A 72,089-nucleotide genomic window follows, 5' to 3' on the forward strand; every position below is an offset into this window, starting at 1 on the left:
ACATTCCACATCCAGAAAAACAGACGTTGAAACGGGTACATAAGGAAGGAGATTGTCAAGGACGAATCTAAGCACCACTACCTCGGCTTAGCAATACAGTACGTTTGTAAAGTGCTTTACAGAGGCGCTAACTCACACGACGACACTGTAGATTTCAGTCAGTGGGTTCAGAGACACACCTAAACTACCCTGGACTAAATCACACACGTGAACTCTCCAACAAACTGTCACCGGTCACATTTACAGTGTATCGTTCCAACAGGTCCGTCTGTAGAGACACACAAAGCCAGAGAACTGCCTCACTAATACTCCTAGAACTAGAGAAACCTGGACTCTGGTGGGTGGGTTGGTGGGTCGGTCGGTCCAACAGGTCCGTCTGTAGAGACACACAAAGCCAGAGAACTGCCTCACTAATACTCCTAGAACTAGAGAAACCTGGTGGTCGGTCGGTCAGTACGGTCGGTCAGTGGCACATATCTGGTGACGACTCCAGAGGTGAGCTGTCTGTCTGGTCAGCTATTTTCAGTTAAGGTTACGGTCAGGAGGAGTCTGGATGGACAGGAGGGTTAGGAGGTGTCTGGATGGTCAGGAGGGTTAAGGTCAGGAGGAGTCTGGATGAACAGGAGTGTTAGGAGGTGTCTGGATGGTCAGGAAGGTTAGGAGGAGTCTGGATGGTCAGGAGGGTTAGGAGGTGTCTGGTTGGTCAGGAGGGTTAGGAGGTGTCTGGTTGGTCATGAGGGTTAAGGTTAGGAGGAGTCTGGATGGTCAGGATGGTTAGGAGGTGTCTGGATGGTCAGGAGGGTTAGGAGGTGTCTGGTTGGTCATGAGGGTTAAGGTTAGGAGGAGTCTGGATGGTCAGGATGGTTAGGAGGTGTCTGGATGGTCAGGAGGGTTAAGGTTAGGAGGAGTCTGGATGGTCAGGAGGTGTCTGGATGGTCAGGAGGGTTAGGAGGTGTCTGGTTGGTCATGAGGGTTAAGGTTAGGAGGAGTCTGGATGGTCAGGATGGTTAGGAGGTGTCTGGATGGTCAGGAGGGTTAAGGTTAGGAGGTGTCTGGATGGTCAGGAGGGTTTGGAGGAGTCTGGATGGTCAGGAGGGTTAGGAGGTGTCTGGTTGGTCATGAGGGTTAAGGTTAGGAGGAGTCTGGATGGTCAGGATGGTTAGGAGGTGTCTGGATGGTCAGGAGGGTTAAGGTCAGGAGGAGTCTGGATGGTCAGGAGGGTTAGGAGGTGTCTGGATGGTCAGGAGGGTTAGGAGGTGTCTGGTTGGTCATGAGGGTTAAGGTTAGGAGGAGTCTGGATGGTCAGGATGGTTAGGAGGTGTCTGGATGGTCAGGAGGGTTAAGGTTAGGAGATGTCTGGATGGTCAGGAGGGTTAGGAGGAGTCTGGATGGTCAGGATGGTTAGGAGGTGTCTGGATGGTCAGGAGGGTTAGGAGGTGTCTGGATGGTCAGGAGGGTTAGGAGGTGTCTGGATGGTCAGGAGGGTTAGGAGGTGTCTGGATGGTCAGGTAGGTTAGGAGGAGTCTGGATGGTCAGGAGGGATAAGGTTAGGAGGTGTCTGGTTGGTCAGGAGGGTTAGGTTAGGAGGTGTCTGGTTGGTCAGGAGGGTTAGGAGGTGTCTGGATGGTCAGGAGGTGTCTGGATGGTCAGGAGGGTTAGGAGGTGTCTGGTTGGTCAGGAGGGTTAAGGTTAGGAGGTGTCTGGATGGTCAGGAGGGTTAGGAGGTGTCTGGATGGTCAGGGGGGTTAGGAGGTGTCTGGTTGGTCAGGAGGGTTAGGTTAGGAGGTGTCTGGTTGGTCAGGAGGGTTAAGGTTAGGAGGTGTCTGGATGGTCAGGAGGGTTAAGGTTAGGAGGTGTCTGGATGGTCAGGAGGGTTAGGAGGTGTCTGGATGGTCAGGAGGGTTAAGGTTGGGAGGTGTCTGGATGGTCAGGAGGGTTAAGGTTGGGAGGTGTCTGGATGGTCAGGAGGGTTAAGGTTGGGAGGTGTCTGGATGGTCAGGAGGGTTAGGGTTGGGAGGTGTCTGGATGGTCAGGAGGGTTAGGAGGTGTCTGGTTGGTCAGGAGGGTTAAGGTTAGGAGGTGTCTGGATGGTCATGAGGGTTGGGAGGTGTCTGGGTGGTCAGGAGGGTTAGGAGGTGTCAGGAGGGTTAAGGTTGGGAGGTGTCTGGATGGTCAGGAGGGTTAGGAGGTGTCAGGAGGGTTAAAGTTGGGAGGTGTCTGGATGGTCAGGAGGTGTCTGGTTGGTCAGGAGGGTTAAGGTTAGGAGGTGTCTGGATGGTCAGGAGGGTTAAGGTTAGGAGGTGTCTGGTTGGTCAGGAGGGTTAAGGTTTGGAGGTGTCTGGATGGTCAGGAGGGTTAAGGTTGGGAGGTGTCTGGATGGTCAGGAGGGTTAAGGTTGGGAGGCGTCTGGATGGTCAGGAAGGTTAAGGTTGGGAGGTGTCTGGATGGTCAGGAAGGTTAAGGTTGGGAGGTGTCTGGATGGTCAGGAGGGTTAAGGTTGGGAGGTGTCTGGATGGTGAGGAGGGTTAAGGTTGGGAGGTGTCTGGATGGTCACGAGGGTTAAGGTTGGGAGGCGTCTGGATGGTCAGGAAGGTTAAGTTTGGGAGGTGTCTGGATGGTCAGGAAGGTTAAGGTTGGGAGGTGTGTGGATGGTCAGGAGGGTTAAGGTTGGGAGGTGTCTGGATGGTGAGGAGGGTTAAGGTTGGGAGGTGTCTGGATGGTCAGGAGGGTTAAGGTTGGGAGGCGTCTGGATGGTCAGGAAGGTTAAGGTTGGGAGGTGTCTGGATGGTCAGGAAGGTTAAGGTTGGGAGGTGTCTGGATGGTCAGGAAGGTTAAGGTTGGGAGGTGTCTGGATGGCCCAGGTATTTAGAAACAGTCCTGACATTGTCCTGTCTCATGCCCTGGATGTGAGCATCTAGTCTCTGGAGCAGCTCCTGGGAGCGCAGGTTCTCCTCCTCCAGGTACCGGGAAGCCACCGAGCCAGCAGGGGAAGCCACACAGCGCTCCTGGAGAACAGGAGGTATTAGACACTATAAGGTTGCGCAATTCCGCTAACTTTCCTCAAATTACCATTTAAAAAAATAATAATAATAATTTGAAATCACGGCTGGAAGATTCCAGGAATCTGGAGGGAATAAACAGGAAATCCTCCAACTGGGAATTCTGTGAATTTGGAGAAAGTTAGTGATTTGAAACCCTAGACACAGTATTATATTGCCGTACTAACTGAAGACTGAAAAGGAGACTGGTCCCCAGAAAGGCCTTATGCTGAAATAATTATAGTCGCCTAGTCGCTCAACGCTAGCCTCCTAGTCGCTCAACGCTAGCCTCCTAGTCGCTCAACGCTAGCCTCCTAGTCGCTCAACGCTAGCCTCCTAGTCGCTCAACGCTAGCCTCCTAGTCGCTCAACGCTAGCCTCCTAGTCGCTCAACGCTAGTCTCCTAGTCGCTCAACGCTAGCCTCCTAGTCGCTCAACGCTAGCCTCCTAGTCGCTCAACGCTAGCCTCATAGTCGCTCAACGTTAGTCTCCATTCGCTCAACGTTAGTCTCCTAGTCGCTCAACGTTAGTCTCCTAGTCGCTCAACGTTAGTCTCCTAGTCGCTTAACGTTAGTCTCCTAGTCGCTTAACGTTAGTCTCCTAGTCGCTCAACGTTAGTCTCCTAGTCGCTTAACATTAGTCTCCTAGTCGCTTAACGTTAGTCTCCTAGTCGCTCAACGTTAGTCTCCTAGTCGCTCAACGTTAGTCTCCTAGTCGCTCAACGTTAGTCTCCTAGTCGCTCAACGTTAGTCTCCTAGTCGCTCAACGTTAGTCTCCTAGTCGCTCAACGTTAGTCTCCTAGTCGCTCAACATTAGTCTCCTAGTCGCTTAACATTAGTCTCCTAGTCGCTTAACATTAGTCTCCTAGTCGCTTAACATTAGTCTCCTAGTCGCTTAACATTAGTCTCCTAGTCGCTTAACATTAGTCTCCTAGTCGCTTAACATTAGTCTCCTAGTCGCTTAACATTAGTCTCCTAGTCGCTCAACATTAGTCTCCTAGTCGCTCAACGTTAGTCTCCATTCGCTAACAACGTTAGTCTCCTAGTCGCTCAACGTTAGTCTCCTAGTCGCTTAACGTTAGTCTCCTAGTCGCTTAACGTTAGTCTCCTAGTCGCTCAACGTTAGTCTCCTAGTCGCTCAACGTTAGTCTCCTAGTCGCTCAACGTTAGTCTCCTAGTCGCTCAACGTTAGTCTCCTAGTCGCTCAACGTTAGTCTCCTAGTCGCTCAACATTAGTCTCCTAGTCGCTTAACATTAGTCTCCTAGTCGCTTAACATTAGTCTCCTAGTCGCTTAACATTAGTCTCCTAGTCGCTTAACATTAGTCTCCTAGTCGCTTAACAACTGCACTTGTCTTTTCTTACAGCAGCTTCACCGAGGAAGTCTGTAAGTGTCTCTGGATAAGAGTGTCTGCTAAATGACTAACATGTTTTTTAACAGAGCAGCTGTATATAGTAACCACATGAGTCTGGCAGAGTGAGTGTATCTAAATCGTCACTGACATGTAGCCTCACCATGTTCAGTATGTCTTGACTGGCCTGCAGGTGTAGAGCCTCCTCTGAATTGGACAACTGGCCCTCAGCTCCACCAGGTGCAGAGACAGGTAGAGGTGCAGGTCCATTAGGAACACAGACGAGGGTTGAGGCTGTCCCCCGGGCTAGTCTGCTTTCTCTACAGGACGAGGAGGAGGAGGAGGAAGAGGAGGCTGAGACGGGCCTGTGGTCCAGGGTCTGTACGTGGTGTCTGTGAGGGGAGGAGGAGGAGAGGGCCTCTAGCTGTTGGAGGAGACGCTGGATCTCCTCTTCGTAGTGCGAGGTGTTCTCCTGCATCCTGGTCTCCATGGCTAAGATCTCCTCTCTGTGTCTCTGTTGCAGTTCCTCTTCACTCCTACAGCAGGAACAACACTGAGATTCACTAAACATTAGCAGAGAACACAAAGCATAATTCGCCAGGCTTTGTGTGACCTGAGTGAGACTGCAGTGTCTGTGTTTTGTCTGTCTACTGTAGCCTACCCATCTTGTGTTTGTCGTGGACCGGCCCTGGACTGGTTGTGTAGCAGGGATCTGTCTAGCTTGTCCTGCCAGGTTTGTGTAGAGGCCTCCAGACGAGCTCTCACCTCCGCCAACTCCTGTCTCATCTGCCTGTTCTCCTGCTCCAAGCTACTCAGAGACGATACATAGCTCTCTCTCAGAGAGGCCAGGCAGGGGTCCCCTTTCTGTAGGGGGGGGGGGGGGGGGTGAAGGAGAGAGATTGAAAAAAAGAGGGAAAGAAAGATATTGAAAGATAATGAAAGATACACTAAGACTAAAGGGGACATATACAGTAGATTTGGACAAGTATAAATCAGTCCAGACCATAGTTGACCTCGACTCCACTCTCTCCAGCAGATCATTCAGATGTTGGTTCTCAATCTTCAGAGTTTCCAGCTGCACCTGAGTCACCTGGATGTGATAGAGTAACAGAGCCACTGGTATAAGTAGGGCTTGGCGATATGGCCAAAATATCATATCACAGTATTTTAATTCTTCATATTTTGGATGGTATTTAAAAAATAAAACATTTTTTACTAACATTTCTAAGTGTGATTTATGAGTAGTGTATTACCTCAGGTTAGCAACACATATATTCTAAGTGATTTTCAAATGGGTCTTTCTCTATTCTGATTGGTTTACACTGTTCAATTCAACTTCAACCTCAAATTATTTCCTGCATTTCCATCCATTTCCTGGCACTCGTTTGAAATCATTTTCACACTGCCACGTGCCTGCACGATACGGGCAAAGCTGTATTAGCTAGCTTTCTAACTCTAGTACATTTATTAGCTAGCTAGCCAGCTAACTTGAGATTAGCATTAGTGGCTAACATGATTTAGCTAACTCAATACATTCATTAGCTCACAGATTACTGCACCTGTACATAGCCCATCTATAATTTAGCCCAAACAGCTACCTCTTCCCCTACTGTATTTATTTATTTTGCTCCTTTGCACTCCATTATTTCTATCTCTACTTTGCACATTCTTCCACTGCAAATCTACCATTCCAGTGTTTTACTTGCTATATTGTATTTACTTTGCCACCATGGCCTTTTTTTGCCTTTACCTCCCTTATCTCACCTCATTTGCTCACATTGTATATAGACTTATTTTTCTACTGTATTATTGACTGTATGTTTGTTGTACTCCATGTGTAACTCTGTGTTATTGTATGTGTCGAACTGCTTTGCTTTATCTTGGCCAGGTCGCAGTTGTAAATGAGAACTTGTTCTCAACTTGCCTACCTGGTTAAATAAAGGTGAAATAAATAAATAAATTAGCTAGCTAGCCAGCTAACTAGCGATTAGCATTAACGGCTAACACGATTTAGCTAAAACTTGCTAAGAAAAGACAAACTAGCTGTTTGCAGATGTAATAAAAGACAAACTAATATTATACAACGCCTGTGGATTGTTGCATGTGCTGCATTGACCATGCAGAATGACCGCAAGTAGTCTCTTGGTCGAGCAACAACAAATGAGTTCCATGAGTGACAGGCGAAGGAGCTGGTCTGTGTGGAAAGCGAAATGGAAAGAAAGAGAGATTTAAAAAAAGCTTTTGACTCAATTTGGCATGAGGGTCTGCTATACAAATTGATGGAAAGAGGTGTTGGGGGTAAAACATATGACATTATAAAATCCACAAGTGAGCGGTTCAAATTGGCAAAAAAAAAACAAGTGGATTTCTATCCACAGGCACCTGTGGAAACGGCAAAAGCCTGGACACAAAAGCATTGGTCCATAGAACAAGAGACTACTATATACACTGAGCATACAGTACCAACCACTAGGAACACCTTCCCAATATTGAGTAGCTCATCTCTTGGCAGTAGTACTGTAGACTACTTTATCACTGACCTCAACCCAGAGTCTCTCAGAGCGTTCACAGTCAGCCCACTGACACCCCTATCAGATGACAGCAAAATCACAGTCTACTTGAACAGAGCAATACCCAATCACGAGGCATCAAAGCCAAAGGAACTGAGTAACATTAAGAAATGCTATAGATGGAAGGAATGCAGTTTGGAAACCTACCAAAAAACAATTAGGCAACAACAAATTCAATCCCTTCTAGACAATTTCCTGGGTAAAACGTTCCACTGCAATAGTGAAGGTGTAAACTTGGCAGTAGAAAATCTAACAGTATATTTGACCTCTCAGCTTCCCTATCAAATCTAAAAATCTCAAATAGAAAACCGAAGAAAATGAACAACAATGACAAATGGTTTGATGAAGAATGCAAAAATCCAACCAAAAACATAAAGACCGGAAAACCTGAGTCTACGCCTTCACTATGGTGAATCACTAAAACAATACAGAAATACACTACGGAAAAAGAAGGAACAGCACGTCAGAAATCAGCTCAATGTAATTGAAGAATCCATAGACTCTAACCACTTCTGGGAAAATTGGAAAACACTAAACAAACAACAACATGAACAATTATCTATCCAAAATAAAGATGTATGGGTAAACCACTTCTCCAATCTTTTTGGCTCTATAACAAAGAATAAATAGCAAAAACATTTACATGATCAAATACAAATCTTAGAATCCACTATTAAAGACGACCAGAACCCACTGGATTCTCCAATTAACCTTGAACAGGACAAAATAAAAACCCTCCAACCCAAAAAGGCCTGTGGTGTTGATGGTATCCTTAATGAAATGATCAAATATACAGACAACAAATTCCAATTGGCTATACTAAAACTCTTTAACATCATCCTCAGCTCAGGCAGCTCCCCCTTGGTAGACCGTTTAAGAGGAGTGATATTATTTTTTGTAATTGTATACAATCTTTCCTTTAAGACTCCTTTCACCCTGGTGGACCTCACCTTGAGCTCAGCCGCCCGGCGCTCTGCCCTCTCCACCTCGCCACTTAGCTGGCGCTCCACGCTGGAGGCGGAGCCACTGAGGGTGGCGATGGTGATGTCACGCTGGTGCAGTTCATTGGTCATCTGGGACACCTCCTTCCTCATGCCCTCCACCTCCCAGCAGCGCGTCTGCTCCGCCCTCGCCAGCTCCTCACGCAGCTATAAGAGAACGGAATGTAAATAGGACTGTCCTGTCGTTATGTGCTCATTAAACATCCTGGTATTTCCCATCTATTGGCCAACCACTGAAAACGACCGCCGCATGCTACAACTGGACGAATCGTGACTTAAGATAATGTTATTAAAAGCTTCGACAGAGGCTAAGTACAGGTAAATATGTTTTAATACTCCTGTCTGGACGGGCTTCAGCGCGGAACAGGGTTGAGTTTGTCTGGTGGACCTTCAGCACGGAACAGGGTTGAGTTTGTCTGGTCGGGCTTCAGCACGGAACAGGGTTGAGTTTGTCTGGTCGGGCTTCAGCACAGAACAGGGTTGAGTTTGTCTGGTCGGGCTTCAGCACAGAACAGGGTTGAGTTTGTCTGGTCGGGCTTCAGCACAGAACAGGGTTGAGTTTGTCTGGTCGGGCTTCAGCACGGAACAGGGTTGAGTTTGTCTGGTCGGGCTTCAGCACAGAACAGGGTTGAGTTTGTCTGGTCGGGCTTCAGCACGGAACAGGGTTGAGTTTGTCTTGTCGGGCTTCAGCACGGAACAGGGTTGAGTTTGTCTGGACGGGCTTCAGCACGGAACAGGGTTGAGTTTGTCTGGACGGACTTCAGCACGGAACAGGGTTGAGTTTGTCCGGTGGAGCTTCAGCACGGAACAGGGTTGAGTTTGTCCGGTGGAGCTTCAGCACGGAACAGGGTTGAGTTTGTCTGGTCGGGCTTCAGCACGGAACAGGGTTGAGTTTGTCTGGACGGGCTTCAGCACGGAACAGGGTTGAGTTTGTCCGGTGGAGCTTCAGCACGGAACAATGGAATGCTCTTGTAGTGTGCGATGTACAACGACAAGTGTTGAGAACAGCTATCAGCCATTGCGATGATGACGTTGTATCACGACTCCCAGAAGGTGTAGACTCTGGAGCAGGAGCCAGGACTACTACTGGTATGCGTTTGTACTCGTCTTTAAAAACCAAAGAGTCAAATCGTCACAACTCTGAAGTTCACAAGCAATGTTACTCAATTCAAAAATGTATTGGGACTAGATATTTACACTCCGTATGGCAAAGAGTGAATGTCTGACTGAAAACATTTATGAGGCTGCTTTTTATCACAGCTCGTTGTAGCTACGTTAACAATGTAATCACATCATTGTTTTAGAGAGACAGCGTGGTGGCATGGAGAATGCTCCCGACCAAAGTGAAGAATCTTGTAGTGTGTGAGGGTTAGGAGGTGTCTGGTTGGTCAGGAGGGTTAGGAGGTGTCTGGTTGGTCAGGAGGGTTAGGAGGTGTCTGGATGGTCAGGAGGGTTAGGAGGTGTCTGGTTGGTCAGGAGGGTTAGGAGGTGTCTGGATGGTTAGGAGGGTTAGAAGGTGTCTGGATGGTCAGGAGGGTTAGGAGGTGTCTGGATGGTTAGGAGGTGTCTGGATGGTCAGGAGGGTTAGGAGGTGTCTGGATGGTTAGGAGGTGTCTGGATGGTCAGGAGGGTTAGGAGGTGTCTGGTTGGTCAGGAGGGTTAGGAGGTGTCTGGATGGTCAGGAGGTGTCTGGATGGTCAGGAGGGTTAAGGTGAACATGGAGAATCCTCCCGACCAAAGTGAAGAATCTTGTAGTGTGTGAGGGTTAGGAGGTGTCTGGTTGGTTAGGAGGTGTCTGGATGGTCAGGAGGGTTAGGAGGTGTCTGGATGGTCAGGAGGTGTCTGGATGGTCAGGAGGGTTAAGGTTAACATGGAGAATCCTCCCGACCAAAGTGAAGAATCTTGTAGTGTGTGACCCTCAGTCTCTGCTACATCATGCAGTATACGCACCACTACGTTGGCAAGACAAACAAACTACAGGAAAGTTTCATGTGAGAGGCTCAGCGATGTTAGTATTTTGAAAGTCATGTAGTGTACGCATTACCTGTTTCACCTCAGTTACAGAGCGACTCCTCTGACCCCACTGTGGGACCCTGGTCCATGCCACTTACTGTGGGACCCTGGTCCATGCCACTTACTGTGGGACCCTGGTCACTGCCACTTACTGTGGGACCCTGGTCACTGCCACTTACTGTGGGACCCTGGTCACTGCCACTTACTGTGGGACCCTGGTCACTGCCACTTACTGTGGGACCCTGGTCCATGCCACTTACTGTGGGACCCTGGTCACTGCCACTTACTGTGGGACCCTGGTCACTGCCACTTACTGTGGGACCCTGGTCACTGCCACTTACTGTGGGACCCTGGTCACTGCCACTTACTGTGGGACCCTGGTCACTGCCACTTACTGTGGGACCCTGGTCACTGCCACTTACTGTGGGACCCTGGTCACTGCCACTTACTGTGGGACCCTGGTCACTGCCACTTACTGTGGGACCCTGGTCACTGCCACTTACTGTGGGACCCTGGTCACTGCCACTTACTGTGGGACCCTGGTCACTGCCACTTACTGTGGGACCCTGGTCACTGCCACTTACCCGTTTCACCTCAGTCACAGAGCGACTCCTCTCTTCCTTGATATGCTTTAGCTCCGTTTCTCTCGTGACCAACTCTCCTCTCTGTCTGCTCATAGTCTCCAGTCTGAGGAGAGAAGACAGGTTTCACTATGGGCACATAGGTTTTTGTTGTTGTTGTAAAAACATCAAATTGTGATGCATATAAACTGATACCGGGCTGCAGTATGACGACAAAGCAGATTTTGTTCCTTCATCAACCAAACTGTGACACAGATGGATGCAGATTGACTACACGATAAAACAGAGGACCCACAATTCAACAACGCTTAGTTGAAATATTCTTTCACAATTCGTTATGTAAACTTTTCAACCTTAACACAATTAATTCAACACAACTGTAAAATGAAAGACAACATCTCGTTGTTGTTGTTAAATGAACTCAATTCACATGTGATGCTCCTAGACTTTATTCAGACAATTTAAACATGAAGTGGGAGACAGTGTGACATGGCACAGTCAATCAGTCAGCCAATCAGACAGTCAGACAGTCAGTCAGCCAATCAGACAGTCAGCCAATCAGACAGTCAGCCAACCAGTCAGTCAGCCAGTCAGCCAATCAGACAGTCAGCCAATCAGACAGTCAGTCAGTCAACAATTTAGTCATACAGTTAACCAGACAACCAGTCAGACAGTCAACCAACAAGCCAATCAGTCAGCCAGTCAGCCAATCAGACAGTCAGCCAACCAGTCAGCCAATCAGACAGTCAGCCAACCAGTCAATCAGTCAGCCAGTCAGACAGTCAGCCAATCAGACAGTCAGCCAATCAGACAGTCAGCCAATCAGTCAATCAGTCAGCCAATCAGACAGTCAGCCAATCAGACAGTCAGTCAACCAGTCAGCCAATCAGACAGTCAGCCAATCAGACAGTCAGCCAACCAGTCAATCAGTCAGCCAATCAGACAGTCAGACAGTCAGCCAATCAGACAGTCAGCCAATCAGACAGTCAGTCAGTCGGTCAGTCAGTCAGCCAGTCAACAATTTAGTCATACAGTTAACCAGACAACCAGTCAGACAGTCAACCAACAAGCCAGTCAGTCAACCAACCAGTCAGACAGTCAACCAACCAGCCAGCCAGTCAACCAACCAGCCAGTCAACCAACCAGCCAGTCAGTCAACCAACCAGTCAGTCAGTCAACCAACCAGTCAGTCATTTAGTCACAGTCAACCAGTCAGTCAGTCAGATCACCTGTCTCTGAGTCTGGCCAGTTCAGTCTTCAGGTGGACCTCACAGGCCTGGGCAGAGTGTAGCTTGGTGGTAGTCTTCTCTAGGTCCTGTCTGAGGAGCTGTAGTCCTGAGCCACCTCTCCCCTGGGCTCCTAGACACTCCTCTAGAGACTGGATGACTTCTTCTTTAGCCTGCAGGGCCCTGGTCAGCTTGGACAGGTCATTACAGAACTGTTGCTTCTGCCCCTCCTTCTCCTCTGTCAGCACCTGCAGGGGGGAGCAGAGTGAACCCACCGTCTATGAATCAGTCTACAACAACAAACCCACCGACTATGAATCAGTCTACAACAACAAAACCCACTGTCTATAAGTCAGTCTATGAATCAGTCTACAACAACAAACCCACTGTCTATGAATCAGTCTATATCACCAAACCCACAGTCTATGCCAGTCTATAACACCAAACCCACTGTCTATAAGTCAGTCTATGAACCAGTCTACAACAACAAAACCCACAGTCTATGAATCAGTCTACAACACCAAACCCACTGTCTATAAGCCAGTCTATGAACCAGTCTACAACACCAAAACCCACAGTCTATGAATCAGGCTATAACAACAAAACCCACGGTCTATAAGCCAGTCTATGAACAGGTCTATGAATCAGTCTATAAGCCAGTCTATAAGCCAGTCTACAACACCAAACCCACAGTCTATAAGCCAGTCTATAAGCAGGTTTATGAATCAGTCTATAAGCCAGTCGATGAACCAGTCTATAACCCCGAACCCACTGTATATAAGCCAGTCTATGAACCAGTCTACAACACCAAACCCACTGTCTATAAGCCAGTCTATGAATCAGTCTACAACACCAAACCCACAGTCTATAAGCCAGTCGATGAACCAGTCTACAACACCAAACCCACAGTCTATAAGCTAGTCTATGAACCAGTCTACAACACCAAACCTACAGTCTATGTACCAGTCTATGAACCAGTCTATAACACCAAACCCACAGTCTATAAGCCAGTCTATAAGCAGGTCTATGAACCAGTCTACAACACCAAACCTACAGTCTATAAGCCAGTCTATAAGCAGGTCTATGAACCAGTCTACAACACCAAACCCACTGTCTATAAGCCAGTCTATGAACCGGTCTACAACACCAAACCAACAGTCTATAAGCCAGTCTATAAGCAGGTCTATTAATCAGTCTATACGCCAGTCTATGAACCAGTTTACAACACCAAACATACAGTCAATAAGCCAGTCTACAACACCAAACCTACAGTCTATAAGCCAGTCTATAAGCAGGTCTATGAATCAGTCTATACGCCAGTCTATGAACCAGTCTACAACACCAAACCTACAGTCTATAAGCCAGTCTATAAGCCAGTCTATAAGCCAGTCTATGAATCAGTCTATACGCCAGTCTATGAACCAGTCTACAACACTAAACCCATAGTCTATAAGCCAGTCTATGAACCAGTCTACAACACCAAACCCACTGTCTATTTGCCAGTCTATTAACCAGTCTACAACACTAAACCCACAGTCTATAAGCCAGTCTAAGAACCAGTCTACAACACCAAACCCACTGTCTATAAGCCAGTCTATGAACCAGTCTACAACACCAAACCCACTGTCTATAAGTCAGTCTATGAACCAGTCTACAACACCAAACCCACAGTCTATAAGCCAGTCTATAAGCCAGTCTATAAGCCAGTCTATGAATCAGTCTATAAGCCAGTCTATAAGCAGGTTTATGAATCAGTCTATAAGCCAGTCTATAAGCCAGTCTATGAATCAGTCTATAAGCCAGTCTATAAGCAGGTTTCTGAATCAGTCTATAAGCCAGTCTATAAGCAGGTCTATGAACCAGTCTATAAGGCAGTCTATAAGCCAGTCTATAAGCCAGTCTATAAGCCAGTCTATGAATCAGTCTATAAGCCAGTCTATAAGCAGGTCTATGAACCAGTCTATAAGGCAGTCTATAAGCAGGTCTATGAATCAGTCTATAAGCAGGTCTATGAATCAGTCTATAAGGCAGTCTATAAGCAGGTCTATGAACCAGTCTATAAGCAGGTCTATGAACCAGTCTATAAGTTATGGTCTAATACCATGTTATTTTTCATTCACACCAATCTGCAGCATCTTTGGTTTACAACAACAGTGCATTTCACACCACTGTCTCACCTCGTCGTCTGTTCCTGACTGTAACATCAACTGTGTTACAACATCAATCACAGAGACCTGCACCTGGCTGGCACTGACTGTCTATTTCAAGAAAACGGTCCGTCTCAGGTCTGCCAACAGGCGCCGGGTTCCCCCTCCCTCCCTCCCTCCAGTCTCCTACATGCTGTCCCCTCCTGGGCTCTCCCCTCAGCTGCTCCTGGAGGTGTCTGAGTCGTTCCAGCTCCAGTTCCTGGGAGTGCAGTGTATCCTGGGCCCTCTCCAACTGACCCCTCAGCCTCTGCAGATCTGCCTGCCCGGCACGCCCTCCTCCTGGGTCCTGTAGCCACGCTGCACCCTGGGACTGGAGGAGGAGGTACAGCAGATAGCTCATTTCAGGATATTTTGAAAGTGGGGGGTAATTTTCCTATAAAGTCTTAAGGCTCCTAAATTCTAATGTCAACAGTAGTCTTCAGTGTTCAAATATGCAGAATAAAAGTAAATCTCTCGATGAGACAGGTGATGATAGAAGATTAGAGGGGAATCAGCTTCAAGGTCACGACCCTGTAAATTGTGATGTAAAACTATCTGTACAACACAACATATAGTAAATCGTAAAGTCCCTGGTTGCTAAGTTACCTTCATATTAGTGAACTGCTCTGCCAGACCCTTCCTCTGGGTCTCCAAGGACGACACCTGCTTCTGGTACTGCATCCTCTGGTTCTCCCACTCCGCTGACCTCTGACGGAACTCCTGATGAACACAACACGGAGGTCAGGGGTCAATAACAACACAGAGGTCAGGGATGAACACAACACAGAGGTCAGGGATGAACACAACACAGAGGTCAGGGATGAACACACAGCTAGGGAACAGCAATATGCACCTCAAAGTAGCGCTGATCTAGGATCAGGTCCTTCTTGTCCAATATAATGTTATTCATTAGGATCTTTGAAAAGGTCAAACTGATGATCACTCCTTCTCTGACAAAATGTCTACATACTGTACATGTCCAGGAGCACCGAGAACACTGGTCCATAGCTTCTGAGAAAAGAACCAGGCCGTACCTCTATCTTTCCATTGAGGCGGGTCACCTCTGTCCGGTCCTCCTCTCGGCTCTTGGCTCCTTCACGAGACTCCTTCAGCTGTTTACTCTGAAGCTTCTGGTAGCTGTGCTTTAGCTTAGACAACTGGAGGGAGTGAGGGAGAGAGAGAGGAGACATGGGAATGGTGTGGCTTGATTCATGCAGCTCTCTGTACACATTGGACTAGACTGGGTTTCACCCCTACTATGTAAGCACCTTGAGCATACGGAAAATGACTATTATTGGTTCTCTAATCTAGAGTAAAGACAGATGGACAGATAGACAGACAGACAGACAGACAGACATACAGACAGACAGACAGACAGACAGACAGACAGACAGACTGATGGACAGACAGACAGACAGACAGACAGACAGACAGACAGACAGATTGATGGACAGACTGACAGATAGGTAGACATACAGACTGACAGATAGGCAGACTGACAGATAGGTAGACATACAGACTGACAGATAGGCAGACAGACAGACAGACAGACAGACAGACTGATGGACAGACTGATGGACAGACTGATGGACAGACTGACAGATAGGTAGACATACGGACAGACAGACTGACGGACAGACTGACAGATAGGTAGACGGACAGACAGACGGACAGACTGACGGACATACTGACAAATAGGTAGACAGACGGACAGACAGATAGGTAGACAGACTGACGGACAGACAGATAGGTTGACAGACTGACGGACAGACAGATAGGTTGACAGACTGACGGACAGACAGACAGACTGACGGACAGACTTACAGATAGGTTGACAGACAGGTAGACAGACGGACAGACAGATAGGTAGACAGACTGACGGACAGACTGACAGATAGGTAGACAGACTGACGGACAGACTGACAGACAGACTGACAGATGGGTAGACAGACTGACGGACAGACAGATAGGTTGACAGACTGACGGACAGACAGATAGGTTGACAGACTGACGGACAGACAGATAGGTTGACAGACTGACGGACAGACTGACAGACAGACTGACAGATAGGTTGACAGACAGGTAGACAGACGGACAGACAGATAGGTAGACAGACTGACGGACAGACTGACAGATAGGTAGACAGACTGACGGACAGACTGACAGACAGACTGACAGATGGGTAGACAGACTGACGGACAGACAGATAGGTTGACAGACTGACGGACAGACAGATAGGTTGACAGACTGACGGACAGACTGACGAACAGACTGACAGATAGGCAGACAGACTGAAAGATAGGTAGACAGACGGACAGACAGATAGGTTGACAGACTGACGGACAGACAGATAGGTTGACAGACTGACGGACAGACAGACAGACTGACGGACAGACTGACAGATAGGTTGACAGACAGGTAGACAGACGGACAGACAGATAGGTAGACAGACTGACGGACAGACAGATAGGTTGACAGACTGACGGACAGACTGACAGATAGGCAGACAGACTGAAAGATAGGTAGACAGACTGACGGACAGACTGACAGATAGGCAGACAGACTGACAGATAGGTAGACAGACTGACGGACAGACTGACAGATAGGTAGACAGACTGACGGACAGACTGACAGACAGACTGACAGATGGGTAGACATACTGACCGACAGATAGGTAGACAGACTAACGGACAGACCGCCACCGTCTTTGCGTTGCACTAAAGCGCTCACTAACGTACCTCATCTTTGACACGCTGCAGTTGTTCCTCATATTTAACGACCAGCTCTTGCTTCCCTGTCTGGACCTCATTTAGCTGCTTGCGGAGCAACCCAACCTGTGGGAAGATAAACAGGCTCGTGTCAAGAGAACCTGGTAGGCAGGCTGCATTCACAGCTACAAAACACACTTTAGGAACAAACACTGTCGTGCAGCAATGCATGTTAAATTACAACAAACTTGTAGTAGTAGTCACAGAATTGTTCCAATGTTGTGTCTTGCTGTATCGCGCCCATCTCTAGTGTAAGTTTCTCACCGACAACATGACAGCCGTCGCAGTTCATTCCATTAGGGTGTTTCTTCTGGGAGATTAGCATTCAAGCTCAGTTTTAGGCCCCACACCTTAAGTTGACGGAGACTGACGGAAAGCTGAACGCTCACATTTACATGCAGCAGAAAAGCTTGCCTCACACATAAGGCTGCAAAAATCTAACTTTCCTCGAATTTGCAGGTTTTCCAGAAATCCTGGTTGAAGGATTCCAATGTATTTTATTGTTTTGCTTATTCCAATAATCTTCTAAAACAGGATTTCTAGAAAACTGGAGAATTTGGGGAAAGTTAAGAGGAGTTTTGCAATTCTACTTCCACATAGCCACTCAGTCTAGTTCACCTGCATCAGCTCTTTCTCCACTACCACTTTCAACAACCGACAGCCAGTGTTCTGCAGGTCTAACAGTGAAACTATAGCCACTGTCACTTTGTACATCTTCCACAGGGTATAAAAGGCAAGGAGTGAGACATCAGGAGTTAAAACAGAGATTATATATACTGCCTTCAGAAAGTATTCACACCCCTTGACTTTTTCCCACATTTTGTTGTGTTACAGCCTGAATTTAAAATAGATTAAATTAAGATGTTGTAACTGATCTACACACAATACCCCATAATGTCAAAGTGGAATTATGTTTTTTTATTTTTTTTATTTTACAAAATAATAAAAAATGGAAAGTTGAAATGTCTTGAGTCATTAAGTACTCAACCCCTTTGTTATGTCAAGCCTAAATAAGTTCAGGAGTCAAAATGTGCTTAACAAGTCACATAATAAGTTGCATGGACTGACTCTGTGTGCAATAATAGTGTTTATCATGATTTTTGAATGACTACCTCATCTCTGTACCCCACACATACAATTATCTGTAAGGTCCCTCAGTCGAGCAGTGAACTTCAAACACAGATTCAACCACAAAGACCAGGGAGGTTTTCCAAGGCCTCACAAAAGAAGAGCACCTATTGGTCGATGGGCAAATATAAAAAACAAAGCTGACATTGAATATCCCTTTGTGGTTGAATCCATGTTTGAAATTCACTGCTGGACTGAGGGACCTTACAGATAAATGTATGTGTGGGGTACAGAGATGAGGGACCTTACAGATAATTGTATGTGTGGGATACAGAGATGAGGGACCTTACAGATAATTGTATGTGTGGGGTACAGAGATGAGGGACCTTACAGATAATTGTATGTGTGGGGTACAGAGATGAGGGACCTTACAGATAATTGTATGTGTGGGATACAGAGATGAGGGACCTTACAGATAAATGTATGTGTGGGGTACAGAGATGAGGGACCTTACAGATAAATGTATGTGTGGGATACAGAGATGAGGGACCTTACAGATAATTGTATGTGTGAGGTACAGAGATGAGGGACCTTACAGATAATTGTATGTGTGGGGTACAGAGATGAGGGACCTTACAGATAATTGTATGTGTGGGGTACAGAGATGAGGGACCTTACAGATAATTGTATGTGTGGGGTACAGAGATGAGGGACCTTACAGATAATTGTATGTGTGGGGTACAGAGATGAGGGACCTTACAGATAATTGTATGTGTGGGGTACAGAGATGAGGGACCTTACAGATAATTGTATGTGTGGGGTACAGAGATGAGGGACCTTACAGATAAATGTATGTGTGGGATACAGAGATGAGGGACCTTACAGATAATTGTATGTGTGGGATACAGAGATGAGGGACCTTACAGATAAATGTATGTGTGGGGTACAGAGATGAGGGACCTTACAGATAATTGTATGTGTGGGGTACAGAGATGAGGGACCTTACAGATAATTGTATGTGTGGGGTACAGAGATGAGGGACCTTACAGATAATTGTATGTGTGGGGTACAGAGATGAGGGACCTTACAGATAATTGTATGTGTGGGGTACAGAGATGAGGGACCTTACAGATAAATGTATGTGTGAGATACAGAGATGAGGGACCTTACAGATAATTGTATGTGTGGGATACAGAGATGAGGGACCTTACAGATAATTGTATGTGTGGGGTACAGAGATGAGGGACCTTACAGATAATTGTATGTGTGGGGTACAGAGATGAGGGACCTTACAGATAATTGTATGTGTGGGGTACAGAGATGAGGGACCTTACAGATAATTGTATGTGTGGGGTACAGAGATGAGGGACCTTACAGATAATTGTATGTGTGGGGTACAGAGATGAGGGACCTTACAGATAATTGTATGTGTGGGATACAGAGATGAGGGACCTTACAGATAATTGTATGTGTGGGGTACAGAGATGAGGGACCTTACAGATAATTGTATGTGTGGGGGTACAGAGATGAGGGACCTTACAGATAAATGTATGTGTGGGGTACAGAGATGAGGGACCTTACAGATAAATGTATGTGTGGGATACAGAGATGAGGGACCTTACAGATAATTGTATGTGTGGGATACAGAGATGAGGGACCTTACAGATAATTGTATGTGTGGGGTACAGAGATGAGGGACCTTACAGATAATTGTATGTGTGGGATACAGAGATGAGGGACCTTACAGATAATTGTATGTGTGGGGGTACAGAGATGAGGGACCTTACAGATAATTGTATGTGTGGGGTACAGAGATGAGGGACCTTACAGATAATTGTATGTGTGGGATACAGAGATGAGGGACCTTACAGATAATTGTATGTGTGGGGGTACAGAGATGAGGGACCTTACAGATAATTGTATGTGTGGGATACAGAGATGAGGGACCTTACAGATAATTGTATGTGTGGGGTAGAGAGATGAGGGACCTTACAGATAATTGTATGTGTGGGGTACAGAGATGAGGGACCTTACAGATAATTGTATGTGTGGGGTACAGAGATGAGGGACCTTACAGATAATTGTATGTGTGGGGTACAGAGATGAGGGACCTTACAGATAATTGTATGTGTGGGATACAGAGATGAGGGACCTTACAGATAATTGTATGTGTGGGATACAGAGATGAGGGACCTTACAGATAATTGTATGTGTGGGGTAGAGAGATGAGGGACCTTACAGATAATTGTATGTGTGGGGTACAGAGATGAGGGACCTTACAGATAAATGTATGTGTGGGGTACAGAGATGAGGGACCTTACAGATAATTGTATGTGTGGGGTAGAGAGATGAGGGACCTTACAGATAATTGTATGTGTGGGGTACAGAGATGAGGGACCTTACAGATAATTGTATGTGTGGGGTACAGAGATGAGGGACCTTACAGATAATTGTATGTGTGGGGTACAGAGATGAGGGACCTTACAGATAATTGTATGTGTGAGGTAGAGAGATGAGGGACCTTACAGAGATGAGGGACCTTACAGATAAATGTATGTGTGGGGTACAGAGATGAGGGACCTTACAGATAATTGTATGTGTGGGATACAGAGATGAGGGACCTTACAGATAAATGTATGTGTGGGGTACAGAGATGAGGGACCTTACAGATAAATGTATGTGTGGGATACAGAGATGAGGGACCTTACAGATAAATGTATGTGTGGGATACAGAGATGAGGGACCTTACAGATAATTGTATGTGTGGGATACAGAGATGAGGGACCTTACAGATAAATGTATGTGTGGGATACAGAGATGAGGGACCTTACAGATAAATGTATGTGTGGGGTACAGAGATGAGGGACCTTACAGATAATTGTATGTGTGGGGTACAGAGATGAGGGACCTTACAGATAATTGTATGTGTGGGGTACAGGGATGAGGGACCTTACAGATAAATGTATGTGTGGGATACAGAGATGAGGGACCTTACAGATAAATGTATGTGTGGGGTACAGAGATGAGGGACCTTACAGATAAATGTATGTGTGGGATACAGAGATGAGGGACCTTACAGATAAATGTATGTGTGGGATACAGAGATGAGGGACCTTACAGATAATTGTATGTGTGGGATACAGAGATGAGGGACCTTACAGATAAATGTATGTGTGGGATACAGAGATGAGGGACCTTACAGATAATTGTATGTGTGGGATACAGAGATGAGGGACCTTACAGATAATTGTATGTGTGGGGTACAGAGATGAGGGACCTTACAGATAATTGTATGTGTGGGGTACAGAGATGAGGGACCTTACAGATAATTGTATGTGTGGGGTACAGAGATGAGGGACCTTACAGATAATTGTATGTGTGGGGTACAGAGATGAGGGACCTTACAGATAATTGTATGTGTGGGGTACAGAGATGAGGGACCTTACAGATAAATGTATGTGTGGGATACAGAGATGAGGGACCTTACAGATAATTGTATGTGTGGGATACAGAGATGAGGGACCTTACAGATAATTGTATGTGTGGGGTACAGAGATGAGGGACCTTACAGATAATTGTATGTGTGGGGTACAGAGATGAGGGACCTTACAGATAAATGTATGTGTGAGATACAGAGATGAGGGACCTTACAGATAATTGTATGTGTGGGATACAGAGATGAGGGACCTTACAGATAATTGTATGTGTGGGGTACAGAGATGAGGGACCTTACAGATAATTGTATGTGTGGGGTACAGAGATGAGGGACCTTACAGATAATTGTATGTGTGGGGTACAGAGATGAGGGACCTTACAGATAATTGTATGTGTGGGGTACAGAGATGAGGGACCTTACAGATAATTGTATGTGTGGGGTACAGAGATGAGGGACCTTACAGATAATTGTATGTGTGGGATACAGAGATGAGGGACCTTACAGATAATTGTATGTGTGGGGTACAGAGATGAGGGACCTTACAGATAATTGTATGTGTGGGGGTACAGAGATGAGGGACCTTACAGATAAATGTATGTGTGGGGTACAGAGATGAGGGACCTTACAGATAAATGTATGTGTGGGATACAGAGATGAGGGACCTTACAGATAATTGTATGTGTGGGATACAGAGATGAGGGACCTTACAGATAATTGTATGTGTGGGGTACAGAGATGAGGGACCTTACAGATAATTGTATGTGTGGGATACAGAGATGAGGGACCTTACAGATAATTGTATGTGTGGGGGTACAGAGATGAGGGACCTTACAGATAATTGTATGTGTGGGGTACAGAGATGAGGGACCTTACAGATAATTGTATGTGTGGGATACAGAGATGAGGGACCTTACAGATAATTGTATGTGTGGGGGTACAGAGATGAGGGACCTTACAGATAATTGTATGTGTGGGAGTACAGAGATGAGGGACCTTACAGATAATTGTATGTGTGGGGGTACAGAGATGAGGGACCTTACAGATAAATGTATGTGTGAGGTAGAGAGATGAGGGACCTTACAGATAATTGTATGTGTGGGGGTACAGAGATGAGGGACCTTACAGATAATTGTATGTGTGGGGTACAGAGATGAGGGACCTTACAGATAAATGTATGTGTAGGGTACAGAGATGAGGGACCTTACAGATAATTGTATGTGTGGGATACAGAGATGAGGGACCTTACAGATAATTGTATGTGTGGGATACAGAGATGAGGGACCTTACAGATAATTGTATGTGTGGGGTAGAGAGATGAGGGACCTTACAGATAATTGTATGTGTGGGGTACAGAGATGAGGGACCTTACAGATAATTGTATGTGTGGGGTACAGAGATGAGGGACCTTACAGATAATTGTATGTGTGGGATACAGAGATGAGGGACCTTACAGATAATTGTATGTGTGGGGTAGAGAGATGAGGGACCTTACAGATAATTGTATGTGTGGGGTACAGAGATGAGGGACCTTACAGATAATTGTATGTGTGGGGTACAGAGATGAGGGACCTTACAGATAATTGTATGTGTGGGGGTACAGAGATGAGGGACCTTACAGATAATTGTATGTGTGGGGTACAGAGATGAGGGACCTTACAGATAAATGTATGTGTGGGGTACAGAGATGAGGGACCTTACAGATAATTGTATGTGTGGGGTACAGAGATGAGGGACCTTACAGATAATTGTATGTGTGGGGTACAGAGATGAGGGACCTTACAGATAAATGTATGTGTGGGGTACAGAGATGAGGGACCTTACAGATAAATGTATGTGTGGGGTACAGAGATGAGGGACCTTACAGATAATTGTATGTGTGGGGTACAGAGATGAGGGACCTTACAGATAATTGTATGTGTGGGGTACAGAGATGAGGGACCTTACAGATAAATGTATGTGTGAGATACAGAGATGAGGGACCTTACAGATAATTGTATGTGTGGGATACAGAGATGAGGGACCTTACAGATAATTGTATGTGTGGGGTACAGAGATGAGGGACCTTACAGATAATTGTATGTGTGAGGTAGAGAGATGAGGGACCTTACAGATAATTGTATGTGTGGGGTACAGAGATGAGGGACCTTACAGATAATTGTATGTGTGGGGTACAGAGATGAGGGACCTTACAGATAAATGTATGTGTGAGGTAGAGAGATGAGGGACCTTACAGATAATTGTATGTGTGGGATACAGAGATGAGGGACCTTACAGATAATTGTATGTGTGGGGTACAGAGATGAGGGACCTTACAGATAAATGTATGTGTGAGGTAGAGAGATGAGGGACCTTACAGATAATTGTATGTGTGGGGTACAGAGATGAGGGACCTTACAGATAAATGTATGTGTGGGATACAGAGATGAGGGACCTTACAGATAATTGTATGTGTGGGGTACAGAGATGAGGGACCTTACAGATAATTGTATGTGTGGGGTACAGAGATGAGGGACCTTACAGATAATTGTATGTGTGGGATACAGAGATGAGGGACCTTACAGATAATTGTATGTGTGGGGTACAGAGATGAGGGACCTTACAGATAATTGTATGTGTGGGGGTACAGAGATGAGGGACCTTACAGATAAATGTATGTGTGGGGTACAGAGATGAGGGACCTTACAGATAAATGTATGTGTGGGATACAGAGATGAGGGACCTTACAGATAATTGTATGTGTGGGATACAGAGATGAGGGACCTTACAGATAATTGTATGTGTGGGGTACAGAGATGAGGGACCTTACAGATAATTGTATGTGTGGGATACAGAGATGAGGGACCTTACAGATAATTGTATGTGTGGGGGTACAGAGATGAGGGACCTTACAGATAATTGTATGTGTGGGGTACAGAGATGAGGGACCTTACAGATAATTGTATGTGTGGGATACAGAGATGAGGGACCTTACAGATAATTGTATGTGTGGGGGTACAGAGATGAGGGACCTTACAGATAATTGTATGTGTGGGAGTACAGAGATGAGGGACCTTACAGATAATTGTATGTGTGGGGGTACAGAGATGAGGGACCTTACAGATAAATGTATGTGTGAGGTAGAGAGATGAGGGACCTTACAGATAATTGTATGTGTGGGGGTACAGAGATGAGGGACCTTACAGATAATTGTATGTGTGGGGTACAGAGATGAGGGACCTTACAGATAAATGTATGTGTAGGGTACAGAGATGAGGGACCTTACAGATAATTGTATGTGTGGGATACAGAGATGAGGGACCTTACAGATAATTGTATGTGTGGGATACAGAGATGAGGGACCTTACAGATAATTGTATGTGTGGGGTAGAGAGATGAGGGACCTTACAGATAATTGTATGTGTGGGGTACAGAGATGAGGGACCTTACAGATAATTGTATGTGTGGGGTACAGAGATGAGGGACCTTACAGATAATTGTATGTGTGGGATACAGAGATGAGGGACCTTACAGATAATTGTATGTGTGGGGTAGAGAGATGAGGGACCTTACAGATAATTGTATGTGTGGGGTACAGAGATGAGGGACCTTACAGATAATTGTATGTGTGGGGTACAGAGATGAGGGACCTTACAGATAATTGTATGTGTGGGGTACAGAGATGAGGGACCTTACAGATAATTGTATGTGTGGGATACAGAGATGAGGGACCTTACAGATAATTGTATGTGTGGGATACAGAGATGAGGGACCTTACAGATAATTGTATGTGTGGGGTAGAGAGATGAGGGACCTTACAGATAATTGTATGTGTGGGGTACAGAGATGAGGGACCTTACAGATAAATGTATGTGTGGGGTACAGAGATGAGGGACCTTACAGATAATTGTATGTGTGGGGTAGAGAGATGAGGGACCTTACAGATAATTGTATGTGTGGGGTACAGAGATGAGGGACCTTACAGATAATTGTATGTGTAGGGTACAGAGATGAGGGACCTTACAGATAATTGTATGTGTGGGGTACAGAGATGAGGGACATTACAGATAATTGTATGTGTGAGGTAGAGAGATGAGGGACCTTACAGAGATGAGGGACCTTACAGATAAATGTATGTGTGGGGTACAGAGATGAGGGACCTTACAGATAATTGTATGTGTGGGATACAGAGATGAGGGACCTTACAGATAAATGTATGTGTGGGGTACAGAGATGAGGGACCTTACAGATAATTGTATGTGTGGAGTACAGAGATGAGGGACCTTACAGATAATTGTATGTGTGGGGTACAGAGATGAGGGACCTTACAGATAAATGTATGTGTGGGGTACAGAGATGAGGGACCTTACAGATAAATGTATGTGTGGGGTACAGAGATGAGGGACCTTACAGATAATTGTATGTGTGGAGTACAGAGATGAGGGACCTTACAGATAAATGTATGTGTGGAGTACAGAGATGAGGGACCTTACAGATAATTGTATGTGTGGGGTACAGAGATGAGGGACCTTACAGATAAATGTATGTGTGGGGTAGAGAGATGAGGGACCTTACAGATAAATGTATGTGTGGGGTAGAGAGATGAGGGACCTTACAGATAATTGTATGTGTGGGGTACAGAGATGAGGGACCTTACAGATAAATGTATGTGTGGGGTAGAGAGATGAGGGACCTTACAGATAAATGTATGTGTGGGGTAGAGAGATGAGGGACCTTACAGATAAATGTATGTGTGGGGTAGAGAGATGAGGGACCTTACAGATAAATGTATGTGTGGGGTACAGAGATGAGGGACCTTACAGATAATTGTATGTGTGGGGTACAGAGATGAGGGACCTTACAGATAATTGTATGTGTGGGGTACAGAGATGAGGGACCTTACAGATAATTGTATGTGTGGGGTACAGAGATGAGGGACCTTACAGTTAATTGTATGTGTGGGGGTACAGAGATGAGGGACCTTACCGATAATTGTATGTGTGGGGTACAGAGATGAGGGACCTTACAGATAATTGTATGTGTGGGGTACAGAGATGAGGGACCTTACAGATAAATGTATGTGTGGGGTACAGAGATGAGGGACCTTACAGATAATTGTATGTGTGGAGTACAGAGATGAGGGACCTTACAGATAATTGTATGTGTGGGGTACAGAGATGAGGGACCTTACAGATAATTGTATGTGTGGGGTACAGAGATGAGGGACCTTACAGATAAATGTATGTGTGGGGTACAGAGATGAGGGACCTTACAGATAATTGTATGTGTGGAGTACAGAGATGAGGGACCTTACAGATAATTGTATGTGTGGGGTACAGAGATGAGGGACCTTACAGATAATTGTATGTGTGGGGTACAGAGATGAGGGACCTTACAGATAAATGTATGTGTGGGGTACAGAGATGAGGGACCTTACAGATAATTGTATGTGTGGGGGTACAGAGATGAGGGACCTTACAGATAATTGTATGTGTGGGGTACAGAGATGAGGGACCTTACAGATAATTGTATGTGTGGGGTACAGAGATGAGGGACCTTACAGATAATTGTATGTGTGGGGTACAGAGATGAGGGACCTTACAGATAATTGTATGTGTGGGGTACAGAGATGAGGGACCTTACAGATAATTGTATGTGTGGGGGTACAGAGATGAGGGACCTTACAGATAAATGTATGTGTGGGGTAGAGAGATGAGGGACCTTACAGATAATTGTATGTGTGGGGTACAGAGATGAGGGACCTTACAGATAAATGTATGTGTGGGGTACAGAGATGAGGGACCTTACAGATAATTGTATGTGTGGAGTACAGAGATGAGGGACCTTACAGATAATTGTATGTGTGGGGTACAGAGATGAGGGACCTTACAGATAAATGTATGTGTGGAGTACAGAGATGAGGGACCTTACAGATAATTGTATGTGTGGGGTACAGAGATGAGGGACCTTACAGATAAATGTATGTGTGGGGTACAGAGATGAGGGACCTTACAGATAATTGTATGTGTGGGGTACAGAGATGAGGGACCTTACAGTTAATTGTATGTGTGGGGTACAGAGATGAGGGACCTTACAGATAATTGTATGTGTGGGGTACAGAGATGAGGGACCTTACAGATAATTGTATGTGTGGGATACAGAGATGAGGGACCTTACAGATAATTGTATGTGTGGGGTACAGAGATGAGGGACCTTACAGATAATTGTATGTGTGGGGTACAGAGATGAGGGACCTTACAGATAATTGTATGTGTGGGGTACAGAGATGAGGGACCTTACAGATAAATGTATGTGTGGGGTACAGAGATGAGGGACCTTACAGATAAATGTATGTGTGGGGTACAGGGATGAGGGACCTTACAGATAATTGCATGTGTGGGGTACAGGGATGAGGGACCTTACAGATAAATGTATGTGTGGGGTACAGAGATGAGGGACCTTACAGATAAATGTATGTGTGGGGTACAGAGATGAGGGACCTTACAGATAATTGTATGTGTGGGGTACAGAGATGAGGGACCTTACAGATAATTGTATGTGTGGGGTACAGAGATGAGGGACCTTACAGATAATTGTATGTGTGGGGTACAGAGATGAGGGACCTTACAGATAATTGTATGTGTGGGGTACAGAGATGAGGGACCTTACAGATAATTGTATGTGTGGGGTACAGAGATGAGGGACCTTACAGATAAATGTATGTGTGGGGTACAGAGATGAGGGACCTTACAGATAATTGTATGTGTGGGGTACAGAGATGAGGGACCTTACAGATAATTGTATGTGTGGGGTACAGAGATGAGGGACCTTACAGATAAATGTATGTGTGGGGTACAGAGATGAGGGACCTTACAGATAAATGTATGTGTGGGGTACAGAGATGAGGGACCTTACAGATAATTGTATGTGTGGGGTACAGGAGATGAGGGACCTTACAGATAAATGTATGTGTGGGGTACAGAGATGAGGGACCTTACAGATAAATGTATGTGTGGGGTACAGAGATGAGGGACCTTACAGATAATTGTATGTGTGGGGTACAGAGATGAGGGACCTTACAGATAATTGTATGTGTGGGGTACAGAGATGAGGGACCTTACAGATAATTGTATGTGTGGAGTACAGAGATGAGGGACCTTACAGATAATTGTATGCGTGGGGTACAGAGATGAGGGACCTTACAGATAAATGTATGTGTGGGGTACAGAGATGAGGGACCTTACAGATAATTGTATGTGTAGGGTACAGAGATGAGGGACCTTACAGATAATTGTATGTGTGGGGTACAGAGATGAGGGACCTTACAGATAAATGTATGTGTGGGGTACAGAGATGAGGGACCTTACAGATAATTGTATGTGTGGAGTACAGAGATGAGGGACCTTACAGATAATTGTATGTGTGGGGTACAGAGATGAGGGACCTTACAGATAAATGTATGTGTGGGGTACAGAGATGAGGGACCTTACAGATAAATGTATGTGTGGGGTACAGAGATGAGGGACCTTACAGTTAATTGTATGTGTGGGGTACAGAGATGAGGGACCTTACAGATAATTGTATGTGTGGGGTACAGAGATGAGGGACCTTACAGATAATTGTATGTGTGGGATACAGAGATGAGGGACCTTACAGATAATTGTATGTGTGGGGTACAGAGATGAGGGACCTTACAGATAATTGTATGTGTGGGGTACAGAGATGAGGGACCTTACAGATAATTGTATGTGTGGGGTACAGAGATGAGGGACCTTACAGATAAATGTATGTGTGGGGTACAGAGATGAGGGACCTTACAGATAAATGTATGTGTGGGGTACAGAGATGAGGGACCTTACAGATAATTGTATGTGTGGGGTACAGGGATGAGGGACCTTACAGATAATTGTATGTGTGGGGTACAGAGATGAGGGACCTTACAGATAATTGTATGTGTGGGGTACAGAGATGAGGGACCTTACAGATAAATGTATGTGTGGGGTACAGAGATGAGGGACCTTACAGATAATTGTATGTGTGGGGTACAGAGATGAGGGACCTTACAGATAATTGTATGTGTGGGGTACAGAGATGAGGGACCTTACAGATAATTGTATGTGTGGGGTACAGAGATGAGGGACCTTACAGATAAATGTATGTGTGGGGTACAGAGATGAGGGACCTTACAGATAAATGTATGTGTGGGGTACAGAGATGAGGGACCTTACAGATAATTGTATGTGTGGGGTACAGGGATGAGGGACCTTACAGATAAATGTATGTGTGGGGTACAGAGATGAGGGACCTTACAGATAAATGTATGTGTGGGGTACAGAGATGAGGGACCTTACAGATAATTGTATGTGTGGGGTACAGAGATGAGGGACCTTACAGATAATTGTATGTGTGGGGTACAGAGATGAGGGACCTTACAGATAAATGTATGTGTGGGGTACAGAGATGAGGGACCTTACAGATAAATGTATGTGTGGGATACAGAGATGAGGGACCTTACAGATAATTGTATGTGTGGGGTACAGAGATGAGGGACCTTACAGATAAATGTATGTGTGGGGTACAGAGATGAGGGACCTTACAGATAAATGTATGTGTGGAGTACAGAGATGAGGGACCTTACAGATAAATGTATGTGTGGGATACAGAGATGAGGGACCTTACAGATAAATGTATGTGTGGGGTACAGAGATGAGGGACCTTACAGATAATTGTATGTGTGGGATACAGAGATGAGGGACCTTACAGATAATTGTATGTGTGGAGTACAGAGATGAGGGACCTTACAGATAATTGTATGTGTGGGGTACAGAGATGAGGGACCTTACAGATAATTGTATGTGTGGGGTACAGAGATGAGGGACCTTACAGATAATTGTATGTGTGGGGTACAGAGATGAGGGACCTTACAGATAATTGTATGTGTGGGGTACAGAGATGAGGGACCTTACAGATAATTGTATGTGTGGGGTACAGAGATGAGGGACCTTACAGATAATTGTATGTGTGGGGTACAGAGATGAGGGACCTTACAGATAATTGTATGTGTGGGATACAGAGATGAGGGACCTTACAGATAAATGTATGTGTGGAGTACAGAGATGAGGGACCTTACAGATAATTGTATGTGTGGGATACAGAGATGAGGGACCTTACAGATAAATGTATGTGTGGGATACAGAGATGAGGGACCTTACAGATAAATGTATGTGTGGGATACAGAGATGAGGGACCTTACAGATAATTGTATGTGTGGAGTACAGAGATGAGGGACCTTACAGATAATTGTATGTGTGGGATACAGAGATGAGGGACCTTACAGATAAATGTATGTGTGGGGTACAGAGATGAGGGACCTTACAGATAATTGTATGTGTGGGGTACAGGGATGAGGGACCTTACAGATAATTGTATGTGTGGGGTACAGAGATGAGGGACCTTACAGATAATTGTATGTGTAGGGTACAGAGATGAGGGACCTTACAGATAATTATATGTGTGGGGTGAGATACCCAATGGGTTGGGCAATAGTGTTATTGTCAATCCTCTTGAAAAAAGGTATACTTAAAACTGGAAATGAACCAATCCTCCATCGTTAACAAAATGGAAAGGTCAAATGCTTTATTATCTTACAATTGAAAAGTGTGTGGGGCGATGGAGAGAAACAAAATGGTGCAGTTTGAGACCATGTGGTGGAGAGTGATGCAGGCGCTGGAGATGTGAGCAGGGGGAGTGTGGGGATGGGGGTGTGAGCAGGGGGAGTCTGGGGATGGGGGTGTGAGCAGGGGGAGTCTGGGGATGGGGGTGTGAGCAGGGGGAGTCTGGAGATGGGGGTGTGAGCAGGGGGAGTCTGGAGATGGGGGTGTGAGCAGGGGGAGTCTGGAGATGGGGGTGTGAGCAGGGGGAGTCTGGAGATGGGGGTGTGAGCAGGGGGAGTCTGGAGATGGGGGTGTGAGCAGGGGGAGTCTGGGGATGGGGGTGTGAGCAGGGGGAGTCTGGGGATGGGTGATGCTCGATGTCTGCCTTTGCATAATGTTTGTATGTGTTTTGTATTGTTTGAAAATAAATACAAATCTTACAATAACTACAATAACAACAACAATAATATCTATGCACAACCGTACCTCTGAGTTCCTTTGGTCTATGAGGTTTCTGGCTGAGAGGAGCTCCTCTTCTCCGCTGTGCAGACGCAGCTCCATGGCATGGATCTCTGCCTCCCACTCCGTCCTCTTATGGTTCACCATGATGTCTATTTGTCTCATCAGCTCCTGCAGCTCGGGCTCACAGGACGTCAGGACAGAGCTGGGAAGGGCGGAGCAGGACAACATTTATTTTCTGAAATGCTTGAGGTCTTAAAAACAACAACAACATAGATATCTTCCAATGCATAGTTACTCCTATTAGAACTAAAGGTAGCTGCTCGTATCTGCTCTCACCTCACGTCATGGTCTTGCAGAGATCCCAAAAAGGCATCCATCTCTAGTAATTGGCTTCTGACCGGCATCCACTTAGCTACATGGTCCCTGTAAATAAAACAATGAATGTATGACTCGTGATTAGGACTGGGAAGCTACTTTGAAATTCACTTACACGAGCGACAGTTAGATAGCTATCAGTTAGCAGTCCATCATCAGTACTGTCTGCAGAGTGTTTTGATCATACAGACCACTACGCCAGCTTATCAACAAACTTGTTAGCCAACCAGATTGTATCTAAATGTATTGACTGTCAGCTAGCTAGCTTGCCAGACAATGCAGTTTTTTGTTTGTTTGTTGTTTGTACTAGTTAACGTTAGCTAACTAAAGTAAGTCAAGGACAGTATAACATTACATTCGCTTGTTAGCCACTAAACGAGCTAGCAACTTGGTTAGCTAGCTTGACTGTTGACGACAAAAAAAACTAGAGACACCTAATAACTAGCTATGAATTTATTAACGTTGTATCCGTAGTCATAACATTCATGTCAATATAGGATATTAGATTAATTTGCTGTAACTTACACGTGTGAAACCATGAGATAATCGATTATTATAGTAATATATGATGATACTCACAGGAATAGCAAGGCCTGGTAACGTCAGATAGCAGCTAGTGGCTACTAGTGAGCTCTGGATAACAACTGTTGTGTTTACAGTGCGTTCCCCCCCGCAGGGCATTCTGGGATATAACAACTGTTGTGTTTACAGTCCGTTCCCCCCGCAGGGCATTCTGGGATAGAGTTAGCTAGATAGTTAGCTAGATACAGTAGCTAGATGCAAAAGCTGGATAGTTGCTAGATACAGTAGCTAGATAGTTAGCTAGATAGGTAGCTAGATCCAGTAGCTAGATAGATAGATACAGTAGCTAGATAGATAGCTAGATAGATAGCTAGATACAGTAGCTAGATAGATAGCTAGATAGATAGCTAGATACAGTAGCTAGATAGATAGCTAGATAGATAGCTAGATACAGTAGCTAGATAGATAGATACAGTAGCTAGATAGATAGCTAGATAGATAGCTAGATACAGTAGCTAGATATATAGATACAGTAGCTAGATACAGTAGCTGGATAGACAGATATTTAGCTAGATACAGTAGTTAGATAGTTAGCTAGATTGTTAGCAAGCTACAGTAGCTAGATAGTTAGCTAGATACAGTAGCTAGATATATAGCTAGATACAGTAGCTAGATAGTTAGCTAGATACAGTAGCTAGATAGATAGCTAGATACAGTAGCAAGCTAGATAGTTAGATAGATACAGTAGCTAGATAGATAGCTAGATAGTTAGCTAGATACAGTAGCTAGATGGTTAGCTATATAGATAGCTAGATACAGTAGCTAGATAGTTAGCTAGATACAGTAGCTAGATAGTTAGCTAGATACAGTAGCTAGATAGATAGCTAGATAGTTTGCTAGCTACAGTAGCTAGATAGATAGCTATATAGTTAGCTAGATAGATAGATACAGTAGCTAGATAGTTAGCTAGCTAGCTAGTTAACTAGATAGATAGCTATATAGTTAGCTAGCTACAGTAGCTAGATGGATAGCTAGCCAAGTTGTGAGTTGAAGCTATGCTGGCATGTAAAGCTAACGGTAACGTATGTGATAACGTTAGCTAAGCTAGTTAGTTAGCCAGCAAACGTTTCGGTAACACATTAGTCCCATCCTGAAACAAGCAATGCAACATGTAAAATTTGGCTAATTACCTGGCGCATTTAGAAATGCTTTATATACTCGGAATTGCAGGTTTAAAATAATGGTTTGCTGTTGTATTGTAGTCACTTATAACGTCAAAATGTCACCTGCCAGTGCACGCGGCTCGTTGGTCTAGGGGTATGATTCTCGCTTCGGGTGCGAGAGGTCCCGGGTTCAAATCCCGGACGAGCCCTGTTCTTTTTTTTTTTTTTTTTTTTTTTACTTTGACGTTTGCTACATCCAAATGACGTTAACTAATGCGTTCCCCGTGATATCTGCGGACGTTATTTAAATAGTGCCATTTGTGGTATCCAATCCGTGCCATATGTGGTATCCAGTCAGTCTTAAAATGAAGGAATTAGTTACCTATCTATATCTTGTAAAATGTTATTTCTTTTTTTGTCGTGGCTCGTTGGTCTAGGGGTATGATTCTCGCTTTGGGTGCGAGAGGTCCCGGGTTCAAATCCCGGACGAGCCCTTCTTTTTTCAGTCTGGATACGATATAAATCAGACTCATACGTTCATCTCAAACGATGTAAAGGATATAATGACTGAGACAGCTGTATCGGAATCTTTTTAACCACAGAGACAAGTACAGCAAAACAAAATAAACAAGCTGGGACACAATAATTATCAGCCCAATTTCTGCTGCAGATAGAGAAAATAAGTCTTTGGATTTAGGGTTACATTTTGGGATACTCATGGGATAAACAAACGTACAGTCAATAACACAATAGAAAAATCTATATACAGTGTGTGCAAATGTAGTAAGATTAGGGAGGTAAGGCAATAAATAGGCCATAATGGTGAAATAATCTCTCTCTTTCAATTGAAATGTGCTTTATTGGAATGGGAAACATATGTTTACATTGCCAAAGCAAGACTAATAAACAATTAAAAACACAAAACAACAACAACAAAAAATATTAGAATTGAACAGTAAGTATTTGAACTCAAAAAGGATTCCCTCCCCCTCCACCACCCACTGTCAGGCACCCTAAACAAAGGGAGTGAGCTCCCAGCCAGTCAGACAGCTTTGAGCCCAGTCACCCCTCCTCCCCTCCGGGCTGCTAGTAAACCTTCACACAGGCAGGCAGGCAGGCCATCCCCTGGCTGCCACAGCTGCTGTGCCGGTTGGGCCTGCCCTTAGAAAAGAGACAACCCAAAACTGCCCCCTCAACACACAGACACACTGAAAAGGAGGCAGGCAGTAGAGTCTGTCTTTCTGTTTCTATCTCTCTATCATATAACAACTACAGGACCATCACTTTAACCTACTGGAATATTCCTTCATATTTAAGTGTAAGTACATTTTATTTTAAAAGTAGCCTTTTTTTTTGGATTGATTTAGAAGTTTAATTTTAGTGTAATGTTCATTTTGAACAGAAATGGTCATGATATATTTTTTTTGTAACAATTAATTAGCTAATTGAAGATTTAAAGATTAAACCTTGTAAACTTATTAGCGAGAACTTTAATATTTAACTAACGTTTTATGTGAGAGTGACCAACCTCTTAGACCTTAAACTTTTTGTAACTGTTTATGGACATACACACTTCTAATTTGTGTCAGTCATTTTGTATATCTCTGAATGAAAAGGATGTCATGGCTGATACATCTTCTACACCTGCATTGCTTTGCTGTTTGGGGGTTTTAGGCTGGGTTTCTGTACAGCACTTTGAGATATCAGCTGATGTACGAAGGGCTACATAAATACATTTGATTTGATTTGGATTTGTTTTTAACCACAGAGAGAGGACCAGAGAAGAACTGTAATAACAAAATAAACAAACCTGGACACAATAATCATTAGCCCAACTTCTGCCGGCCCAGCAGTACCTCCATCTCCCCAGCGACTCCTCTTCCTCTCACACAGACAGACAGACAGACAGACAGACCCATCCAGCCAGGTACTCTGTGTCTTCTCCCCACCTGGTTTAAGTGCCGGCCTAGTTAGGTGTCCAGTATCTAGTTAGGTGTCCAGTATCTAGTTAGATTTCCAGTATCTCTTGGTCCAGCCCTGCTACCCAGTGCTCCAGTCTCTGCAGCCTATACCCAGGCCCCTCCAGACCAGGCTTTCTCAGGTCCAGGTATCCTTGCCAGGCCTACCGCCTAACCACCGACAGATAAGCCTTCGTGGCCTCCATTCCTCCAGCCAGGTAGGCCCGCCAACCCCAGTACTCCAGTCTTGCTGCTCCACCCAGGCTCTTCCAGTCCAGGTCCAGCTATCGCTGTCCGGCCCGGCCATGGTTCTGTGTGAGGACAGGGAGTGTGGGGTGTGTTATCAGCCCTACTCCCGTCAGGATCGGATCCCCCGGGTGCTCCACTGTAGACACACCTTCTGTGCCACCTGCTTAGAGACCATGTCCCAGCCCAAGAGTGACATGGTCACCGTGTGCTGCCCGCTGTGCCGCCAGACCACCTGTGTAGGGCGCGGCCTCAGCCTTCAGGAGGCGCTGTGGGTCAACTCACGCCTCTGGGAATACATACCTGAGAGCAAAGAAGAGGAGGAGGAGGTGAAGGAAGAAGAGGAGGAGGTAAAGGAAGAAGAGGAGGAGGAGAGAGTGGAGGCTGACAGACAGACACAGGCCTCCTCACAGGCAGAATGGTGAGCCTTCTTCACTTGACCCACATTAACAAATACAAGAATACTACAGTACTTACTATAGAATACTAGAGTACTTACTATAGAATACTACAGTACTTACTATAGAGTACTACAGTACTTACTATAGAATACTACAGTACTTACTATAGAATGCTACAGTTTAATGTAGAATACTACAGTTTACTACAGAATACAACAGTATTTACTATAGAATACTATAGTTTACTATAGAATACTACAGTACTTACTATAGAATACTAGAGTACTTACTATAGAATACTACAGTACTTACTATAGAGTACTACAGTACTTACTATAGAATACTACAGTACTTACTATAGAATGCTACAGTTTAATGTAGAATACTACAGTTTACTACAGAATACAACAGTACTTACTATAGAATACTATAGTTTACTATAGAATAATACAGTACTTACTATAGAATTCGACAGTTTGCTATAGAATACTACAGTACTTACTATAGAATACTATAGTTTACTATAGAATACTACAGTACTTACTATAGAATACTACAGTACTTACTATAGAACACTACAGTACTTACTATAGAAAACTATAGTTAAACAATAGAATACTACAGTTTGCCATAGAATACTACAGTAGTTACTATAGAATACGACAGTACTTACTATAGAATACAACAGTACTTACTATAGAATACTACAGTACTTACTATAGAATACAACAGTACTTACTATAGAATACTATAGTTTACTATAAAATACTACAGTTTACTATAGAATACTACAGTTTTCTATAGAATACTACAGTACTTACTATAGAATACTACAGTTTGCCATGGAATACTACAGTACTTACTATAGAATACTACAGTACTTACTATAGAATACTACAGTACTTACTATAGAATACTACAGTTTACTATAGAATACTACAGTACTTACTATAGAATACTACAGTTTACTATAGAATACTGCAGTTTACTATATAATACTACAGTTTACTATAGAATACAACAGTACTTACTATAGAATACTACAGTACTTACTATAGAATACTACAGTACTTACTACAGAATAATACAGTTTACTATATAATTCTGTAGTAAACTAGAGAACTATAGATTAGTATTATCCGTAAAAACACAAACACACACATTCTCTCTCTCACACACACACACGCACAAACACACACATTCTCTCTCTCTCACACACACACACACACACACACACACACACACACACACACACACACACACACACACACACACACACACACACACACACACACACACACACACACACACACACACACACACACCTCTGTTCACTTAAATCTTGAAAATCCTCTGTCTTGCCCTCCGGACCGGCATGCCCCTATCCTCAGTGTCATAATAGAGGGGTCTGGATATTTAGAAACACATGTGTTTGTTTGCCCATAGATGGTGACCAGTATCCAGGCTGCAAACAGTATCGTGATGACACAATAATACTGCATAACAATAATACCCCTTTAACCACAAACAATGTCCTAACGGCAAATACCGAACGTGACTACACTTCCTACACTGTCTTTGGTCTGTTCCTGTTACTCACCAAATCTCTCTCTGTCTCTCTCTCTCTCTCTCTCTCTCTCTCTCTCGCTCTCTCTCTCTCTCTCTCTCTCTCTCTCTCTCTCTCTCCCCCCTTCATCCTCTCAGCCCTACGTCGAAGCGCTCTAGAAAAATGCTGAAATTTCCGGCCTTCCTCAGGAAATTCAGTCTGACAAAACCACAGCATCAAGAGAGTCTCGTGCCTGGTTGTGGCAACGTGTAAGTAATCCTCACCTTGTGTTGAATCATCTGCTTCATCGTTAGGTCCAAATGGCACCCTATTCCTTATGTAGTGCACTACTTTCGACCAGGAGCTTTGGTCTACTGATGTAGGATCTTAATTTGATCGCCCGTTTCTTGCTGATAATTCACGTTTGCTATTGCTGCAGGATTATTTTCCTGCTGTAGCAAACTGGCTCAAATTAAAATCCTACATCTGTACGTATAAGGAAGGCCTGCTGATGTTGCGTACTGTAGTACAAAACATTTCAACATCCACACATAAATCCTACTAACTCCCCTCTGTGATCAAAACATGTTGAGATATCCTGATGACGTGATTAAGAAGGAATTCTCCTGTAATTTAGGTCGAGTGGTTTCTCTGCTTATCTTCTGTTCCAGCCAGATGAACCTTGTGTTATTACATTTATGATGATTGAAAGCAAAAGTGAAACATATGACATTTTAAATGTATTAATTTGAGCTTCACTTGTGATCATGGCTATATGCGCACTAATGTTATGTATTTTTTTTGTTGTTGTTTCCTCAACAGGGAGATGAAATCCTGGCGCAGGCTTCCAACCGCTGACACTTTTTAGGTCTCTCACGCGCTCGACGCAGGGATGTACGTGTACTGTATAAACAGTGGAGTGTTTACAGTTCCTCTCTGATATAATAATCTGCATCTTTTGAACAATGACGTGTAGATTACCAGTTGACACCCACAGTCAACGGGCAACACTGTTAAAGAACAGCTCAGAGACAGTTGGTCTGTATCCAATATGGCACCCTAGTCCCTACAGGCTCTGGTTAAAAGTAGTGCACTATATAGGGAATAGGGCTCTGGTTATAAGTAGTGCACTATATAGGGAATAGGGTCGCGTTTGGGACATACGTTTGGAGAACCCAGGTACGCGTCCATGTGTGTATTGACTCTGACAAGATAGCCTTCATTGTTGAGAAGCAGTGAAACCGCCCCCAGTGGTCCTGTCTTCTTCCCCATTGGTTATTTTAGCCTTAATCCCCCACAGCTGGTGCAGTGGGATTTGGTTCAGCTGTCTCTAGGACAGACGTCCCAGTGGAAGCCAGGGTACCCCCTCCAACCACTCCCTCCTGCTGCCCCCCCCCTCTTAACAGATGGCCTCCTGAGGATGACCCCCCCCCTCCACCCTCCTCCTTCCCCAGTGTCTGCAAACAGAGCGTTTCATTTATTATCAGCTTTTGCATTCACGTCAATTTTTTTAAATATATTATCTTTAATAAATAAAAAAATCGATTTGAAAATATGAACGTTTGTGTGTTGTTCTGTGTTCATGGGGTTCAGAAGTCATTTGACCTTCACACAGTGGTCCGTCTGTGGTCTTTCAGTTGATAATGGGCTCCGTTTCACCTTGTGGTTTTACTCAGATGGTCTGAGCACAGTCATCTGCATAGTTTCCTACACAACATGCATCCCCGGGCCATCCCAGAGCCTTTCCTTTGAACCCCCTCATAATCAGACACAACATTTTTTTATTTTTTTTATTTTTTTTATTTTACCTTTATTTAACTAGGCAAGTCAGTTAAGAACAAATTCTTATTTTCAATGACGGCCTAGGAACAGTGGGTTAACTGCCTGTTCAGGGGCAGAACGACAGATTTGTACCTTGTCAGCTCGGGGGGTTTGAACTTACTGAATTTGCTCTCCAGTACTTGCACAAACTGTGTGTTTTGTTTTGAATGCTACAGAAGGACGTATAACCTTACCACAATGAACTCATTTATATATCCCACCCCCCCCCTCTATCAGAAACTCTCTGAACAGATGGTCGGTTGGTACGTTCACAATGTAAATATGGTGCAGTCGAACAGCGTCAACTCAGCTGTGAGTACAATAGAGGGAGAGCATTCGCAATTATAAACTGGGTGGTTCAAGCTCTGAATGCTGATTGGCTGACAGCCGTGGTATATCAGACCGTATACCACGGGTATGACACAACATTTTATTTTTTACTGCTCTAATTACATTGGTAACCAGTTTATAATAGCAATAAGGCACCTCTGGGGTTTTTGGTATATGGCCAATATACCACGGCAAAGGGCTGTGTCAAGGCACTCCACGTTGCGTCGTGCTTAAAACATCCCTTAGCCGCGGTATATTGGCCATTTGCCACACCTCCTCTGGCCTTATTGCTTAATTAGGCAACTCCTAGTCTGTGTTCAAAGTGGCCCCCTATAACCCAATATAGTGCACTACTTTTGACTGTAGCCCTATGGGCCATGGTCTTCAGTAGCGCACTAAGGGGCCGATTCCCGACCCGGGTTAAGGGCGAGTATATGGAGCGTAATTCCCTTTTTATTCTCTTTTCTCTCTATGCGTATGCTGACCTTGAACTTAAGCATGAGAATAGCATGTAGGAAGATGTTTGTAGGAAAGGCGTGTCTAGGAAAGGCTTATCTAGGAAGGCGTGTCTATGAAAGGCTTGTCTAGGAAAGGCTTGTCTAGGAAAGGCTTGTCTAGGAAAGGCTTGTCTAGGAAGGCGTGTCTAGGAAAGGCTTATCTAGGAAAGGCTTGTCTAGGAAAGGCTTGTCTAGGAAAGGCTTGTCTAGGAAAGGCTTGTCTAGGAAGGCATGTCTAGGAAAGGCTTGTCTAGGAAAGGCTTGTCTAGGAAAGGCTTGTCTAGGAAAGGCTTGTCTAGGAAAGGCTTGTCTAGGAAGGCATGTCTAGGAAAGGCGTGTGTAGGAAAGGCGTGTCTAGGAAAGGCTTGTCTAGGAAGGCATGTCTAGGAAAGGCATGTGTAGGAAAGGCGTGTCTAGGAAGGCGTGTCTAGGAAAGGCTTGTCTAGGAAGGCATGTCTAGGAAAGGCTTGTCTAGGAAAGGCTTGTCTAGGAAAGGCTTGTCTAGGAAAGGCTTGTCTAGGAAAGGCTTGTCTAGGAAGGCATGTCTAGGAAAGGCGTGTCTAGGAAAGGCTTGTCTAGGAAAGGCGTGTCTAGGAAGGCATGTCTAGGAAAGGCGTGTGTAGGAAAGGCGTGTCTAGGAAAGGCGTGTGTAGGAAAGGCGTGTCTAGGAAAGGCTTGTCTAGGAAAGGCTTGTCTAGGAAGGCATGTCTAGGAAAGGCGTGTGTAGGAAAGGTGTGTCTAGGAAGGCTTGTCTAGGAAAGGCTTGTCTAGGAAAGGCGTGTCTAGGAAGGCATGTCTAGGAAAGGCGTGTGTAGGAAAGGCGTGTCTAGGAAAGGCGTGTGTAGGAAAGGCGTGTCTAGGAAAGGCTTGTCTAGGAAAGGCGTGTCTAGGAAAGGCTTGTCTAGGAAAGGCTTGTCTAGGAAAGGTATCAATATCTAAATCGGAATCGGGCCCTAAGTAGGGTAAAAGTTGGATGTAATGAGACACAGCCCTATTGTTCTGAAACAGGTACTAATGGTTACTTCTCCATGGGGGCAATCATCGAAGTATAATCTGAGAGTGTACCCATGAGGTTACCGGTCATATTACCAGGGTTAGAGCTTCCAAGCCTGTTCTATTCATTCTATTTCTATGCTCCTATAGTTGTGAAAGAGGTACTAGAATAGCGACTACTTCCCTCACCTAGTTTCCCTTTTCCACATCACCGACCCATGACACATAACGACCCATGACACATACCGGTATACCACTTAATAAAGTACTGGAAAAACATGGGGGAGATTTGTCAACGCTACAATACTGTCTTACTCTGAGGCCTGTATGACAGAACAATAGCATGACCGAAAACACTCTCGGCTATGGAAGTGAATTTCATGCCTTCTGTTTTTTTTCATTGAGCATCTGTGACGATTTCAACGTTTTACGAGTCCAGAATATAGGATCATCATCTCTGTTATGTAGATCAAATCAACGTTTATTGGTTGCGTAACACAGATTTGCAGGTGTTATAACAGGTGCAGCGAAATGCTTATGCTACTAGCTAGATGGGCTCTTTCTCTTTGGCTATACTGTTTATGCCTCGTGCATATTGACTGGTGTTACTCACTTCTTTTTGTTTTTGTAAGTGGGGGCCACTTTGGGTTGAGACAATCATTCAGTGGGCCTCACAGAGCCTTCATTTGTAGTACTTTTCCTTCCAATATTATCAATTATCAATTTGAGAGCAACGTCAGAGCAACAGAGCACATGCAATTGATTTGATGTACAGCACATCACAAATGTATACGTACACACATCAAATCAGGCAACATCGCATGTATAAGATCCATTTTAAGGGTTACCTCATGATGAGCGAAATATAATTCATTGTAAATGTATAGTCTGTTTTTTGCTATCCTTGTGAGGCAATCCAGGTGTGCATTGGTTAGTCTGTTTCTATGTTTTTGTTTCACAATGTTCATCGTTGTGCTCCTGAGTGGCACAGCGGTCTAAGGCATTGCAGTGCTAGAGGTATCACTACAGACCCTGGTTCAATCCCGTGCTGTATCACAACCAGCCTTGATCGGGAGTTGGCTCAGCGTCATCCGGCTTAGGGGAAGGTTTGTTCGGGGTAGACAATCATTTTAAATAAGAATTTGTTCATAATTGACTCAACTGGTTAAATAAAAAACAGCAAAAATGTTTTGAAAATGTTTCTTCCCGTGAATAAGTGCTGACAAAACACGATGTCACCTTTTTGTGTTTTCTCCAGAAACGGGTAACGCCTGATCTTAGTTCACCTTGCAATGTGTCATGTGCCCGCAGCTTCACTATCTCACTCTCTAGTCCAGCACGGTCAGGACAGAGGGCTGTGATGACACTATCTCACTCTCTATTCCAGCACCGTCAGGACAGAGGGCTGTGATGACACTATCTCACTCTCTAGTCCAGCACCGTCAGGACAGAGGGCTGTGATGACTGGGGGTCAGAGATAACACTGGCACATGAAAAGGGGTTTTCAATTAAGTTGAAAACTCCATGATATCCTTGAATCTTGACTCAAACTCCAACTTCAACTCTTCCATCACACGTACAAATGCATCCTAGCTGAAATGTTGCAGTACGTCTGGGTTGGATGTGGTGACTGACCTGAGTGTTGGGAAATTAACAAACTGTCTGTCAGGTATGAACAGTGTGGCGATTTTATTTTGAAGCTATTTTAAAGCATTGAATTGAAATTGTATCATTATTTTTTGTATCACTGCGAGCCGCAAATTAAGGGCTCGCGGGCCGCTGAGTACCACCGACATGCACTGTAGGGATCTACACACTTAAATACACAGACAAACACACTTAAGCCGGCACACAATTAACATGGCCGTTATACTGGCACTGTGACAGGCTGTTGCAGTTATATTGAGGAGAAACGAGCTGAAAGACAGAGGTCAGTTTACTTTTAGACATATGCTGATATTGATGAACGAGAGAACCAACAAATAGGCCAAATGCACTGAAAAAGGCATTACTCAACATTGGCTTACTGTGGTGGTAGGATTACTTTCTTGCCATTCTGGTTTGGAGGTGAGCAGGCTGTGGCAGGTTATGCCTCAGCTAATCTCATCTCAAATCTCAAACGTCCAGAGAAAACTACCCTGATTGATTTGATATTAACAAATGTTCCACATAAATATTCTGAGATTGGTGTTTTTTTTTAAATGATTTAAGTGACCATTGTGCTGTTGTTGCTGTTATAAATACTAAGGTTCCTAAGACAAACCCACGCTTTATTCATAAGAGAAATGTTAAAAGTTTTAATGAGCAGGCTTTCATGATTTGTTTAATTTTGACAGGAGCAGATTGAGCTTATTCCTGATGTGGAAACTGCCTGGAAATTATTTTATTACTTTTTTTCCAAATAGTAAACAAACATGCCCCATTCCACAGGTTCAGAGTTAGGGAGGGATAATGCATGAACAAACATGCCCCATTCCACAGCTTCAGAGTTAAAGGGAGGGATAATGCATGGTTTTCTCCGAATAGTAAACAAACATGCCCCATTCCACAGGTTCAGAGTTAAAGGGAGGGATAATGCATGGTTTTCTCCGAATAGTAAACAAACATGCCCCATTCCACAGGTTCAGAGTTAGGGAGGGATAATGCATGGTTTTCTCCGAATAGTAAACAAACATGCCCCATTCCACAGGTTCAGAGTTAAAGGGAGGGATAATGCATGGTTTTCTCCGAATAGTAAACAAACATGCCCCATTCCACAGGTTCAGAGTTAAAGGGAGGGATAATGCATGGTTTTCTCCGAATAGTAAACAAACATGCCCCATTCCACAGGTTCAGAGTTAGGGAGGGATAATGCATTGTTTTCTCCGAATAGTAAACAAACATGCCCCATTCCACAGGTTCAGAGTTAGGGAGGGATAATGCATGGTTTTCTCCGAATAGTAAACAAACATGCCCCATTCCACAGGTTCAGAGTTAAAAGGAGGGATAATGCATGGTTTTCTCCGAATAGTAAACAAACATGCCCCATTCCACAGGTTCAGAGTTAGGGAGGGATAATGCATGGTTTTCTCCGAATAGTAAACAAACATGCCCCATTCCACAGGTTCAGAGTTAAAGGGAGGGATAATGCATGGTTTTCTCCGAATAGTAAACAAACATGCCCCATTCCACAGGTTCAGAGTTAGAGAGGGATAATGCATGGTTTTCTCCGAATAGTAAACAAACATGCCCCATTCCACAGGTTCAGGGTTAAAGGGAGGGATAATGCATGGTTTTCTCCGAATAGTAAACAAACATGCCCCATTCCACAGGTTCAGAGTTAGGGAGGGATAATGCATGGTTTTCTCCGAATAGTAAACAAAGATGCCCCATTCCACAGGTTCAGAGTTATGGAGGGATAATGCATGGTTTTCTTTAGTAAACAAACATGCCCCATTCCACAGGTTCAGAGTTAAAGGGAGGGATAATGCATGGTTTTCTCCGAATAGTAAACAAAGATGCCCCATTCCACAGGTTCAGAGTTAGGGAGGGATAATGCATGGTTTTCTTCGAATAGTAAACAAACATGCCCCATTCCACAGGTTCAGAGTTAAAGGGAGGGATAATGCATGGTTTTCTCCGAATAGTAAACAAACATGCCCCATTCCACAGGTTCAGAGTTAAAGGGAGGGATAATGCATGGTTTTCTCCGAATAGTAAACAAACATGCCCCATTCCACAGGTTCAGAGTTAAAGGGAGGGATAATGCATGGTTTTCTCCGAATAGTAAACAAACATGCCCCATTCCACAGGTTCAGAGTTAAAGGGAGGGATAATGCATGGTTTTCTTCGAATAGTAAACAAACATGCCCCATTCCACAGGTTCAGAGTTAAAGGGAGGGATAATGCATGGTTTTCTCCGAATAGTAAACAAACATGCCCCATTCCACAGGTTCAGAGTTAAAGGGAGGGATAATGCATGGTTTTCATGGTTTTTCCGAATAGTAAACAAACATGCCCCATTCCACAGGTTCAGAGTTAGGGAGGGATAATGCATGGTTTTCTCCGAATAGTAAACAAACATGCCCCATTCCACAGGAATAGTAAACAAACATGCCCCATTCCACAGGTTCAGAAGGGAGGGATAATGCAGGGATAAACAAACATGCCCCATTCCACAGGTTCAGAGTTAAAGGGAGGGATTTCTCCGAATAGTAAACAAACATGCCCCATTCCACAGGTTCAGAGTTAAAGGGAGGGATAATGCATGGTTTTCTTCGAATAGTAAACAAACATGCCCCATTCCACAGGTTCAGAGTTAGGGAGGGATAATGCATGGTTTTCTCCGAATAGTAAACAAACATGCCCCATTCCACAGGTTCAGAGTTAGGGAGGGATAATGCATGGTTTTCTCCGAATAGTAAACAAACATGCCCCATTCCACAGGTTCAGAGTTAAAGGGAGGGATAATGCATGGTTTTCTTCAAATAGTAAACAAACATGCCCCATTCCACAGGTTCAGAGTTAAAGGGAGGGATAATGCATGGTTTTCTTCGAATAGTAAACAAACATGCCCCATTCCACAGGTTCAGAGTTAGGGAGGGATAATGCATGGTTTTCTCCGAATAGTAAACAAACATGCCCCATTCCACAGGTTCAGAGATAAAGGGTGGGATAATGCATGGTTTTCTCCGAATAGTAAACAAACATGCCCCATTCCACAGGTTCAGAGTTGGGGAGGGATAATGCATGGTTTTCTCCGAATAGTAAACAAACATGCCCCATTCCACAGGTTCAGAGTTAGGGAGGGATAATGCATGGTTTTCTCCAAATAGTAAACAAACATGCCCCATTCCACAGGTTCAGAGTTAGGGAGGGATAATGCATGGTTTTCTTCGAATAGTAAACAAACATGCCCCATTCCACAGGTTCAGAGTTAAAGGGAGGGATAATGCATGTTTTTCTCCGAATAGTAAACAAACATGCCCCATTCCACAGGTTCAGAGTTAGGGAGGGATAATGCATGGTTTTCTTCGAATAGTAAACAAGCATGCCCCATTCCACAGGTTCAGAGTTAGGGAGGGATAATGCATGGTTTTCTCCGAATAGTAAACAAACATGCCCCATTCCACAGGTTCAGAGTTAAAGGGAGGGATAATGCATGGTTTTCTCCGAATAGTAAACAAACATGCCCCATTCCACAGGTTCAGAGTTAAAGGGAGGGATAATGCATGGTTTTCTCCGAATAGTAAACAAACATGCCCCATTCCACAGGTTCAGAGTTAAAGGGCCCCATTCCACAGGTTCAGATAGGGATAATGCATGGTTTTCATTCCAGAGTTAAAGGGAGGGATAATAGTAAACAAACATGCCCCATTCCACAGGTTCAGAGTTAGGGAGGGATAATGCATGGTTTTCTCCGAATAGTAAACAAACATGCCCCATTCCACAGGTTCAGAGTTAAAGGGAGGGATAATGCATGGTTTTCTCCGAATAGTAAACAAACATGCCCCATTCCACAGGTTCAGAGTTAAAGGGAGGGATAATGCATGGTTTTCTTCGAATAGTAAACAAACATGCCCCATTCCACAGGTTCAGAGTTAGGGAGGGATAATGCATGGTTTTCTCCGAATAGTAAACAAACATGCCCCATTCCACAGGTTCAGAGTTAGGGAGGGATAATGCATGGTTTTCTCCGAATAGTAAACAAACATGCCCCATTCCACAGGTTCAGAGTTAAAGGGAGGGATAATGCATGGTTTTCTTCAAATAGTAAACAAACATGCCCCATTCCACAGGTTCAGAGTTAAAGGGAGGGATAATGCATGGTTTTCTTCGAATAGTAAACAAACATGCCCCATTCCACAGGTTCAGAGTTAGGGAGGGATAATGCATGGTTTTCTCCGAATAGTAAACAAACATGCCCCATTCCACAGGTTCAGAGTTAAAGGGTGGGATAATGCATGGTTTTCTCCGAATAGTAAACAAACATGCCCCATTCCACAGGTTCAGAGTTGGGGAGGGATAATGCATGGTTTTCTCCGAATAGTAAACAAACATGCCCCATTCCACAGGTTCAGAGTTAGGGAGGGATAATGCATGGTTTTCTCCAAATAGTAAACAAACATGCCCCATTCCACAGGTTCAGAGTTAGGGAGGGATAATGCATGGTTTTCTTCGAATAGTAAACAAACATGCCCCATTCCACAGGTTCAGAGTTAAAGGGAGGGATAATGCATGTTTTTCTCCGAATAGTAAACAAACATGCCCCATTCCACAGGTTCAGAGTTAGGGAGGGATAATGCATGGTTTTCTTCGAATAGTAAACAAGCATGCCCCATTCCACAGGTTCAGAGTTAGGGAGGGATAATGCATGGTTTTCTCCGAATAGTAAACAAACATGCCCCATTCCACAGGTTCAGAGTTAAAGGGAGGGATAATGCATGGTTTTCTCCGAATAGTAAACAAACATGCCCCATTCCACAGGTTCAGAGTTAAAGGGAGGGATAATGCATGGTTTTCTCCGAATAGTAAACAAACATGCCCCATTCCACAGGTTCAGAGTTAAAGGGAGGGATAATGCATGGTTTTCTCCGAATAGTAAACAAACATGCCCCATTCCACAGGTTCAGAGTTAAAGGGAGGGATAATGCATGGTTTTCTTCGAATAGTAAACAAACATGCCCCATTCCACAGGTTCAGAGTTAAAGGGAGGGATAATGCATGGTTTTCTCCGAATAGTAAATAAACATGCCCCATTCCACAGGTTCAGAGTTAGGGAGGGATAATGCATGGTTTTCTTCGAATAGTAAACAAACATGCCCCATTCCACAGGTTCAGAGTTAGGGAGGGATAATGCATGGTTTTCTCCGAATAGTAAACAAACATGCCCCATTCCACAGGTTCAGAGTTAGGGAGGGATAATGCATGGTTTTCTCCGAATAGTAAACAAACATGCCCCATTCCACAGGTTCAGAGTTAAAGGGAGGGATAATGCATGGTTTTCTCCGAATAGTAAACAAACATGCCCCATTCCACAGGTTCAGAGTTAAAGGGAGGGATAATGCATGGTTTTCTCTGAATAGTAAACAAACATGCCCCATTCCACAGGTTCAGAGTTAAAGGGAGGGATAATGCATGGTTTTCTCCGAATAGTAAACAAACATGCCCCATTCCACAGGTTCAGAGTTAGGGAGGGATAATGCATTGTTTTCTTCGAATAGTAAACAAACATGCCCCATTCCACAGGTTCAGGGTTAAAGTGAGGGATAATGCATGGTTTTCTCCAAATAGTAAACAAACATGCCCCATTCCACAGGTTCAGAGTTAGGGAGGGATAATGCATGGTTTTCTCCAAATAGTAAACAAACATGCCCCATTCCACAGGTTCAGAGTTAGGGAGGGATAATGCATGGTTTTCTCCAAATAGTAAACAAACATGCCCCATTCCACAGGTTCAGAGTTAGGGAGGGATAATGCATGGTTTTCTTCTGAGCTGTCTTGTATTATTCACAAACATAATCTAGCCTTGGCTAAGGCAAGGACATCATGTTCTAATGCTGATTGGCTGGTTTTTAGGCAGTTACGAAACAAGTGTTCTTCTCTTCTCAGGAAGGCCAAGTCTAATATTGTATGTCTGTTACCACTGATAACCTGAAGGACCCTAGACAGTTTTGGAAGGCTATTAAGTCTATGTCTGGTAACAGTAATGTTAATGAATTACCGTCATGTGTTTTGAAGGACTCTGTTGCTGTATATGACAAAACTGAAATGCTGAATTGTTTCAATGAGCACTTTGTATCATCTGATAGGCTGTTTGATTCAGTGTCCTCTGTCTCTGTACAACCCCGTGTGGATGAACCAGTGAGAGCTGGTCAAACTTTTAGCTTTTTGCCATTCTCAGTGCAGGTGGTACATAAAGCCCTGAAATCCTTAGATCAGAGAAAGCATGCCGGTCCCGATCTTCTTGATCCCTGCTTTTTAAATCTGGCAGCTGATTTCATAGCTGAATCACTTACACATCTGTTCAATCTAACCCTGGAATGTAGTGAAATTCCAAAGATCTGGAAATCAGCATTTGTCCTACCACTTTTAAAAGGGGGAGATACAACTCTTTTAAATAATTACAGGCCAATCTCAAAGCTGTCACCCCTGGCAAAAAATACTTTAAACCTTTGTTAGTGAACAGCTAAAATAATTTTTATAAACTAACTCTATTTTATCAATGTACCAATCGGGCTTCAGGAAGAAGCATACTACAATTACAGCAGCAATGAAGGTTTTAAATTATATCACTGAAGCCCTTGAAAAAAAACAGCACTGTCTCACTTTGTAGTGATCTCTCTAAGGCTTTTCATACAGTTGATCATGCTACACTGAGGCAGAGATTGTCGAGTGTAGTTCTTTCGGAGCATGTAGTTGCATGGTTTGCTAACTATCTGTCTGATAGAACGCAGTGCACTCAATTTGATGGGCTCATGTCTGTTAAATTGTCTGTCTGTAATGGTGTGCCCCAGGGCTCTGTACTTGGTCCCCTCTTATTCACTATTTATATAAATAATTTAGACAAAAATGTGCAAAATGCGCAACTTCACTTTTATGCTGATGATACTGTTATTTACTGTTGTGCCTCGTCTCTCACAAAAGCTTTCCAGAACTTCCAAACTGCTTTTTATACTGTTCAACAATTATCCTCAATGCTGACAAAACTAAACTAATGGTGTTTTCTAAAGCAATAAATAGATCTCTGAACCTTTCACCTATTAGGGCAAGGAGATTGAGACTGTAACCTCATATAAATATTGTGGATTTTAATTGATGACGGCCTCTCTTTAAATTGCATATTCAACAACTTACAAAAAAATTGAAGCTGAAATTGGGATTTCATATTAGGAATAAGTCCTGTTTTTTTTAAAAGCCAGAAGGAGGCTAGTATCAGCTACATTTATGCCTTTTACTAGACTATGGAGATATTATATATGAACGCTTCCACTGTAACGGTGTGAGTGACTGGTTGCCGGGAAGTCAGGCGCAGGAGAGCAGAGATGGGTGATACCAGGAGAACTTTAATATACACCCTGGCCCAAAGGCACAGGCGAGGCAGCACAGAGCACAACCACGGTAACATGAACCGGATTAAAAAAAACAAACAAACCTTGGTTTGTAACAAACCTAGCGCAAGCCAGCCTGTAGCATAACATCCTACACAAAGAACAATTCCACACACAGACATGGGGGAAACAGAGGGTAATATAAAGTTAGTCTGATGAGGGAATGTGAACCAGGTGTGCGGGAAAACAAGACAAAACAAATGGAAAATGAAAGGTGGAGCGGCGATGGCTAGAAGACCGGTGGCCTCGACCGCCGTACGCCGCCCGAACAAGGAGAGGGACCGACTTCGGCGGAAGTCGTGACATCCGCTCAGTGTTTGAGATCAATTGACACCCTTTACCATGAAGCATTGAGATGTGTTTTAAACTGCCAAACCCTTTATGCACCACTGCACGTTGTATACCAGGGTTGGCTGGCCTTCTCTAGTCACTCGTAGGCTCAGTCACTGGTATACTTTTATTTATAAAGCCATTTTGGGTTTACTACCATTTTATTTGGGCATTTTTATTGTTCAGTTCTGTGGTGGGTCGTCTCTTCATTCGCTGGACTTTATCCTGCTAACCGTTCCAAATGTCCGAACTGAATTTGGTAAAAGGGCTTCTACGTACTCTGCGCCATCGTCTTGGAACGCCTTACAAAATACTTTTAAACTGGATGATCTTGTCCCGATTGGTGTTTTTGAGGCTGATTTCCTGACCTGTCAATGTTTTTAATTGGCTGTTTTATGATTTTGTTATACTCTTGTGAATTCTGTTTTTTTTTACTAGACAACCTATAGTTGTTGATGTTGTCTGTCTGTAGTTGTGTAATGACTTGGTGCTGCCTATCTTCACCAGGACACTCTTGAAAAAGAGATTTCAAATCTCAATCAGCTCTTCCATCTCGCTCTGAGCCTGGGGACGAGGTCATGTGTCACCTGGTTCATGTCTCACCTTGTTCATGTCTCACCTGGTTCATGTCTCACCTGGTTCATGTCTCACCCGGTTCATGTCTCACCCGGTTCATGTGTCACCTTGTTCACGTCTCACCTGGTTCATGTCTCACCTGGTTCATGTCTCACCTGGTTCATGTCTCACCTGGTTCATGTCTCACCCGGTTCATGTCTCACCTGGTTCATGTGTCACCTTGTTCATGTCTCACCTGGTTCATGTCTCACCTGGTTCATGTCTCACCTGGTTCACGTGTCACCTTGTTCATGTCTCACCCGGTTCATGTGTCACCTGGTTCATGTGTCACCTTGTTCATGTCTCACCTGGTTCATGTCTCACCTGGTTCATGTCTCACCTGGTTCCTGTCTCACCTGGTTCATGTCTCACCTGGTTCTATCAGCATAGCTATGGCTGGGCAGGAATAACATGACAGATTCATCAGAGGATATCAATAATGGTCTCTTCTCTTCTATGGTCTCTTCCCCTATAGAGCACATGGTCTCTTCCCCTATAGAGCACATGGTCTCTTCCCCGTTGAACACATGGTCTCTTCCCCTATAGAACACATTGTCTCATCCCCGATAGAACACATGGTCTCTTCCCCTATAGAACACATGGTATCTTCCCCTATAGAACACATGGTCTCTTCCCCTACAGAACACATGGTCTCTTCTCCTATAGAACACATGGTCTCTTCCCCGTTGAACACATGGTCTCTTCCCCTATAGAACACATGGTCTGTTCCCCCTTAGAACACATGGTCTCTTCCCCTATAGAACACATGGTCTCTTCCTCTATAGAACACATGGTCTCTTCTCCTATAGAACACATGGTCTCTTCCCCTACAGAACACATGGTCTCTTCCCCTCTAGAACACATGGTCTCTTCCCCTATATAACACATGGTCTCGTTCCCTATAGAACACATGGTCTCTTCCCCTATAGAACACATGGTCTCTTCCCCTATAGAACACATGGCCTCTTCCCCTATAGAACACATGGTCTCTTTCCCTATAGAACACATTGTCTCTTTCCCGTTGAACACATGGTCTCTTCCCCAATAGAACACATGGTCTCTTCCCCTATAGAACACATGGTCTCTTCCCCCTACATAACACATGGTCTCTTCCCCTATAGAACACATGGTCTCTTCCCCTATAGAACACATGGCCTCTTCCCCTATAGAACACATGGCCTCTTCCCCTATAGAACACATTGTCTCTTCCCTGTTGAACACATGGCTTCTTCCCCTATAGAACACATGGTCTCTTCCCCTACAGAACACATGGTCTCTTCCCCTCTAGAACACATGGTCTCTTCCCCTATATAACACATGGTCTCGTTCCCTATAGAACACATGGTCTCTTCCCCTATAGAACACATGGTCTCTTCCCCTATAGAACACATGGCCTCTTCCCCTATAGAACACATGGTCTCTTTCCCTATAGAACACATTGTCTCTTCCCCGTTGAACACATGGTCTCTTCCCCAATAGAACACATGGTCTCTTCCCCTATAGAACACATGGTCTCTTCCCTCTACATAACACATGGTCTCTTCCCCTATAGAACACATGGTCTCTTCCCCTATAGAACACATGGTCTCTTCCCCTACAGAACACATGGTCTCTTCCCCTCTAGAACACATGGTCTCTTCCCCTACAGAACACATGGTCTCTTCCCCTACAGAACACATGGTCTCTTCCCCTCTAGAACACATGGTCTCTTCCCCTATATAACACATGGTCTTGTTCCCTATAGAACACATGGTCTCTTCCCCTATAGAACACATGGTCTCTTCCCCTATAGAACACATGGTCTCTTCCCCTATAGAACACATGGTCTCTTTCCCTATAGAACACATGGTCTCTTCCCCTGTAGAAAACATTGTCTCTTCCCCGTTGAACACATGGTCTCTTCCCCTATAGAACACATGGTCTCTTCCCCAATAGAACACATGATCTCTTCCCCTATAGAACATATGGTCTCTTCTCCTATAGAACACATGGTCTCTTCCCCTATAGAACACATGATCTCTTCCCCTATAGAACACATGGTCTCTTCCCCTATAGAACACATGGCCTCTTCCCCTATAGAACACATGGTCTCTTCTCCCATAGAACACATGGTCTCTTCCCCATAGAACACATGGTCTCTTCCCATATAGAACACATGGTCTCTTCCCCTATAGAACACATGGTCTCTTCCCCTATAGAACACATGGTCTCTTCCCCCATTGAACACATGGTCTCTTCCCCTATAGAACACATGGTCTCTTCCCCCATAGAACACATGGTCTCTTCCCCTATAGAACACATGGTCTCTTCCCCCATAGAACACATGGTCTCTTCCCCTATAGAACACATGGTCTCTTCCCCGTTGAACACATGGTCTCTTCCCCTATAGAACACATGGTCTCTTCCCCCATAGAACACATGGTCTCTCCCCCATAGAACACATGGCAAGCAGCATCCCATATCAACTTTGCTAAGCTCCTCCTAGTATTCACAACAGCCAGCCATATTATTAGAGAGACATTATGGTAGATCAGAGGCATGGTGGTTCCCATCATAACAACAATAACTTATGTAAATGTGTGCAACTGAAAAAAGGGTGGAAACACACCTGTTTCGTTATACCTGTCTAACTAGATTACCCTGCAATAATCTAATGGCCAAGGGCTTGTCACAACGTGTACCGGGAAATAGTCTTGTTTCAGAATCACATTTCCTTCCCCAAGCAATCCTAATGCCTCATAATCTGTAATTGCAACAATGGATTCAAGTGGTAGACCATTAAAATACAGAGTCAGTAGTCGTGGTAGTATCATGTCTATATAATAACAGAGTCAGTAGTAGTATCATGTCTATATAATAACAGAGTCAGAGTCATAACTATTTGTAGTAGTTGTATCATACCTATATAATATCATAAGTATTTGTAGTAGTCGTATTGTACCCATATAATATCATAAGTATTTGTAGTAGTTGTATCATACCTATATAATATCATAAGTATTTGTAGTAGTCGTATTGTACCTATATAATATCATAAGTATTTGTAGTCGTGGTATCGTACCTATATAATATCATAAGTATTTGTAGTAGTCGTATTGTACCATAGTTTGACACGATATTAGCTGTATTGTGAGGTTATGTGAGTTGTTAACATGCCTGTTAAACTTCAGAAGGTGGTTTACTGTATGTAGCTACTGTAGCTGGCTTTTCTTGGTTGGGGGTGAGTCATCTATTATCTGTCATGTATGGAAAGGAAACATCTCTGCGTCGTGGTCGCCTTCCTGTACAAACCAGGAAACATCTCTGCGTCGTGGTCGCCTTCCTGTACAAACCAGGAAACATCTCTGCGTCATGGTCGCCTTCCTGTACAAACCAGGAAACATCTCTGCGTCGCGGTCGCCTTCCTGTACAAACCAGGAAACATCTCTGCATCGTGGTCGCCTTCCTGTACAAACCAGGAAACATCTCTGCGTCGCGGTCGCCTTCCTGTACAAACCAGGAAACATCTCTGCGTCGCGGTCGCCTTCCTGTACAAACCAGGAAACATCTCTGCGTCGTGGTCGCCTTCCTGTACAAACCAGGAAACATCTCTGCGTCGCGGTCGCCTTCCTGTACAAACCAGGAAACATCTCTGCGTCGCGGTCGCCTTCCTGTACAAACCAGGAAACATCTCTGCGTCGCGGTCGCATTCCTGTACAAACCAGGAAACATCTCTGCGTCGCGGTCGCCTTCCTGTACAAACCAGGAAACATCTCTGCGTCGCGGTCGCCTTCCTGTACAAACCAGGAAACTCTCTTGCGTTTGTTAAGTAAAATCTGCTGAAATCAAAGAACAACGTGCGCTGGTTTTTGTAATAAGTCATGTTTATTCATGGTTAGGGACATGCTAAATCTCTATTCAGTGGGAGTGGAGAACAAGCTCCACTCTGAGTCGTTAACTAACCAGGTTCTAGCATAGAAATAGAATCTATAGAAGGGGTCTCCCCATTCACGTCAGTGACGTCATAATGGGTGGGCTGGCAGCCATTAGGAGTGTACTCATTGGAGCACATGTACCCCACTAGTTTAGCAGTCAAACTGCCAGATTTAGAGGTTCTAAGCCCTTTCTAAAGATTATATTTCTATGGTATTGCTGCTAGACTGGGAAAGATTTGTCGGGAAATATTCACAAGCATGTCTATTAGTTTGAGGAGAGAAAATAAGCTGCAGTTTTATTACAAGAACACTGACTGTGAAAGATGCATCTGTACAGCATTTTAACAGTTAAAAACCACGGAACACATTTGTCTCGTGAGAAAAGACCGAGTAAGATGACATTGCATGATTAACTACATTTAAACCTCAGGTTTGCATCAAGCATAAAATACCTATCCTACAGACAGAGAGACAGACTACATGATCTACAGTACACCACACCTAATCAGGGATGGGCAGGCTGGCCTTCAGCCTCAATGTACAGAATGACCCAACTCATCTAGCAGTCGTCACATCACATTGGTTGTCCCCCCCCCAAAATTGCATCCTATTCCCTATATAGTGCACTACTATAGACCAGAGCCCTATTCCCTATATAGTGCACTACTCTTGACCAGAGCCCTATTCCCTATATAGTGCACTACTATAGACCAGCGCCCTATTCCCTATATAGTGCACTACTTTTGACCAGAGCCCTATTTCCTATATAATGCACTACTTTAGACCAGAGCCCCATTCCCTATATAGTGCACTACTTTTGACCAGAGCCCTATTCCCTATGTAGTGCACTACTTTAGACCAGAGCCCTATTCCCTATATAGTGCACTACTATAGACCAGAGCCCTATTCCCTATATAGTGCACTACTTTTGACCAGAGCCCTATTTCCTATATAATGCACTACTTTAGACCAGAGCCCCATTCCCTATATAGTGCACTACTTTTGACCAGAGCCCTATTCCCTATATAGTGCACTACTTTAGACCAGAGCCATATTCCCTATGTAGTGCACTACTTTAGACCAGAGCCCTATTCCCTATATAGTGCACTACTTTAGACCAGAGCCCTATTCCCTATATAGTGCACTACTATAGACCAGAGCCCTATTCCCTGTATAGTGCACTACTTTAGACCAGGGCCCTATTCCCTATATAGTGCACTACTTTTGACCAAGGCCTGGAAAGAGGGTGCCATTTGGGACAAAGACACGACGTTCTCTCAAAGTTGCTGTGGCGTCGCAGTCCCATCAACATTAAAACATCGTCCCATCCACATTAAAACATTGTCCCATCAACATCATCCCATCAACATTAAAACATCGTCCCATCAACATTAAAACATCGTCCCATCCACATTAAAACATCGTCCCATCAACATTAAAACATCGTCCCATCCACATTAAAACATTGTCCCATCCACATTAAAACAACGTCCCATCCACATTAAAACAACGTCCCATCCACATTAAAACATCGTCCCATCCACATTAAAACATCGACCCATCAACATTAAAACATCGTCCCATCCACATTAAAACATCGACACATCAACATTAAAACATCGTCCCATCAACATTAAAACATCATCCCATCAACATTAAAACATCGTCCCATCAACATCGTCCCATCAACATTAAAACTTCATCCCATCAACATTAAAACATCGTCCCATCAACATCGTCCCATCAACATCGTCCCATCAACATTAAAACATCATCCCATCAACATCGTCCCATCAACATTAAAACATCGTCCCATCAACATTAAAACATCATCCCATCAACATTAAAACATCATCCCATCAACATCGTCCCATCAACATTAAAACATCGTCCCATCTCAGGATTGTGACACTAACTATAGTCCTGCTATAGTGGAGAGGAGGAGGCTGTACCCAGGTCAGGGGAAGAGAGAACACACTGTCTCTAGTCCTGCTATAGTGGAGAGGAGGAGGCTGTACCCAGGTCAGGTCAGGAGATAACACACTGTCTCTAGTCCTGCTATAGTGGAGAGGAGGAGGCTGTACCCAGGTCAGGTCAGGAGATAACACACTCTCTCTAGTCCTGTTATAGTGGAGAGGAGGAGGCTGTACCCAGGTCAGGAGAAAACACATGAACTCTAGTCCTGCTATAGCGGAGAGGAGGAGGCTGTACCCAGGTCAGGGGAGGAGAGAACACACTGTCTCTAGTCCTGTTATAGTGGAGAGGAGGAGGCTGTACCCAGGTCAGGGGAAGAGAGAACACACTGTCTCTAGTCCTGCTATAGTGGAGAGGAGGAGGCTGTACCCAGGTCAGGAGAGGAGATAACACATGAACTCTAGTCCTGCTATAGTGGAGAGGAGGAGGCTGTACCCAGGTCAGGAGAAAACACATTAACTCTAGTCCTGCTATAGTGGAGAGGAGGAGGCTGTACCCAGGTCAGGATAAAACACATTAACTCTAGTCCTGCTATAGTGGAGAGGAGGAGGCTGTACCCAGGTCAGGGGAGGAGAGAACACACTGTCTCTAGTCCTGCTATAGTGGAGAGGAGGAGGCTGTACCCAGGTCAGGAGAAAACACATGAACTCTAGTCCTGCTATAGCGGAGAGGAGGAGGCTGTTCCCAGGTCAGGGGAGGAGAGAACACACTGTCTCTAGTCCTGCTATAGTGGAGAGGAGGAGGCTGTACCCAGGTCAGGAGAAAACACATGAACTCTAGTCCTGCTATAGCGGAGAGGAGGAGGCTGTACCCAGGTCAGGGGAGGAGAGAACACACTGTCTCTAGTCCTGTTATAGTGGAGAGGAGGAGGCTGTACCCAGGTCAGGGGAAGAGAGAACACACTGTCTCTAGTCCTGCTATAGTGGAGAGGAGGAGGCTGTACCCAGGTCAGGAGAGGAGATAACACATGAACTCTAGTCCTGCTATAGTGGAGAGGAGGAGGCTGTACCCAGGTCAGGTCAGGAGATAACACACTCTCTCTAGTCCTGTTATAGTGGAGAGGAGGAGGCTGTACCCAGGTCAGGAGAAAACACATTAACTCTAGTCCTGCTATAGTGGAGAGGAGGAGGCTGTACCCAGATCAGGGGAGGAGAGAACACACTGTCTCTAGTCCTGCTATAGTGGAGAGGAGGAGGCTGTACCCAGGTCAGGAGAAAACACACTGTCTCTAGTCCTGTTATAGTGGAGAGGAGGAGGCTGTACCCAGGTCAGGGGAGGAGATAACACATGAACTCTAGTCCTGCTATAGTGGAGAGGAGGAGGCTGTACCCAGGTCAGGAGAGGAGATAACACATGAACTCTAGTCCTGCTATAGTGGAGAGGAGGAGGCTGTACCCAGGTCAAGAGAGGAGATAACACACTGTCTCTAGTCCTGTTATAGTGGAGAGGAGGCTGTACCCAGGTCAGGAGAGGAGATAACACACTGTCTCTAGTCCTGTTATAGTGGAGAGGAGGCTGTACCCAGGTCAGGAGAGGAGATAACACACTGTCTCTAGTCCTGTTATAGTGGAGAGGAGGAGGCTGTACTCAGGTCAGGAGAAAACACATTAACTCTAGTCCTGTTATAGTGGAGAGGAGGAGGCTGTACCCAGGTCAGGGGAGGAGAGAACACACTGTCTCTAGTCCTGCTATAGTGGAGAGGAGGAGGCTGTACCCAGGTCAGGAGAGGAGATAACACACTGTCTCTAGTCCTGTTATAGTGGAGAGGAGGCTGTACCCAGGTCAGGAGAGGAGATAACACACTGTCTCTAGTCCTGTTATAGTGGAGAGGAGGAGGCTGTACCCAGGTCAGGGGAGGAGATAACACATGAACTCTAGTCCTGCTATAGTGGAGAGGAGGAGGCTGTACCCAGGTCAGGAGAGGAGATAACACACTCTCTCTAGTCCTGTTATAGTGGAGAGGAGGAGGCTGTACCCAGGTCAGAAGAAAACACATTAACTCTAGTCCTGCTATAGTGGAGAGGAGGAGGCTGTACCCAGATCAGGGGAGGAGAGAACACACTGTCTCTAGTCCTGTTATAGTGGAGAGGAGGCTGTACCCAGGTCAGGAGAGGAGATAACACACTGTCTCTAGTCCTGTTATAGTGGAGAGGAGGCTGTACCCAGGTCAGGAGAGGAGATAACACACTGTCTCTAGTCCTGTTATAGTGGAGAGGAGGAGGCTGTACTCAGGTCAGGAGAAAACACATTAACTCTAGTCCTGTTATAGTGGAGAGGAGGAGGCTGTACTCAGGTCAGGGGAGGAGAGAACACACTGTCTCTAGTCCTGTTATAGTGGAGAGGAGGAGGCTGTACCCAGGTCAGGAGAGGAGATAACACACTGTCTCTAGTCCTGTTATAGTGGAGAGGAGGCTGTACCCAGGTCAGGAGAGGAGATAACACACTGTCTCTAGTCCTGTTATAGTGGAGAGGAGGAGGCTGTACCCAGGTCAGGAGAGGAGATAACACACTGTCTCTAGTCCTGTTATAGTGGAGAGGAGGAGGCTGTACCCAGGTCAGGAGAGGAGATAACACACTGTCGCTAGTCCTGTTATAGTGGAGAGGAGGAGGCTGTACCCAGGTCAGGAGAAAACAAAAAAACAAAAACCAACAAGTGTACAGTACAATATAATGAATCAATCCCCCCTCACTGGTTTCTGGTGCAGCGGTATGTTTCAGTGGGCATGAATAAGGAGGTGACAATTAACACATTCTTCACTCTTCAAAAAGAGGTATCTTAATATGTCTGACTTTAGGCTGTTCTAGTCTATAGGTATCCTGTATCCTGTCCTTTCTTTCTCTTCAAAGTCGTTCTGAAGTTCTGTGACTCTCCAGGCCTGGAGATTTATATGATTCTAAAATAGTATATATATATTTTTTTTTAACCTAATTCAAGCCCTTGTCCTCAGGCAACAGCGTGTGGTATGCAGTCACAGTACATTACAAAGGGCTGTGCACAATCAATAACTGAAATACAGAAGCGTCAGGAAGACTAAGACTAATAACTAATAACTTACCTTGGAAGTTCTCACTTTGAGGTTTCCTCCTCCTTCTTCTTTTGTCCGAGACTCTTCTGACATCAGGGATTCAACGGCGTTTTACTGTGCATTTGTAAGCCCACTGTGGAGAGCTGTTGCTCCGGCTAATTGAAGGCATGTTCTGATGCTAGCTCACTTGGCTTCAACTTGGACTGGTATTTGGCTCATTAGGTGGGTCGGGATTAAATGTTTCACCAGTATTCACAAGGGTGGTGCTTCTCTTTTTGGAGATGTGCGAGTAAGATATTCACAAATGTTTAACTTCTACACTAACCTTCAAGACACAGTACTACAAATGTGATGAATATGGTCATTTTTTGTTTTACAGTGTTTGAAAGACTACATAACTAGATTTCCACTAACTCTCAAACACCTATATGTTCTTAAAAGTGCATTAAAGTCTCACATAAGACATTGGAAAATAATGGCGCACATTTCAAAATAAAAGTAGGGTTTGTTCTGATCACAACGCCAGTACATTAAGTTACCTGGTCCTAAAAACAGGACCAGATTCATTCAGTTTAAACGACATCCACTGTGAATCTATAAAATAATTTAAAAAAGACAACATTGCATAATGGCAACTTCACTTTGGTAGCAATAACTTTTTAATAGTTTAAACAACAGGCAGAAAATAAGTCAATTTTTGTCATCGTGGGGAGTTGACATATCTGGAGGATGTATATTTACAATGAAGTGCTTCAAGGCCCCGATTCCGATTTAGGAAATGACGCCTTTCCTTACGCACGCCTTCACTCCACACTTCTCAGTAGTTGGTATTCAGACTTACCTTATTTGATATTTTGGCATTTTATTAGGAAACCCCAGTAGCTGTTGCGATAGCAGCAGCTAGTCTTCCTGGGGTCCACACACAAAAAAATAGAACATGATCTAATACAGAACATGAATAGACAAGAACAGCTCAAAGACAGAACTATATACATGTAAAAACAGCCCACATTGCCTACATATCAATACTGTACACACAAATATCTGGGTCAAAACGAGGAGAGGCGCTGTGCCGTGAGGTGTTGCTTTATCTGTTTATTGAAACCAGGTTGGCTGTTTATTTGATTGATACGAGATAGAAGGAAGTTCCATGCAATAATGGCTCTATATAATACTGTACGCTTTGTTGAATTTGTTCTGGATTTGAGGACTGTGAAAAGACCCCTGGTGGCATGTCTGGTAGGGGGGTGTGTGTGTGTGTGTGTGTGTCAGAGCTGTGTGTAAGTTAACTATGCAAACAATTTCGGATTTTCAACACATTGTTTCTTATGAAAAGAACAAGTGATGCAGTCAGCCTCTCCTCATCTCTTATCCAAGAGAGACTGGGCATGCATAGCATTTATATCAGCCCTCTGATTACAATGACGAGCATGACGTGCCGCTCTGTTCTGGGACAGCTGCAGCTTCACTAGGTCTTTCTTTGCAGCAGTCAATCACACGACTGGAGAATAATGAAGATAAGACAAAACTAGAGCCTGCGGGACTTGTTTGTTTTGATGATGACAGTTTACAATCTAATGTAAAATCAAGTTATGTAGTCTCCTCCACTTGTTCAATAGTTCAACCGTTGAGGTGTATAACAGGCTTTGCAGGATTGGTTTTCTGTTTAAATGTAATTCAATTTCTGAAAACCCTCCCACATTTTCTCTGGTGGACTTTCCATTCAATAGGGGGTTTTCCACTATATTTCTCTTAACATCCCTTTGAATATCCCTTTAAATACGGTGTACCTTTAATTATAATTTTTGCAGACAGACTTAAAATACATTGAGAGAACGGGTACAGAAAATAGGGATCAATGAAAGACAGGCATCTAAATATATGCATTTAAATCTCAGTTTTAACACAAACTGGTAGATTTAAAAAAAATACTCTAATCTTGTAGATTATTGAGGCATATTTTAGGGTTTTAGGAAAGTATGTATGAATCGTAACAAAACAAGTTTGGAGAGCCTTTAGGCACAAAATATATCGATGAATAAAACAATACAGTGGTTTGATTGATTCTGAAGATTGCCAGATTCAGTTCTTTAACCCATGGTAATGTTGGAAGATTAATGTACATGGAACTATAACAGGGAGAATAGTGTACAATAGTAGGCTATACCCCCATCTACTACCTGCTCTAACCATGGAACTGTTATAACAGGGAGAATAGTGTACACATCGTAGGCTATACCCCCATCTATAACCTGCTCTAACCATGGAGCTGTTATAACAGGGAGAAGTGTACACATCGTAGGCTATACCCCCATCTATTACCTGCTCTAACCATTAAGCTGTTATAACAGGGAGAATAGTGTACAATAGTAGGCTATACCCCCATCTATTACCTGCTCTAACCATGGAACTGTTATAACAGGGAGAATAGTGTACACATCGTAGGCTATACCCCCATCTACTACCTGCTCTAACCATGGAACTGTTATAACAGGGAGAATAGTGTACACATCGTAGGCTATACCCCCATCTACTACCTGCTCTAACCATGGAACTATGTGATGACACAGCCAACTATTTTGTTTTGCATCAGGTTCAAACTGTTACGGCTTGGTCTGCATTCCACTTAATTTTTTAAAAATGTTTTAATGTGTTTAATTTACTTTTAGTATTTTATTTAAAAAAATTATTTTTGTATCATTTTTTTTTTTTTTTGCACTCCACTCCATTTGTATTAAAATGTTTTAATTTATTTATTTTTAGTATTTACATTTTTTTGTATATTTTTCTATCATTATTATTAATTTTTTTGCACTCCACTCCATAGCGATTTAATTAGCCCATATGTCTGTTTTTTTATTTTGCTATATTATTAACCGTTACTAACGATCCTCGGCAACAACCACATGGCGGTGACGGCGTTTACCGAGGAAACAAATGGAGCTAAACGAAACAATGGAATGAAATAGAATGATAATATAGTCAATACCAACTGAAGGGAACGAACAGTACATTGTGTTGTTATTAGGACTACTGACGGTCGATACTGATAGTGACTAATATTTAACAAGATAGAAACAGGAAACAGAGAAAGTCGGGATAGACTACAATTAATACATTCGCGAGTTTAAAGGCTGCACAACTTAAATTCTGCATAATGGCACAGCGTTTCATGAACTTTACCGTGGGAAAGCTGATATGCTTTAGTTTGCTGCTATAAAACTGGGTTTCACATTTGTCTCCAGAGTTTTACAAGGTAAAATAGATCTAAAACAAGTGTCATTTATATTTACAATTCCCTTTTCCAAACGGATGACTCCTTTAGCTAGCTGTTATCAATATCTCTTATCGAGTAGTACATTACAGTGCGTGGAGAGGGGTGTTATTTCTAATCAGGAAAAAATAAAATGATGTTTTTCCCGCTTGGAACCGGTATGTTTGCTCGAGTTTATTCATGGTTTCCGGGTGTGTAACGGTGGTGGAATTAGGAGGGAATTAAGTTACGGTCAGAATCTGGTGTAACAGTAGACACACCTTCATTTCCTCCATCTCCACCCAAAACGAATAGACCTGTTCTCATGCTTAAAGACACACTACGCAGAAACGCTCCGCCATTTCTGGTTACTACAATTTTAATAGTTTGTTTTGTCACATATAAACGTAGGCAGTAGGCAATCAAGTGTAGTGTAAATAATAATTGTACCATCTAAACCGCTGTGAAATATATTTTCAATAACCAAAAATATTGTATTTTCAGCAGTTTGAAGCTGGTGTACAAAAAAACGAAAGTTTAAAAAAAAAAATACAAAAACGAAACTTAAAAACGGGAAGCATAGAAATAGGGCACATAGAACAGATCTACCACTTCTTAGCACTTGCTTTCAATGAGAACGACAGATCTATAATACACATTTCTATTTTGTATTTTGTCCTGTCATGCAACAAAAAAAAAGTACATATTGCAGCTTCAAGTTTAAAGTCAGAAAAACGCATATAGAGAAAAGTACATAAAAAGGGAATAACTCAGACGGGAATCGAGGCCTCTGGGAACAACTTCATAATAACCTGAAAGGTCTACATGTGCAAATGAGTCATTTGTTCTTGATTTATTTGACAGGAACGTGTAACTGTTACCAGATACCAGGATAGCCTGATCCCCCCCCTCCCTGTGCTCTTGTTTACTCCATGACTGTCAATTGGCATGACAATGAGTGACAGGGAGTTGGCATGATAACACAAACAGACTGGCCCTCAGGCTAGGACGAGGGAACTGTTACAACTTGTTTATGTGGGGAATGACGAGCTGCTTTTTTATTTTTACAGAACAGAAACAGTGGAGGTGAACTTCATATAAAGCATAAAAGGATGAGTTTAAAAATATTTTATTTTATTTTAGTTACTGTTTAGGAGGCGAGGGGTAAGCTTTCTGCTACCTATCTTCTGTCCACTCTGCTCTATTCCCTGTTTTGGCCTGGTCCAAAGTAGTCCACCGTATAAGGAGTAGGGTGCTCTTTGGGACAAACACCTAACCACAATACCATAGTAGATAGTATGACACAGTGCAGTCCGCAACAACAGCAGCTAGGAGGAGTGACGCGGCAAACCCAAGCCCCTCTACAGTTGTGATAACCAGCTAGAACATGGGCCCCCTGTGAGGACGCAGTTTGGCAGCTGCCCTCAATGGATGGTTGCATTCTACAGTGTCTTATATAGAAAGCGTACATTTACACACACACACACACACACACACACACTATTAAAATCCAGCTTCAATCACAGCATTTTGTGAAGACAAAAATAAATGAGTGAACATGTGTAGGTTAAGAGCCTTTTCATATCCAAACGGTGTACATCAGCAGACACATTAATAGGCCAACCTAAAAAAATAATCATAATAATTTTACATGCATGCATTAGATATTCAGTGAAAAGTTACTGGTCAGTTTGTCCTCTCTAGCCATTAGAGATGGCGTGTTCCAATTCATCTCTTTCCTTCCATCACAGTGACACCCTATTCCCTTCAGAGTGCACTTACCAGGGCTTTATTTGTGCATTATATAGGGAACAATAGGGTGCCATTTGAGCCTCTAACCAAGAGGAGAGGTTGTCTGTGTCTTTTTATTTCTTTAACATTACAAAAATACAAAAAGGAAAAAACGAAAACGTTCCATTCTACTTTTACAAAAACAAGTATATGACATGTTTTATGTGGTTAAGGGACATTTTTTGTTCATGATTATGATCATTGTAATCATTTTAAAGACTTTTCTTTTGCCAATATTTGTTAATAAAGTACAGTGTTTTATGTGTATAACGATAGTTTCCAACTGACTTTCCAATATTTAGATGAAAAGACAAGATTCTAATCTGAAAACGCAATTCGAGGCTAACCAATAGGAAGTAACACAACAAGCAAGTGGGTGTAGATGAACCAATCAGGATCAACAGGAGCACCCGCCTTCAGTGGTCGGAGGCTCCTGCGGTTGGTCCATCTTGATGTCAATCACTGGGGGGAAAGACAGGTTAAGGAAGCTTTGGGAAGGTATTTGCATAAACAAGTTTACCATTAGCTCTTTTCAATTCTACGGCTGTACACCAGCGAAACAGAATTCAATGTCTTCATCTAAAATTAGTCTTACCCTGATTCCTGGCTCCACATCTCCTCGCCTCCTTCTCAATTGTATTGAAGGAGAGGATATAAGGCTCCTCCTCTCAGACGTTCTTATCCAATAGGTTTTGAGAAGGATGTGAAGAAGTGGATGTGAGGAATCGAGGAATTGGTGAATTGAAAAAAAAAAATGAAAAAAAAAAGGTATCTTAATTGTCTCTGTAACTCAGGGATGGAGCTTCACTGTCCTCGAAAGTCATAACATCGGGTACTGTTTTAATTTGGACCTGCAGTATGATCTCTGTGACGCTAGGTGGTGCTGTTGTTCATCGACGACTAAAAATCTCACCTTTTTTCAAAGGCAGCAATGCAACGAGGGCGTTATAACAGGGTCACGGATCAACTGTCCAATATTTACTCCTCCTGTGGAACACAGAGCTCTTACTTTGAAAGTTTAACTTTAGCTTCTTTAATTCAGGCCCAGTATGACTTAACCCATTACCACAAAAAAATGGAAGAGGCAAGTACATTTTTTAATTTTTTAAAAGACAACCCATTACCATCTTCTTTACCAGGACAGCTAGGAGAGTGGATAGGAGGAGTAAATCATCAATTTTTATGAGATGTTAAGATAGGTCTCTTTCCCGTAGTATATTAGCTACTGTTAGTCAAATACAACCATTCAATACACACAGTAAGCAAAGCACCAGCATTTAGTCAAGAAAATAACAAGAGAAAATACCAAGAGATGGATAGACTTTACAATCATATCTGCACAGTCACTTTAACCATATCTACATGTACATACTACCTCAATCAGCCTGACTAACCGGTGTCTGTATGTAGCCTCTCTACTGTACATAGTCTCTCTACTGTATATAGTCTCTCTACTGTTTATAGTCTCTCTACTGTATATATCCTCTCTATTGTATGTAGCCTCTCTACTGTATATAGTCTCTCTACTGTTTATAGTCTCTCTACTGTATATAGCCTCTACTGTATATAGCCTCTCTACTGTATATAGCCTCTCTACTGTATATAGCCTCTCTACTGTATATAGTCTCTCTACTGTTTATAGTCTCTCTACTGTATATATCCTCTCTATTGTATGTAGCCTCTCTACTGTATGTAGCCTCTCTACTGTATATAGCCTCTCTACTGTATATAGCCTCTCTACTGTATATAGCCTCTCTACTGTATATAGTCTCTCTACTGTATATAGTCTCTCTACTGTATGTAACCTCTACTGTATATAGCCTCTACTGTATATAGCCTCTACTGTATATAGCCTCTCTACTGTACATAGCCTCTCTACTGTATATAGCCTCTCTACTGTATATAGTCTCTCTACTGTATATAGTCTCTCTACTGTATGTAACCTCTCTACTGTATATAGCCTCTACTGTATATAGCCTCTACTGTATATAGCCTCTCTACTGTACATAGCCTCTCTACTGTATATAGCCTCTCTACTGTATATAGTCTCTCTACTGTATATAGCCTCTCTACTGTATATAGCCTCTCTTCTGTACATAGCCTCTCTACTGTATATAGTCTCTCTTCTGTACATAGCCTCTCTACTGTATATAGCCTCTCTACTGTATATAGTCTCTCTTCTGTATATAGCCTCTCTACTGTATATATCCTCTCTACTGTATATAGCCTCTACTGTATATAGCCTCTCTACTGTATTTAGCCTCTCTAGTGTATATAGCCTCTACTGTATATAGTCTCTCTACTGTATATAGCCTCTCTACTGTATATAGCCTCTCTACTGTATATAACCTCTCTACTGTATATAGTCTCTCTACTGTATATAGCCTCTCTACTGTATATAGCCTCTCTACTGTATATAGCCTGTCTTTTTACTGTTGTTTTTATTTCTTTACCTACCTATTGTTCACCTAACACCTTTTTTGCACTATTGGTTAGAGCCTGTAAGTCAGCATTTCATGAGGTCTACTACACCTGTTGTATTCAGCATTTCATTGTGAGGTCTACTACACCTGTTGTATTCAGCATTTCACTGTGAGGTCTACTACACCTGTTGTATTCAGCATTTCACTGTGAGGTCTACTACACCTGTTGTATTCAGCATTTCACTGTAAGGTCTACTACACCTGTTGTATTCAGCATTTCACTGTGAGGTCTACTACACCTGTTGTATTCAGCATTTCACTGTAAGGTCTACTACACCTGTTGTATTCAGCATTTCACTGTGAGGTCTACTACACCTGTTGTATTCAGCATTTCAGTGTGAGGTCTACTACACCTGTTGTATTCAGCATTTCACTGTGAGGTCTACTACACCTGTTGTATTCAGCATTTCACTGTGAGGTCTACTACACCTGTTGTATTCAGCATTTCACTGTAAGGTCTACTACACCTGTTGTATTCAGCATTTCACTGTGAGGTCTACTACACCTGTTGTATTCAGCATTTCACTGTAAGGTCTACTACACCTGTTGTATTCAGCATTTCACTGTAAGGTCTACTACACCTGTTGTATTCAGCATTTCACTGTGAGGTCTACTACACCTGTTGTATTCAGCATTTCACTGTAAGGTCTACTACACCTGTTGTATTCAGCATTTCACTGTAAGGTCTACTACACCTGTTGTAGTCAGCATTTCACTGTAAGGTCTACTACACCTGTTGTATTCAGCACACGTGACAAATAAACATTGATTTGATTTGACCTCACAGACACCGGTCTGATAAATGACTGTCTCTCTGCCTGCGTTGCAAATGGCCCCTTATTCCCTACATATAGGGCACTGCAAATGGCTGCTTATTCTCTACATATAGGGCACTACAAATGGCCCCTTATTCTCTACGTATAGGGCACTACAAATGGCCCCTTATTCTCTACATATAGGGCACTTCAAATGGCACCTTATTCCCTACATATAGGGCACTACAAATGGCCCCTTATTCCCTACATATAGGGCACTACAAATGGCCCCTTATTCCCTACATATAGGGCACTACAAATGGCACCTTATTCCCTACATATAGGGTACAACAAATGGCACCTTATTCCCTACATATAGGGCACTACAAATGGCACCTTATTCCCTACATATAGGGCACTACAAATGGCACCTTATTCCCTACATATAGGACACTACAAATGGCACTTTATTCCCTACATATGGGGCACTACAAATGGCACCTTATTCCCTACTTTTGGGGCACTACTTTTGATCCTGGCCTGGTGCCCTATAAAGGGAATAGGGTGCACTATGAAGGCAATAGGGTGCACTATGAAGGGAATAGGGTGCACTATGAAGGGAATAGGGTATACTGTGAAGGGAATAGGGTGCACTGTGAAGGGACTAGGGTGCAGTGTCTCCTGACCCCTCCTGTCTCAGCCTCCAGTATTTATGCTGCAGTAGTTTATGTGTCGGGGGGCTGGGGTCAGTTTGTTATATCTGGAGTACTTCTCCTGTCCTATTCGGTGTCCTGTGTGAATCTAAGTGTGCGTTCTCTAATTCTCTCCTTCTCTCTCTCTTTCTCTCTCTCGGAGGACCTGAGCCCTAGGACCATGCCCCAGGACTACCTGACATGATGACTCCTTGCTGTCCCCAGTCCACCTGGCCGTGCTGCTGCTCCAGTTTCAACTGTTCTGCCTTATTATTATTCGACCATGCTGGTCATTTATTAACATTTGAACATCTTGGCCATGTTCTGTTATAATCTCCACCCGGCACAGCCAGAAGAGGACTGGCCACCCCACATAGCCTGGTTCCTCTCTAGGTTTCTTCCTAGGTTCTGGTCTTTCTAGGGAGTTTTTCCTAGCCACCGTACTTCTACACCTGCATTGCTTGCTGTTTGGGGCTTTAGGCTGGGTTTCTGTACAGCACTTTGAGATATCAGCTGATGTACGAAGGGCTTTATAAATACATTTGATTTGATTTGGCACTATGAAGGGACTCGGGTGCACTATGAAGGGAATAGGGTGCAGTATGAAGGCAATAGGGTGCAATATGAAGGGAATAGGGTGCACTATGAAGGCAATAGGGTGCACTATGAAGGCAATAGGGTGCACTATGAAGGGAATAGGGTGCACTATGGTGGGAATAGGGTGCACTATGAAGGGAATAGGGTGCACTATAAAGGGAATAGGGTGCACTATGAAGGCAATAGGGTGCACTATAAAGGGAATAGGGTGCACTATGTAGGGAATAGGGTGCACTATGTAGGGAATAGGGTGCACTATGAAGGGAATAGGGTGCACTATGAAGGCAATAGGGTGCACTATGAAGGCAATAGGGTGCACTATGAAGGGAATAGGGTGCACTATAAAGGGAATAGGGTGCACTATAAAGGGAATAGGGTGCACTATGAAGGGAATAGGGTGCACTATGAAGGGAATAGGGTGCACTATGAAGGGAATAGGGTGCACTATAAAGGGAATAGGGTGCACTATATAGGGAATAGGGTGCACTATAAAGGGAATAGGGTGCACTATGTAGGGAATAGGGTGCACTATGAAGGGAATAGGGTGCACTATGAAGGGAATAGGGTGCACTATGAAGGGAATAGGGTGCACTATGAAGGGAATAGGGTGCACTATATAGGGAATAGGGTGCACTATGAAGGGAATAGGGTGCACTATGTAGGGAATAGGGTGCACTATGTAGGGAATAGGGTGCACTATGAAGGGAATATGGTGCACTATAAAGGGAATAGGGCGCACTATGTAGGGAATAGGGCGCACTATGTAGGGAATAGGGCGCACTATGAAGGGAATAGGGTGCACTATAAAGGGAATAGGGTGCACTATGTAGGGAATAGGGTGCACTATGTAGGGAATAGGGTGCACTATGTAGGGAATAGGGTGCACTTTGAAGGGAATAGGGTGCACTATGAAGGCAATAGGGTGCACTATGAAGGGAATAGGGTGCACTATGAAGGCAATAGGGTGCACTATGAAGGCAATAGGGTGCCGTTTGGGACACACAGGGGATCCGAGGAGCTAGAAGCCAGGCTGTTTTTCAGATTCCTATTAACATGGACGACCCTGTTCCATCAGAAGGCTGCCTTGTACAGAGACCTCCTCCTCTCCTCTCCCTCTCTGCAGCGGAAATTATATGCAGGCCAGGGCCTAAAGCAAGAGAAGAGATTGCTCCATACTAGAAACCAGAGGGGAGGTTCGTGCCTCAGGCCTTGACACCCGACAGTAAATCACACACTTCAGGATGACCCACCCTTCTCTCATCCCAAAACACACCCTGCCCCCATTTCAAACAGGCAATTATAACAACTGGATCTCGTAAATATAAATATCTGCCCTCAATTCCCCCCCCCCCCCCCACACACCCCAAAGATATAGGGCAAGACGGTCGATCGTTCAGAACTTCTGTCTGTGTTTTAATGTTTTAACTACCAAATCCCTGGTGGACTGTTACAGGAAAAAGCAGAGCTGGCATTTTATGTTTATTGTCACTGGAGGACCACTGGTCTTATGTGTGCATGTGTGTGTTGGCTTTGTGTACTTCCATGCATACTTAGCGAGTTTCCTTAATCACGAAAGAAGTGTACTTACATGTGCCCTGTGCCCCTCCCCTTCCCCTCATCATGTCTCCTTTTAATGGATGTTGCCTCTCTCTTCCCCAGTAGGGAGATCGATACTGTCCAGGGGGGCCTCTCTCTTCCCCAGTAGGGAGATCGATACTGTCCAGAGGGGCCTCTCTCTTCCCCAGTAGGGGGATCGATACTGTCCAGAGGGGCCTCTCTCTTCCCCAGTAGGGAGATCGATACTGTCCAGAGGCCTCTCTCTTCCCCAGTGGGGAGATCGATACTGTTCAGAGAGGCCTCTCTCGTCCCCAGTAGGGAGATCGATACTGTCCAGAGGTCTCTCTCTTCCCCCAGTAGGGAGATCGATACTGTCCAGAGGCCTCTCTCTTCCCCAGTAGGGAGATCGATACTGTCCAGAGGCCTCTCTCTTCCCCAGTAGGGAGATCGATACTGTCCAGCGGCCTCTCTCTTCCCCAGTAGGGAGATCGATACTGTCCAGCGGCCTCTCTCTTCCCCAGTAGGGAGATCGATACTGTCCAGGGGGGCCTCTCTCTTCCCCAGTAGGTAGATCGATACTGTCTAGAGGCCTCTCTCTTCCCCAGTAGGGAGATCGATACTGTCCAGAGAGGCCTCTCTCTTCCCCAGTAGGGAGATTGATACTGTCTAGAGGCCTCTCTCTTCCCCAGTAGGGAGATCGATACTGTCCAGAGGGGCCTCTGTAACAACACAGGCTCACATTCCATGAAGACAAAGGATGTGTGTCTATTCCTTACGCAGTACACTACTTTAGACCAAAGCCCTATGGGCCCTGGGAATAGGGTGCCATTTGGGA

General features: G+C 44.0%; 3 protein-coding genes and 2 non-coding genes across 6 annotated transcripts in view; 3 read left to right on the forward strand and 2 right to left on the reverse strand.

Moving 5' to 3' along the window:
* Positions 1-2,696: 2,696 nt before the first annotated feature.
* On the reverse strand, positions 2,697-32,388 carry LOC139414692 (centrosomal protein 63). 2 transcript variants are annotated; one of them, XM_071162430.1, is made up of 15 exons: positions 32,281-32,388; positions 31,663-31,749; positions 31,351-31,528; positions 17,350-17,445; positions 16,702-16,797; positions 14,998-15,120; positions 14,570-14,683; positions 14,115-14,294; positions 11,781-12,025; positions 10,555-10,657; positions 7,907-8,104; positions 5,390-5,476; positions 5,048-5,250; positions 4,550-4,922; positions 2,697-3,005 (listed from the first exon to the last, which is right to left on the reverse strand). In XM_071162430.1, exons 2-15 carry the CDS (start codon positions 31,728-31,730, stop codon positions 2,832-2,834), a joined length of 2,238 nt encoding a protein of 745 aa, XP_071018531.1. In that variant the 5' UTR covers positions 31,731-31,749; positions 32,281-32,388; the 3' UTR covers positions 2,697-2,831. The 2 variants fall into 2 exon arrangements, with proteins under 2 accessions (XP_071018531.1, XP_071018532.1); XM_071162431.1 differs by lacking the exon at positions 17,350-17,445.
* Positions 32,389-33,523: 1,135 nt separating this feature from the next.
* On the forward strand, positions 33,524-33,595 carry trnap-cgg (transfer RNA proline (anticodon CGG)). The gene has a single exon. It is a non-coding gene; the product is annotated as a tRNA-Pro (tRNA).
* A 213-nt stretch (positions 33,596-33,808) lies between these two features.
* On the forward strand, positions 33,809-33,880 carry trnap-ugg (transfer RNA proline (anticodon UGG)). Its single transcript has one exon. It is a non-coding gene; the product is annotated as a tRNA-Pro (tRNA).
* Positions 33,881-34,485: 605 nt separating this feature from the next.
* LOC139414718 (uncharacterized) lies at positions 34,486-39,092 on the forward strand. Its single transcript, XM_071162432.1, has 4 exons — positions 34,486-34,704; positions 35,155-36,011; positions 37,696-37,806; positions 38,360-39,092. The coding sequence occupies exons 2-4, from the start codon at positions 35,650-35,652 to the stop codon at positions 38,403-38,405; spliced, it is 519 nt and encodes a 172-aa protein (XP_071018533.1). The 5' UTR covers positions 34,486-34,704; positions 35,155-35,649; the 3' UTR covers positions 38,406-39,092.
* Positions 39,093-63,740: 24,648 nt separating this feature from the next.
* LOC139414735 (ras-related protein Rab-6B-like) overlaps positions 63,741-72,089 on the reverse strand; it is a 161,935-nt gene continuing 153,586 nt past the window's right edge. The window contains exon 8 of the mRNA XM_071162433.1: positions 63,741-65,632. Within this exon, the coding sequence (XP_071018534.1) occupies positions 65,568-65,632 (65 nt within the window). The 3' untranslated portion in view covers positions 63,741-65,567. The remainder of the gene's footprint in view (positions 65,633-72,089) is intronic.

Source organism: Oncorhynchus clarkii, chromosome 1 (genome assembly GCF_045791955.1).
Source record: "Oncorhynchus clarkii lewisi isolate Uvic-CL-2024 chromosome 1, UVic_Ocla_1.0, whole genome shotgun sequence".
Taxonomy (NCBI): domain Eukaryota; kingdom Metazoa; phylum Chordata; class Actinopteri; order Salmoniformes; family Salmonidae; genus Oncorhynchus; species Oncorhynchus clarkii.

Excerpts from the sequence above, each read along its gene's own strand:
- LOC139414692 (XM_071162430.1), bottom strand. The coding sequence starts at position 31,730 with ATGCCGGTCAGAAGCCAATTACTAGAGATGGATGCCTTTTTGGGATCT. Across the intron at positions 12,026-14,114 it reads AGCCCAGGAGGGGACAGCAT|GTGCTGACAGAGGAGAAGGA; the intron begins GTAGGAGACTGG and ends TCCCCCCTGCAG. Across the intron at positions 8,105-10,554 it reads CTGTGACTGAGGTGAAACGG|CTGCGTGAGGAGCTGGCGAG; the intron begins GTAAGTGGCAGT and ends GTTCTCTTATAG.
- LOC139414718 (XM_071162432.1), top strand. The coding sequence starts at position 35,650 with ATGGTTCTGTGTGAGGACAGGGAGTGTGGGGTGTGTTATCAGCCCTAC. Across the intron at positions 36,012-37,695 it reads GCCTCCTCACAGGCAGAATG|CCCTACGTCGAAGCGCTCTA; the intron begins GTGAGCCTTCTT and ends TCATCCTCTCAG. Across the intron at positions 37,807-38,359 it reads GTGCCTGGTTGTGGCAACGT|GGAGATGAAATCCTGGCGCA; the intron begins GTAAGTAATCCT and ends TTTCCTCAACAG.